Here is a 72,089-nt window from a genome sequence, read left to right on the forward strand (position 1 = left end):
TAGAGCCAAAATAAGTCATTTGATGTTTCTATATTCTATTTAGTAAAGCACAAACAAGTGTGAAGAAGTATCTAACACTGTTATAATCAGGGCTACGCCAGTAAGTCCACCATTGCTTCCACAAGCAAGACTTGAATTGTCTAAAAAATGATTAAGAATACTGTTGATACAATAAGTAAGATTGACAAATGAGTGTTAACACACTTAACCATTTTCACTATACATGCCAAGAAGAATTTCATTATGTGTCAAGAAAACCACAGTTGCTACTAAGCACAAATTATTACAGTAGGTGCCAAGCAAAGCAGGAATTCAACAGGTGTCAAGTGACACAGTAATCCTATACGAGCCGAGCAATGCAAAAAACTAACAGGTCCCGAGTAATGCAAAAACTACAGTAGATGCCGAGTGTCAGTATTACTTCATGTGTCGAGCAATGCAGGATCAACATAAAAGTTTGTGCAATTGCAAGCCAATATGTAAAATGGTTATGCGTGACTCATTGACAGGATAAAAGGATAAGATCAAATCCTCACAATCACCTATGCGATCCTCATGCAACCAATCAGAAAATTGGAGATTGCATGCAGCCAATGGGTGAATTTCAAGGGTTTGAGCGAGAACATTTTAATCAAGGATGCATGATGAACCACTACTCTTTATAAGGGAGTCTCGACGCCATTGAATGGAATAGTAAGAAGTGTGAAAAGAAGGAGGAAAAGTAGAGCATGTTATTGCAGAACATTGGTGTCAAAGATTAAGAGGAAAGGACAACATTTACACATCTAGTTGATCAGAATAGAACAAGGAACACAATTAGCAGATCAGATCTAGTAGAGATTAGAGATAGAAGAGCAGATCAAGAGCCTAAGATCAGCATTAGAGATTGCATTATTATTCTAATACTCTCTCACAATTGTATTAGGAATTTGGACATCCTATTGAGTTAGGTAGGTTTAACGACCTTATGTAAATCCTTTAATAAGGTGGCATTCTAAGTTGAATGTTCTTAAGTCCTCTAACAAGGAACACTCTTAACAGGGTGTAGAAATCCTTTAACAGGGTCACATTTAACAGTGTGTTGTAGCCTTTGACAGGGAAAACCATTAGAAGTGGTTGAAATCAATTGTTGCAGTAATTTTGTGGTTATCATCCCCACCCTAGTTTTACCTTCTTATTCCTGGAGGGTTTCTGGGTTACCAAAATCTCAAGTGTTATGTGGTAATGCATGTTTGTTTCTCATGATTGTTTAATGTTTACATGCATGCATGTTAATTTGAGTTATATGTTATTAAGGGTATAAAACTGGTTAAAAGACCAGTGCTTCTGATTCATCCCCCCCCTCCCTTAGAAGCATTCTTCCCATTAAGACATTCCAAAAATTGGTATCAGAGCCAAGTTCTCTCAACAAGAAGCGTAACAACTTGGAGGAAAAGATCTGAAGATGGAAGTTTTCAAACTTGGAAAGATCATTGAGAACCAGGTGATAGATGTGCATCTTGCTCTACACAAGGTAGAGGAAGCTAGAAAGGAAGTAAGAAAATCCTTAAAAAGAAGGAAGGAAATAGCTATAGTCGAAAATGATATTCACTACAAGGAGATTGACACCACACAAGTATTTGCCAAAAGAGATTCCAAATAATTTGATGCAGCAATAGCAGAACTGATGGAGAAAAATAGAGTTCAAACAAAAGAGATAAGAACTCTTAAGATGGAGCATGAATCACAGGCCATGATGCTATGTGAAATCACTGAACAAAAGAAAAGAGCTATTGAGGATAGAATCATGATGGAAGATGACAAAAGAAATCTTGTAAACAGACTTGAAGAAAAATTTACTGAATTAACAAGGATCTCAAACATGCAAATGGATACACTTGCCCAAATGATGAACCTTCATCATGAACTCAATATGAAAGATATTGAGATCTCTACTTTAAAGATGCAGAATGAACAACTACAAAATGAATTGAACAGAGAAAAAGAAACAGTAGAGAATCTCAACAAGTCAAGTGAAGCTATCAAGTACTTTGAATAGTTGTTGAAATCCCCAAGGTCAACCCATGATACATCAGGACTTGGATACTCCAGCACTAGAGTTGGGGAATCATCGAAGAGTGCTGAGCAAAGAAGTGACAAAGGTAAGGATTCTAAACCCAATTGTCATTACTATAATAAAAAGGGACATACTGCTAATGTTTGAAGGAGTAGAAGGATCAATAAGCCAAACACACCCAAAAGCAAGGGTTACTATCACAAGTGCAACATGCAAGGACATATGACACAAGACTATAGGTCTAAAGTCACAAGGACACAAAGATTTGATGGACATTGCCACAATTGCAAGAAGTATGGACATAGAGCCTTTGAGTGTAGATCAAAGCCTATGTGGACACCAAATCAACATGTAAGAAGTGACAACTATGTACATCATTACAATTGGGATTACAATACAAGAGAGTATGGACATATACCCCATAACTTCATAAGAACACACTTCAAGGGGAGCTATAAAAGATGGTTGAACCAAACTACTTGCTTTAGCTGCTTGAAAACTGGACATGTCAATAGGAATTGTCCAACAAAAGCCAAGGCACCCAAAACTAAAGTAAATAAGAGCAAAGAAAAGGTTGATGTGGAACACATCAGAATAGACATGAAGAAGACATGGCAGAAAAAGGATGGATCAAGTACATCCAATGGAAGGGTCACTTCACCCACGAGTTCAAGTGATAATTTTTCATCCAACTAATCACAAGATGAGCCTATGGGGCTGATACATATAAGGAAGTATCATACATCATCCCTAAACCATGATGAAGCATTGCAAAGTATAAATGTGCATGAGACAAGATGCTAAGACAAAACTTGAATGATGATGCCGAGCTATCTTTGGATGCCGAGTGAAATTGCTTTGGATGCTGAGTCAAGAAGTTTAGTGGAAGCTGAGTAAAACTATAATGGTGGCCGAGTTAGTAAAGTTAGTAGATGCCGAGTGAAAATAGCTACCGAGTGGATGTCGAGTTGAAAATCTTTGGAAGCCAAGTGACAAGTGAAGGTACAAAAATGCATTTAATGCAAGGTTTTTGAGCCGCTTAAAAGTAAAAATTGATTCATTTTTGAGCCTTTTCAAATGAAGAGCAATTACTAGGAGCACGACTGAGCAATTTTTGAGTATTCAACAAATGATTTGCAACAATTCAACATCTACCCAAGTGATTTAAGCATTTAACAGGGTATTTCCATCAGGTATCAAGTTGTACAATTTGTGAAGTTTTCTTTAAACATCAAACCCTAGTTTGGTAAATAATGGTGTCTAGTTCAAAGATGACCCAAAGGAAGGAAAGCCATGAAATTCAACTTGTTAGCAACGAGGTTAAGCAACTTGAATTCAGGCCAATCCCAGAAGTTGCATATAAAAATGATTTCGCTGGTGCCCTATTTGCCATCCCTGAAAAAGTTGTTATGGTTTAGGATGTGTGAAAGTGTTACAACTGCAAAATAGGAGCCAGAGGAGACTTGGAAATATTTAATGCCTTCGACAAACTCTGTGATAATGGTATATTGAAAGATGAGTTTTCTATCATAGAGAAGAATGGTTTAACCAAAGCCCTATTTTTTCCAATCGTATTCAAAATTAAGTGGATACTCATAATACTTAGCAAAATTCATGATGGATCATTCTGGTTAGAGCAAGGACCAATTAAAATAACCAAGAAAATGGTTCATAGGGTTACAGGATTTCCAACCCTAGATCAACCCAAGACATTGAGAAGTGACAAAAAGGAAACAATTGAGAAAAAAACAAGAGCAAAGTGGAACAATAGAGGCATGACCATAGACACCATAACTGATCCCCTTCTAGACTTTGTTGTAAGGATCATATCACATAAGTTTTATCAATCTAGCAGGTTGAATAGTGTACCTTGCATAGCAGTGGATGTGGCATATAAGCTTGTAAAGAATGACCAAACCTATGACCTTGCAGAGCTCATGTTGTAGCAGATTAATGAAAATCTTGGAGCTATTAGAAAGTTCAAGGGAGGACAATGTAAATTTTTGTTAGTGCTAGTTTGTATATTCTTCTATGTGATGAAGGAATTCCCTTCATTTGGCAAAGTCAACAGGAGTCAAAACAAAACAATTGTTGATCAAATAAATGATTTTATTGCACAAATGGGATATAGCTTTGATGATCAAATGTCTATCTATTTTGATGATTTCAAGAATGCAATGAAGAAAAGAATAAGGATACCAGTTTCACTGGTGGAAAAGCATGTAAATCATATATGCTTTCTTGTTGATATTGACTATACTTATATCCAAGTAGTCCTTCCAAGAGCAAGATGGCTTAGACCATTGGGATATGAGCTTGATGTTGATCAAGCTTCTACAACCATCACAACATTATTTGTAGAGGAAATGGAAAAATATACCAAGGCATTTGGAATGTATGACACTATCAAATCGAGAGTTGTTACAGAACTCAAGACAACCACAACAATGAAGAAGAAGGAAAAGCTAGTGAAGAAGATAGAAGAAATTTGGTGTTGAAGAAACAAGTGCATCAGGAGAAGCAGAGGAGATTAGTGAAGAGGAGCCAGGACAAGGGCCACTTGAATTGTCACAAGGCCAAGGTGAAGATAAAGATGAGAGTGCCAAGGAAGGAATCAAGAAAGCACCCATCAAAGGCAAAGCTATCAAAAGGAAGGCAACGACACCTCTTGCTTCTCAGCCTACATCAAAGAAAGTTGCTATGCCAACACCTAAGAAGCCAACAACTAGAGCTACAACAAGTGTCTCCACACAAAAAGACAAAGAGGAAGCTACAAAGAAGAAGGAAACAATCAAGAAGGCATAGGGAGAGCCAAGGAAAAGGAAAAGATATGTGGCTCAACTTGATACTGATGAAGAAGATCAGATTGAAAAGGTAAGTCATCCTCCTAAGTCTTCAGTTGATATATTATGTGAAAAAATTAGGAATGGAGACTTAAGTAATATGAAAAAGATTGATTTCAATAAGTTTAGGAAAGAGGAATAAAATAGCATAGAAGAATTAGTCTATGCATTAATGGCACAGTTCAAGTATACACCTCTTGAACTTGATGGGAAATTATCAAAGGAATTGTCTAAAATTGTAGAGGACAGATGGAATTTCTGTCTAATGATGGAAAAGGAGATGAGGGAATCAACCCTAGCAAGTATACTACTCGATTTGACAAGGGAACATATAACTAAAGCAGTCAAAAGGCATAACACTAGGCTTACACCTAAGTATAGGGCATTCTCCATTCTCCAAAACAAAATTGAAGAAGTTGTACAGAAAACCACAAGATCGTGGAAGAATTTATATAAGAAAATTGAAGATGTCCTTGAAGAGGAATACAAAGAAGAAGCTTCTGCTAAACCAAAGGAAAGAAGGAAGAGGAGAGAAGAGAAGACAAAAGTAGAGAAAAAGGTTGAAGAGGAGGAAAGAAAAGGTACTGATGAGCAACAAAGTGTGCAAGACACACAACTACCACCTCCTAGTCCTCCTCACTCTACTATCACCCCTATAGAAATCATAAAGATTAAGGATGTTGTTGACACCTCAAGTCAAAACATCAATCCACTAACTACAGAGGATCTCACTAAGATCCTTGACCAAATGACTCTTCAAGCACAGTTGTGTACAAGTCCCATATTGGTCAGTGTAGATGAACTTCAAAAGGTAGTAGATAAACTCAAAGAAGGCAAGGTGTCACCACAAGAACCACCTCAGACCACTCAAACTATTGGATTCCCATTTCTACTACCTCCATCACTACCAAGAATAGCCATGCAAGCTCATCAAGAGCCGAGCGCAACAACAGGGGAAGTCACAGGTACACTAGTACAGACAACAAGTACACCCCCAGCAGCAGTGACACAAGAAGAAGATAAGGAAGAAACATAGGATAAGGAGGAGTCTGCAATACAAACTTTGGTTGAATTACTAAGAATAGGAACTCCTACCAAATCTGTTCAGTGGCCAAGTATTGACAAGTTAACCTTACAAGTCAGTACACCAAGCTTAAGTTCTACTAGGGTAGTCAGGACCATTGATTATGGTATTCCTAAGCTTGATGAATAAATTAAAATACCCTATTATGATTCAAGAACTCTAACTGGACAAAAGAAGAAGGCAACAGGCAATGAGGAAAGACTTCAAATACAAGCAGGCAATGAATGAGATCAAAGATATATTCATGGATGTCTTCACCCTACAACCTCTAGATTCAACTAGACCAATCCTTGAGCAATTATCTAATATAGTTGACCAAGTGAATAATGAAGACCATGATACAAATGTAAAACTCATGGAATGGTCAAAGAAGAAGCTTCTAGGCAAAGTCAACCAAAAGATAGCCAATAACATTATTTTGGGATAGGTTGATCTGGCCAAGAAATTGGATAAGGTAAAGATTGTACTAGGGAACATCTTTTCCCTTTATAGCAAATTGTGGGATTTTTCTAGGTTCACACAAGAAATAAATCCAAAAATTTTGAACCTTGAGAGCAACCTTAAGCTCTCCAGTATGCAACTACCCTCAAATCCTACACAGAATGAGAAGCATTTTTCTCAAACACTTCACATTCAGAGGGAATTAGCTACATTATCAGCAGAAGAGGCTACTCTTAAAGAAAAGCTTATGCAAATGCAAGCCTCTATCACTCCTCACTTGGAAGTATTATACAAGGAGCAAATGTATGCAGAAACAGTCTTGAAGAAGGATCCAAATATTTCTACGCATGAAGGACTTGTTGATCTAGCAGTAGAGCTTGCAATCCAACACAAATCATTGGATATTGCATTGAATAACTGGGATGCAGCTCTCAAAATTCTCCTTGAGGTAAATAAAATTTTTTTGGCCAAGCATGGCATTCCCATTTAGGACCCTTTGACATTAGTGTCAAAAAGGGGGAGATAAATAATGAGGAAGATAATATTCTAAAGGGGAGATATATTAAAGGAGGAGAAATGCATATAGCAAGAAAGATAAGGAGATAATAGGAGATAACAGATAAGGAGATAATAGGAGATAACAAATAAGGACATAACAGGAGATAACAGGATAAAAAGGCAAGAACAGGTCAAAAACAGAGAACATCAGGCACAATGGCACAAGATATCAAACTTTATGACATGATAAGGCATAATCAACTCAGGGGGAGTCATAAGGTATATTGTTGATTACAATATTTTTTTGAAATTTTGTAAGTAAAGAATGTACATATAATGGTTGGATCATGAATAATTAGTTAAGTGTTTTTGACACTCATGTCAAAGGGGGAGATTGTTGATCAAATAAGTAAGATTGACAAATGAGTGTCAACATACTTAACCATTTTCACTATACATGCTGAGTAAAATTTCTTTATGTGCTGAGAAAACTATAGTTGTTGCCGAGCACAACTTATTATAGTAGGTGCCGAGCAAAGTAGGAATTCAACAAGTGCCGAGTGACACAGTAATCCTATACGAGCCAAGCAATGCAAGAAACTAACAGGTGCCAAGTAACATAGAAACTACAGTAGATGCAGAGCAATCCAAAATAGATGGTTCCGAGCATCAGTATTACTTCATGTGCTGAGCAATGCAGGATCAACATAAAAGTTTGTGCAGTCACAAGCCAAGATGTAAAATGGTTATGCATGACTCATTGACAAGATAAAAGGATAAGATCAAATCCTCACAATCACCTGTGCGATCCTCATGCAACCAATAAAAAAATTGGAGATTGCATGCAGCCAATGGGTGAATTTCAAGGGTTTGAGCTTGAACATGTTAATCAAGGATGCATGACAGACCACTACTCTTTATAAGGGAGTCTTGATGCCATTAAACACAGTATTGAGAAGTGCAAAAAGAAGGAAAAGTAGAGCCTATTATTGCAGAACATTGGTGTCAAAGATTAAGAGGAAAGGACAACATTTACACATCTAGTTGATTAGAACAGAACAAGGAACAAAATCAGTAGATCAAATCTAGCAGAGATCAAAGATAGAAGAGCATATCAAGAGCCTAAGATCAACATTAGAGATTGCATTAGTTTAGGTGTATTATTCTAATACTCTTTCACAATTGTATTAGGAATTTGGAAATCCTATTGAGTTAGGTAGGTTTAACAGCCTTATGTAAATCCTTTAATAGGGTGGCATTCTAAGTTGAATGTTCTTAAGTCCTCTAACAAGGAACACTCCTAACAGGGTGTAGAAATCCTTTAACAGGGTCACATTTAATAGTGTGTTGTAGCCTTTAACAGGGTAGGCCTTTAACAGGGCAAACCATCAGAAGTAGTTGAAATCAATTGCTGTAGTAATTTAGTGGGTATCATCCCCACCCTAGTTTTACCTTCTTATTCCTGGAGGGTTTCTGGGTTACCAAAATCTCAAGTGTTATGTGGTGATGCATGTTTGTTTCTCATGATTGTTTAATGTTTATATGCATGCATGTTAATTTGAGTTATATGTTATTAAGGGTATAAAAGTGGTTAAAAGACCAATACTTCTGATTCACACACCCCCCCCCCCCCCCCCGCCCCACTTAGAAGCATTCTTCCCATAAAGACATTCCAACAAATACTGGGTTGGAAAGTGAAGTTCTTTTGCTTGTGGAGGGGGAGTATTAAGCTCTTTCACTAGTGCTTTATTCCTCCTGTATATGGAAAAAATGATTCGATGTCAAAAATTTGATGTACTTTTATGTTTTCTTTTATGTATTTAAATGTAGCTTGGTTTGGTTTTTTAACTGCATAATGGTCTTCAAGCTAAACTTTAACAAACTTACTTATAGAGGGATGAGTTTCTATAGATCTCTACAAAGTTTATTCCCAAATGAACTTCAGCAGAAGCAAAGCTAGCCTCTAGCATCCAAGTAGCAGGGTTATATTTATCTTTGATCTGTATCACTCTTGGAATGGCCTGCAGTTCACAATTGTGCAAGTTTAACAAAAAGACTGCCTTTCCTATTGTAAATTTATAACACCTTACCTAAAAATTCTTAGCTCGAAGTATTTGACAACCTTGTGAGAATGGATTGTTTAGATTGCCTGAAAATTGATCAGCATAACAATAAATTGAGTATTGCTATGAGCCTAAGGTACTAGGAACTTCTTTTTGTAGTTCTATTATTTGGAGTTCACCATGACTATCAGCCACTACCTCTGCTAGTGCATTAAAGTTAAATGTTGTATTAATTTATCACTTTCAACTCTTTTCTTTTGTATATAAATTCTAATGACAACCTTGTCAGTTATACAAAACTCAAAATTTTTAATCGTACTAGTTTTTCCTTATTTAACTTATGTGTGTCACTACAATCTTCTTACTAAAAAATTATAAATTTTCATCATTTTTTGTAGTGTGGAGCAAGATATTTTGTTGGAAATGGATAGAAATATACATCATCCAATACCAACAAAGAGTGGTTTTAGGAGGTTTACAACAATGTTATCCCAAAATGACATAGAAGATGATGATATGTATATATATATATATATATATATATATATATATATATATATATATATATATATATATATATATATATATATATATATATATATATATATATATATATATATATATATATATATATATATATATATATATATATATATATATTCTATTAATGAAGAGTTCATTGGTTTTGTCCCAAGTTCTCAAAAAATGAATGGAACATTCAGCTCTAATATTTCTTAAAATATAGAGAGCGAAATGAGGAAAAAATACCATGTACTCCATTTGAACAGTAATCAAAAGTTGAAAAAAAAACATCTATGGCTTCTTCTGCACAGAAAGGAATGACGCGATGGACCATTTCGGACACCATAGTCCTGATGGAATAAAAGCTCAATGAGAAAGACACACTTTCAAATGGTGGGCCAATGAAGAAGGCTACAACATCTACTAAAAGTGGAAAATTGTGGAGGAATATTATTCTCATCATGGAGTCTTTCTGACAACAAATCAATGTTGAGACCACTGGGAGCATGTTTTACCAGACTACAAGAAAGTAAGAGATTATGATTTGCATATTCCCTCTGGCCATGATAGTTGTTGGACTATGACAACCAAAGAAAGAGCAAAAAAAAGACTTCCATCAAACTTCCCAAAGGAGCTGATGGATGCAATAGAGACAAATTTTGGGACTGATACAGTTATTGATCCTAGAAATATTACTATTGACACTTCTTACTACACTAATACATCCACTAAAAAAAACATTATTCCAAATGAAAATTCTCCAATGGATGAATTTGATACAATGAATGGAGCATGTCAAGGGTCAATGCATACTGACAATGAAAGTGAAAAGGGATACACGGGGGAAAAATTAAAGGCAACTCTGAAAACAACTGGCATGAAAGATACAATTCTTGAAAACAATAAACTAGTTGTTTCTACATTATAGCTTGCTGAAGATGGCCGCATGAAATGTCATGAAAAAGACTACGCTTTGATGGAGAGGTCTCATGAAAAAGACTATGGTCTGATGGAAAGGTAGTTGAGTAAGTAAGAAAAAATGATGAAAAATTGATCATATTGGAAGAACAAAAACTCAATGTGCAGATGAACCTAGTTGCTACCCTTAGTTCTATAGGCCAAGCAATGGTTAAGATATCTGAATCAATTTCAAATGAAAAATGATTCAGCTTAATTTTAGTACTTATATAGGTTAGAGTTTTATATGACATTCAAGTAATATTTTGTTTGACATTTGAAATCATCGCACTTGCTTTTCTTGTGCACTACTTTTATGGAACACATATACTTGATTTTCATTTAAATATAAAGTTCAGAATTTTATATTATATTACATGGTTCTTGTGTGGAATGCAATCTGTTGGTAGCTCTTCTACATTGGGATCTTTGGTGTTATCTTTTTGAAAGCTTCTCTATTGAGTGGTTTGCTTATATTGGTTTTATACTTGTAAATGAAATTCTGGGATGGTTCATATATGGGGAGAAGTTTAATTTTGTAGATGATATTGTGGGAGTGTTCATATATGGGGATAAGTTTAATGCTAAGAAAATAAAGTAGTTTTCTTTTTAATTGCAAAGGTATTTGGTTTGATCCACTGAAGTAAAATATGAAAGTTTTATTATTAGTTAAATTCTTTATTGAATAGAGTTGGGAATTGTCATATCTCTAAAAACATTAAAACTAAAACCAACACCATCATAGCTCTAAAAGATTTAAATCTGAAACCAATACAGTCATAACTCTAAAAGCATTTTTTTTTGAAACCAGTGCAACCATAGCTCTAAAAGGATAAAATCTGAAATTAGCAATCATGGGTCTAAAACATTAAATCTTATTTGCAAATAGGAAATGTAGTGATAAATCGTAAGTTTCTTCCTAGGTACATAGAGCCCAATTACTTATTATTATTGTGGAGCCAATCGCCATGTGCATTTTTATTAAGCATCTTAGGAAGTAGAATTATATGCCTTATTTATTTAGCTATCTATAGTGGTTATCAGACTTAGATCAAACTTGTTCCCGCATATATATTTGATAAAGTATTAGTAGCATGGAAAATCTGGCAAGAAGGCATAACCTTAAATGGCACAGAAAATGAAAATACTTGCTTTTGTTTCTGATCTTTTTTTTTTTCTATTATGTGTTCATACTAAAATTATATTTCTTACCATTGTTAATGTAATTTTTGAAGTGTTAATAATTTTTCTGTATTTTATTTTTGGCAGGGTGGACTTAACAACTGCATAATGAATTCCAATTCAACCAAAAAAATGAAATTTCTTCTTGTTGTTGCATCAAATGTTATCTAGTTGGCATTACAAATGTGGAATGAAACTCAAAGCTCAAAAATTATACAAAACAATTGTAAGATTTACGTAGAGTAGATTTCTCTAAAATGATACAATTGACAAAAATGGACTCAAACGACATGGAAATCCTTCATGCAATCAATTTTGAGCTAGGATGTGAGATTATTGGAAATGATTTATCTATTTCTCAGTGGGAATTAAGAATTCAGGGTAAGTGGTATGTCAAGTCTCACTCTTTACATTGGTGGAACACTATATTTTCCAAGTTAGATGTGATGATGAACATTTTCGCAACATTTTAAGGTTGCCTTATGCATTATTTAAAAAAATTTCTGAAAATTTGAATGATGAGTTGAAGCAAGCTGTAATACCATATTCATTTACTACTAGCATAAAAGGTAGGGTACTGTTAGTCAAGAAACAGGTTGTTGTTGCAGTTTTATGATTGTCATCCAGAATGACAATGATTAACATTAGTGAACTGTTTGGCTGTGGTAAGTCCACTGTGGTAAGAATTGTAAATAAGTTCATTAATGTCTTTTATTCTCGATATCAAAATCATATCGAATGGCCTAGTAACCAGATGTCACTTGAGCATGTAAAAGAAGGTTTTCATTAGAAATGAGGATTTCCAAATTGTTGTGGAGTGATAGATGTAACTCATATTCAATTTCATCTTCCGCCTAATGAGTGCTCTTCTGATTGGTTTGATGGTGACCATAATTATAGCATGTCATTACAAGAAATTATTGACAACAATATGTATTTCATGGATATTTTTACAGGATGGCCTGGCTCTATAAATGATTCTAGACTTCTATGAAACTCAAGTTTCTATAGAATGTGTGAAGGTGGGGAGAGATTAAATGGGCATTCAGTGTCAATCAGATCAATTAATATGAGGGAGTACATTATTGGTGATGGAGGATATCCATTATTTCCATGGTTAATTACACCTTTCAGTGGAGGTCTAACAATTAGTCAAAGAGAATACAATTTTAAGTTGTCATCAACACGTATTGTGGTAGAACATGCATTTGGGAGGCTAAAAAAATGTGGTAGATTTTGAAATAAAAAATGTGGCATCAATTATATTTTTTTGTTGTGTATTGAATAACATGACATTAAATTATGTTGTGATATTGCTATCAAGATTTAACTGTGTGATTTTTGAGTCAAACTCATTGACCCATGTTTCATGAGTAGTGATTCAACATGAATCCATCTCTCATGAGAATAAATGGAACACTTAGCACTCATTGGATCTAGGTGATGCTCACAGGGGTGAAGCAACATGGGTCAATGAGTTTGACTCAAAAATCACACAGTTAAATCCTGATAGCAATATCACAATTTGACTTGCTGTAGAAATTATCTCCTACTTATCAATTAAATTATGTGGAAGATGAAGATGACACATATGATGATGTTTTTAATGGAAGTGGAACAAATATGCCAACTAATGAGTGGGCAGATCCAGGTGCAACAATTGCTCGAGAAGCATTAATGGCTTTTATAAATGGTGATATGAACAATGTAAGCAGGTAGAGTTGTTAAGAAACCAAAGGTTAATGAGAATTTGACTTTGTTTTGAAACAATTTATATAATTTGTTTTAGTTTTAGTTATTATATGAATACTAGAACTTTGATGTATACAATTCAAATCAATTTACATATACCTTTCATGAGCACCTATTATTGTAGATTTATGATAATATGTTAATGAGCTTCGCACCCATAAATCAACAAAACTAGTTGAAAGTGTGGCAATATTATTTTTTCATATTGTTTAATATAATAAAAATGTATGAAGATAAATGCACAAAATTGATAAATGTGAAATATCATATAATTTTCAAACAATACAAACAATTTTTTTATTTTTTTCAGTTTTATTATATTTAAATAAATTATAATAGACATTGTACAATTTCTTTTAGTAAGTATCATGATTCTAAAAAATTCATATATGTGCAAAGTACACTATTTGTAAAATAAAATTTTTTAATTATGATTATTATAAAACATTATTATCAAAAATTTACAAGTTTAAGTTGATTTCATTTTCAAATTCATGGGACCACTCACTTCCTTCAATTTAGGAGCTAATAGTTTAAAGCAGATTTATATGTAATGCCCATGGGACCGCTCCCATTTAAATGTTCCCAAAAAAGTTCAATGGCACCCGCTCTATTTTTTAAGCAAGCGGGTGCCCATGGGAACCTAGCCCAAGTTCTTCCTTGAGGTTGTTATGAACACTGCTTCCGCCATTAACTCCAGTGCTAGATTTAATCCTGTTGCCAACAATGAAGCTAGACAAATAAGTAAGAACCCTAGGAATGCCTCCTTCTCTGTCTCTCCTAACCCTGAAATTCTAGTGGAAATTATGAAGGAAAAAGATAGATTAAGAAACTCTGTTATTTTCATTTTTGCAGCTGAAATTGAAAAATGTTCACCTAGGAAGTTCTTGGATGACTGGTTCCATAATTATTGGAATCTTAAACTTGGCTTTCATATTTATTTTTGTTGTCAAGTTCAGAAGGGCTTATTTATTATTTGTTTTAACAACCATGAATCCCAGGCTGCTATCCTTAAAAAGTAGTACTGGACTATCAAGAATACATCTTTTCATGCCCTTGCATGGACCCCTAAGGCCATTCATGATGAGGTCTTAGCTCTTTCAGCCCCTAGGTAGATTTTGGTTAAGCAAATCCCACCTTTCCTTTGACATTGTTTACCATAGCTACTAGAACCTATTAGTAAGTTTATAAGAATGAAGGATTATGTGCATCTTGTCCCACACATGGATGTTAAGGTTTTAATCTCTCTAAATCCTAGTAAACAAATACCTAACGACATGAACATTAACATAACTAGTGATGTTTTCTCATGCCCTATCGAGGTTCTTGGTGGGCTAAATGCTTGTTTTCTCTTTAGGAAAGAGGGACACCTTAGGAAAGATTGTTGTATTATCAAACACAATTTGGCCCCAACTAAACCTGCGCAACCTAAAACTTCTCCTAATATAAACAACCTGGAACCCATTGCGAATAATATACCCCCTATGTATAAAGATGTTCTCTCAAAGGATAACTCAACCCATCTGAGCTTGGTATCTCAGAATCCTGACATTGTGATGGATTCCACCTTGCCTAATTATGATGATTCTACTGATGGGTTCCAAATTGTCTCAAAAAAGAGAAAGAAACATAATAATAAGCATGCTAACTTCCCTCAGTCTACTTCCTTGATACCTGCTCCCACTATTAGCAACTCACTACCGCTTGTTAGTCTCTCATGCTCACCCCCCATGTGTAACACATTGAGAATCCCTCTTTGGCTTCCTCTAGCCATCTCAAACCTCCCACAAAAGTTTTCAAAGAAATTATTGATGACTTTATTTTAGAAATTATTCCTATAGACTACCCCTTGTTCGAATACCATCCCAACTATGGATCTTGACCTTGTATCTTTGTCCCTCTTGGATAATTAGAATTGTGAACTTAAAGATGATCTCCTCACTTCTAAAAGAAGAGGGAGGCCTCTGGGCTCCAAGAATTAAAACATTGTGACTAAGAAATAGGGTAATTTAGCCTCAATGGAAGTTAGCCCCTTTGAAGAGCTTTCTGGTGTTAATGTGTCTATTTACAATGGTGTTTCCTCATGAATTGCATATATATTGTAACATTAGGGGCCTTGAATGCCTCAAAAAAATATTTGTGATTAAGTATTTTCTTAATAATAATAATTCTACTAATATTATGATGTTGCAAGAAATTAGAACTATTGGATTCACTCTCAAATCCAACCTTAATTTTCTGTGGATGAATTCTACTAAATATTTTACTAATCACCTGCATGGTAGAGTGGGTGTTTCTATCCTAATAAACCCTAAATGGGATCCCTATATCACTGGCAGTGGTATCTCCCCTTGTAACAGAGCTATCTAGATTATGCTAAATTGCAATAATTTGACTTTTGGCATATGTTCCTTATATGCCTCTAATGATTACAAGGAAAGATTTGTCTTGTGGACTTGGTTGGCCTCCCTCCCTAATATTTGTTGGCTTTTGGGAGGCAATTTCAATATGGTCGAGTCTCAGGTGGATAAATTAGGTGGCCTCCCCTTCTCCTGGAAGAATTCTAAAAAATTCTAGTGGAGTAAGTTGAAGTAGGGTAAACTCCTCTTCGACCTGTTGACTAGCAACAAATATTTTAAACTAGACAATTGGCACACTTAATGCAAGTTTCAACAAGGTCCCTCAAGGATCTACTCTATACTAGATCAATTTTATCTCAATAAGAACTTCTTCTCGATTGCTCTAGATGATCAAGGTAACTTGGTCCTAGTCATCCCCACTGCCCTTTCTGACCACCACCCTATCTCTATCTCTGTCAGATTTAGAGGTACCCCTATCCTTAGTAGGATAATAAACCCTAAATTCATCTTTAACACCAGGCTTTTGGATGATGAAGATATCCTTGTGGCCATTAGCATTATCAAATTTATTAACAGAAGCCATTATCCCTCCATCTCTCATGCTAAAAGGTGGAATATGAATATTCTTGCCTAGCAGAATCTTTTAAGGATTGTTGGTCAAAAGAAAGCCAAGGATTTTAGATTCACTAATAAGAAGGTTATCTCTAACCTTAATGAAGTTAAGACTTGTATTCAAGCCAACCCGAAGGATCCACTGCTTGTCCCTCAAGTTGTTAACACTAAGGAAGCCCTTAGACAACATCAAAGATGAAAAATTAAAGGTGCTCAGATTCGGTCACATGCTCACTAGCTCCAATATGGTGATAGGAGCACTAAGTTCTTCTTCAACCCCATCAAGAAAAATCATACCAATGAAACCATAGATAAAATTGTTATTGATAATCAAGAAATTACCGACCTAAAGAGTATAAAAAAGGCTTTTGCTGATTTTTATAAAAAAATTGTGTATGTCAGATGATACCTTGGAGGCTAGCTCCTTTAGGGACCAATGTAGAGCCCTTATTCCTAGGAGAATATCTGGCATGGATGCCTCCCTACTTAATAAAAATATCTCCCTAGGTGGAAGAAATTGAAATAGCTATAAACTATCTTAAGAATGACAAGACCTCTGACCCTGACAGTTTGCCTGTAGAATTTTACAAAGCTAACATCAAATGGGTTTGCAATGATCTTCTTGAAATCTATACTGAAGCTCTTAGCTCTAGATCCTTGGGTAGCTCCATTAATGGAGGTATCATCAAATTAATTCCTAAGGATGGGGATAAGATGTTACTTAAGAACTAGAGACCTATCACTCTCTTAAATGTTTCCTACAAAATTTTTGCTAAAATTTTGGCCCTCAGACTTGAAACCATTCTTCCCAAATTTGTGTGCTCTACTCAAATAGGCTTCATTAAACGAAGATACATTCTTGAGAAGTTGATTACCAGTTGTGAAGTTGTGAACTGGGCTAAGCACACTCTTAGTAGAACTCGACAATGTTTTTATTGGATTTTGAAAAGGCTTATGACAAGGTTGAATGGAACTTCATCTCTATGATGTTGGAAACCTTTGGTTTTCCTCCTATTTTTTGTAGCTATGTTAATATGTTACTCAAGGATGCCCATGCCAAAGTTGATATCAATGGATCCCACTCTGAGCCTTTTCCTTTGGGTCATTCTATCAAACAAGGATATCCTTTGGCCCCTGCCCTCTTTGTCATGGTAACTGATGCTCTTTTTTACATCCTTAGAGAAAACTCCCTCTCCCTAGTTGTTAAAGGTATTACTCTTCCTAATGAGACTGAGCTTATCAATTTTTAATTTTTTGATGACACTGCCATCTTCCATGAATCTACGAAAGAAAACTTTGCTGCTCTGATTAAGAAACTCGATATTTTTTGTAATATCTCAGGGGCTTGTCTTTCTTAGTCCAAATCCATTTATCTTGGATGGAAAGATCAACCACCTGACTGGTTTAATAATTATAGTTTTTAGTGGGGAGGTCCTAACAAGATTGTTAGGTATATTGGCATTCCCTTCTCTATGGAGCCTTCTCTTAAAGATATGTGGCTTTGGGTTAAGGAAAGAATCGTCAAGAAGTTAAATAAATGGCACAACAGATCTTTATCTCTAGCTATAGACACCTAAATATGATTACACCATTAGGTAATCTTATTTAGTCATCTTCTAAGACATTACTGATTAAATATTTATTATTTAATTAATTAATCATCATTCCCTATTTTATTTATTTATTTATTTATCTATGGTCCAATTGATAAGATTGAATGATAAACCAAGTTCAATTTATCAATTAAAACCCTATTACTCTATTAAATTAAATAAATCATCAAATCTATTTAATTTAATCTCACATCCCTCATTTATTAAATAAATCATTTAATAAATCATCCCAAACCCCCTAAAAGCATCCCTAAACCCTATCTCTACCCCTAATCCAACCCATTCACCCATACTAACTTCACTTAGCCTCCTAACTAACCCATCCCATCAAATCTAAGCCACTTGCCCCCTAAACCCCTTCCTAAGCTAAGCCTAATCCCTCTCCTAAACATGTGTGCAACTTTAAGCATGGGTCAAGATTTGCTAACCCAAACCCAAGTCAACAAGTCTCCCTTTCCTCTTCCATCCCTATCCAAGAGCATTAATGGCTCTTAGATGCCATTAATTCCTCTTACATCCCTCTTACACACTTTTCCTCCCTCATTACTCCCCTTGACCCTCCATTTTCACCACCCAATCCCCTTGTGACACTTGTCACAATGCTAGAGCCCTGAACAAGCACTATCCATGTGTTCCCCTTCCAAAGCATCCTAGCCCTCCCTCACCATTCTTCCATCCTTGCATCTTGACCCTCCATGTCCCTACCCCTTGGCCTATAAATTAAGCCCTTCTCTCTCACAATCCATATCAACTTTCATTCAAACTTATAATGCCCTACTAACCACTACAACATACCCATTTACACCCTTACCATGCTAAAATCCATCTTCACCTCTATTGTTGAATCCTCCATCCACCCCCATTCTTGATAAAACACCCATCTATTGGAAGCTTGAGCACACTGTGAGCATACATCCCCTATCCAAACAGGGACATATCTACATCATCATAGGTTACACCCAAGGAGCTTACCATTCTTGGTTTGCCTTCCTTCTTGGTGATAACCTCGTCCTATCATAAGTGTTTTCTCTTTTTAGTGTTGTGAATGCTTTGTTAATGTTAGTATTCAATTTGCACTACTAAATTAGATAATACATTTTGGCACGCCTGATGGGACCCACATTTAGGTCACTATAATCACATTTTTGCTTGTTTATGTTAGACTAACCAAACTAATGTTTTGTGTTCGTTTGTGTACACAGGTGGTCTTCTAACATTTTTGCAGGCACTAAGGTCTCTTATCAAGAAGCGCACTCCTAACTATACAAACAAATTTCAACTCAAGCAACATTTCAATAACCTTTGTTCATGATCCTGCAGGCACAAAATCATGAACCTACAACCGTGAAATTGCGATCCTAAACTGGCGAGAACACGAACTCGCGAGGGCAGGATCACACTCTATCTTAAACCCCACCACCACGTGCCACCAAAAACACCCCTAGCATTCTCGCTAACATTATTCCCATAGAAACTCCAATTTTTACTAGTGGGATTGCTATAAAAGACTTGTGGGAATGCTCAACCAAACCAATCAACTTTAAACCCCACTTTTTCTCTCCTCCATCGAACCCGCAGACACATATGTCAGTGGGAACACTTCCCCATAAACTCGTAGGATTGTGCTTTCATGCGATTGCACTTTCATGGGATTGCTTTGTTACGTTTTTCCTACGGCCTATTTTTCTATGTTTTTTACCAATCTCCTATACCTTGATCCCGTGACTTTTGAACTATGTTCCCGCACTGCGGGATCGTGGATTAAAACTTGTAGGTTCGCTGGTTCAACCAACTAGTGACAAACTTTTGATTTTTTTTCTATTGCAAGTATCTATTGGAGCATAATGCTAACATGTGTTTGTAGGTTTTCTTACAATGCTTACTAGAAAATCCATCTTTAAGTGCTTAAAATGAAGAATTTTCATTTTTTTAATGAAATGCATGTTTAAATCTTATAACAATTTTTTTTCTAAATTATTTACTATGGCTATAAACCACAAGTAAAATCCTAGTCAATTGAAAGATTGAATTTTATATTATTTGAATGCCTTCTGATTTTATGGATATTAAATACAATTCCATATTTTCTTTCAGTCATGAAACAATGATTTTTTTTTGGCAATACTATAATGAAGAAATCAAGTGTTAGTATGTAATATTTAAGCTTTAGAAAACATATATTTAACTAAACGTTCCTAAAATAACCTCACAAACGACCTTTTGATTGTCTAATCCTATATCCAAAACCTATATTGGAAACAAGTGGCTATGGTGAAATTGTTACAGATTTGATGGTGTTAGTGTAGTTTTTTATTTTTCCTATTTTTCTAGGTTTTTCCTACACTTTTAATAATCTCGCTTAGGTTAATAAAGCATGTCTTATTAGGTGAATGGTTGTGAGGTGTCACCTTCCTACATGTGAGCATCCATTAGCTATCTTGGGAAGATACTTTGCTATCTTTAGTCCGATAGATGGTTGCTCCTCATTGGTTGGTGTTGCCACCTCCTCCCTCTTCCTAGCCTATATAAGCATGCTACCTGGCTTGTATTTGTATCTCTTTTTTTTGCATCCTCTTAATGCTATTTTGCTTCAAGCATTTGCATTACTCTCTTGTAGACTAACTCTATGATGTTATTTTGATTTTGTATCATTTGCATTCATAGTTTAGATATTTACTCTTTGCACTAGTTTTTTGGGTTATTAATCTTTTCAGATTCTAACATGGTATCAGAGCTTTTCTATGTGCAAGAGTAGATTTTAGTTTCCTTATTTGAGAGATTCGGGGGGGGCAAATAAACTTTATTGTAATTTTTTGCAAAACGAAGTATGCTCTTCTCTTGCATCTTTGGATGATCCTGAGAATTAGAAATTTTTTGACAAAAACGGTTTTTCTCTGGGGTTTCAATCTCAAATCTGACAACCAACTTGCATATTTGGAGTTTTTAATCAGTTTTGCAGGTTCCAGCATGCCATTGATGGACTTAGGAAGCTGATCCAGCATTTGCATGTCATATTTTGGTTGCTGGGGTCATTTTTTGATTTTTGGAGCCATTTTTTACTATTAAAGGAATCTGATTTACACTACAGCAAAATCTTTTGAACATCAGCAAGAAAAATGCTTTCTGGGTTTTGTTCGCAGCCCTGCAAAACCATTTGGGTATCTTTTAAATTTTGCATGCAAGTTTTACATTTTGCAGAATCGAGCATGCAAAGCTACAACCATACCCCTCTCCATTGGCAGTCACAAATTTGAATGCAGTTTTCAAATGTCTCGTTCTTGCTCATAGGGACTCCGATTTTGATGATTCTTGTTATGAACTTGGCTATTTTTTTGTGATCTATCCACTAGTGGAGTTGTTTTTTGATTTTCATGCATGAATTCTTCAGAAATTGCAAATTCTTAGCCGTGACTATGCACAGTTCTCGTTTTGGAAACTTCAGAGGATCATAACTTTCTCATACGACCTCGTATCAAGGCGATTCTTTTTTTGAAAGTGCATGATTTTTTGAGTAGATCGCAATGGTGCTATTTTTTTTTGATTAATGTGCCCAAGTTTCACTTCTAGCATATGCTCTTCATGAGGGTTTGTAATGCATTGAAATCAAGACCACTAAGTATTTCTTTCTAGTAGTAGTTGTAAACGCATTAAAATAAAGTGCCAAATCATATTTATTTAGGGGGGGCGAGGGGGGGGGGGGTTCTTTGATTGAGTAAAAAAAAAAAAAGGGCATTGTCATGGCTGGGTTCTCTTCTTTCTAGCATTTCTTCTCTGCATTTCTTCATCATGGATCAAACAAATATGCCCATCCTAACTCCATACAATTACTTTAAGTGGAAATCACGCATGACAATTCACTTAAGGAAAGCTGGATTAAATAGGATAACTATGAGACTTGAAACTGAACCTGCTAAAGATGAAGATAAGCCTAAGTGGTTTAACAAATGTGATGAGGCATGTGGAACATTGTGTTTTTCTATTTCTCCTAACTTGCTATTTCACATTGAGTCTTTGGATACACCAAATTAAGTATGGACAAAGCTAGAAACACTATTTGGCACACAAGATTCAATGAGGGGTCATATGTTGGAAAATGAATTAATTAGTTTGAGTCCAATCAATTTCAACACAATCCAAGATTTCTTCACCAAATTGAAATCACTAAGGCTGCAGTTAAAACAATGTGGAATTGAAAAGAAAGATGAACAACTGATTTTTAGTATTCTCTCTAAGCTAAGTTCGGAATATTCTGTGTCTGTCTCTACCTTCTATGCTACTAAGGGTGCACTTGGTACTCAATTCACCATGCCATCTTTAGATGATTTTGCTGTCAATCTCACTCGAGAATAGGATAAGCTAATCCAGATGGGAATTCTTAAGTCCTCTATGTCACATGCCTTGGTTGCCAACCAAGGCACAAAAGAACAACAAGGAAAAAGTAGTAACAACAATAGTAAGGACAAGAAACAAAAGAATAGCGAGGAGAAGAAGGATCAGATGCTGGTTTCTTCAAAAGCAACTATTGATACACCATCTTCCAAGGGTGATAAGCTTAAGAAAGAAAAGGTCAAATGTGCTTATTGTAAAAGACTTGGTCATGATGAACATAAATGTTTGCAGAAACAACTTGATCACTTAACATACATTCTTGAGAAGAATAATATCAGTGTTCCTGAGTCTATCAAACAAAGTTCTAATGAAGGGTCTAACAAGGAAAAAGAAAACAGCAAGGGGAAAGGAAAGGGCAAGGCCCTTTTTGTAGTTGCTTCCTCACCATCCACTTGGGTTCTTGATTCGGGTGCTTCACACCACATGGCTTCATCTAAGGAAGAACTTGCATCCTTGGAGCCATGTACTGTGCCTTCTATTTTGATGGGTGATAACACTCTTGTTGATGTGGGAGATGGTACATTCCATGATGTTCCTTGTGTACCCTCATTGTCAACTAATCTCCTATTGGTACACCAAATCACTCACACAGGTTTAGGCAAGCAGGTTGAGTTCACTCCTAATTTAGTGGAGATACGTGAGTTGCACAATGATTCTACAGTTGCAGTTGGGAGAGTAGATCATCAGTCACGACTCTATATGTTTTCTCACTTTATTCCTGATCCTCCTTTGATTGTTTCACTCACTCACTCTAATGATGTGAGCAGATTATGATATGAGCATTTTGGCCATCTTAACTTCCATACTTGCATCAGCTTAACCAGCAGAGCATGGTCACAGGGTTGCCTTCTACTTTGACATTGGAGTCACTTGGAATACATGATAGATCTTCTAATGGGTCAGATTCACTTGAGCAGTCTTCTACCTCCACTTCTGATGCAGAGAGTGATTCAAAGGACTCACCTCCTTCCTCTCCTAGTCATCATTTACAGGTTGATGATTCTCCTCTAGATTCTCCATCTTCTGGTCCACTTTGGGCTAGACAGACCTTGCAGTTTGCAGGTGATTGGGTTGGGGATCCATCAGACACCAAGCAGGCTCGTTCACAATTCTAGGATGCTTTACATATCTTCATTGCTACTGTCTCAAATCCACAGTCCTTCCATGAGGCTTCTAGTATTTCTGAGTGGGATACATCTATGCAGGAAGAGTATAGTTCCTTGATGAGGAACCACACTTGGGATCTTGTCCTTTTTCTTAAGGGAAGAAAACTTGTTTGATGTAAGTGGATCTACCGGAAAAAATTTGCAAGCTTTGCTGGAGGTGCGGGATGCTTCATCTTTTGGGGAGGCCTCTTCCTCTCACTTGGAGTCCTAATTTTCTTTGGGGAGTCTCTTTTCTCTCTCTTTTGGGAGAATTTTATGTACATGGGTACCTCATCAGGCTTGACTTGCCGGGACCCATTTCTACATCCACCTAAGCTTCGCTTATGGGGGGGGTGTTAGTGTAGTTTTTTATTTTTCCTATTTTGCTAAGTTTTTCCTACACTTTTAATAATCTCGCTTAGGTTAATAAAGCATGTCTTATTAGGTGAATGGTTGTGAGGTGTCACCTTCCTACATGTGAGCATCCATTAGCTATCTTGGGAAGATACTTTGCTATCTTTAGTCCGATAGATGGTTGCTCCTCATTGATTGGTGTTGCCACCTCCTCCCTCTTCCTAACCTATATAAGCATGCTACCTGACTTGTATTTGTATCTCTTGTTTTTGCATCCTCTTAATGCTATTTTGCTTCAAGCATTTGCATTACTCTCTTGGAGACCAACTCTATGATGCTATTTTGATTTTGTATCATTTGCATTCATAGTTTAGATATTTACTCTTTGCACTAGTTTTCTGGGTTATTAATCTTTTCAAATTCTAACAGATGGATCGAAGCTTCCAGAGAGTGCAACCAAAAAGAAAACCAGTGAAGCTTCTAGAAGAGTCCAGGAATTGTTATAATTTATTATTAATGCCGATAGTTATTCTACAATGGCAGAATGGGGGAGTGAGATGGTGTGAGCATGTTAATGTTAACTTTTATTCTTCTAGATTAAATTTGACAACCATCTACATGTCAAAAGAAAAAAATATTATTATAAATAGAATATGCTTTTACAAATAATTTAATAAATAGAACATAAAATATCCGTTTAAATTATAATATTTGTAGATATAAATCATCCATTTTTAAAGAAATTAAAATAAAAGGTTTAAATTAGTTAAAAAACTAAATAAATAGAGATAAAGGAAATATAAATAATTTTAGATGTGGTAAATTAAATTATAATTACTGTTGATAGGCATTCTACAATGGCAGAATGGGGGAGTGGGGTGGTGTGAGCATGTTAATGTTAACTTTTATTCTTCCTGGCTAAATTTGACAACCATCTACATGTCAAAGTTTAAATCTTATTATAAATAAAATATACTTTTAAAAACAATTTAATAATTACCAAATAAAATATCCGTTTAAATTATAATATTTCGAAATATAAATCATCTATTTTTTAAGAAATTAAAATAAATAGATTAAATTACTAAAAAATTAAATAAAAAGAGATAAAAGAAATATAAATAATTTTAGATGTAGTAAATTAAATTATAATTATTTTATAGTAGATATCTATCGACTTTTTTTTAGATATATTTATTTAAGATATCTATACTAGTTATTTTTTAACCGAAAACAAAATAAAACCCAGAAATAATGATTATAAGTTTAAAAATAAATACAGTTCTAAGCTTTAAACCAATACTCAACATCCAGTCGAATAATGATTAAAACATTACGTATCAAGATTCCATTTACATTTACATTGAAGAAACTATCAACTGAGGAGCTTTATAGTCCTTGTGGATAAGCATACTGACTATTTTTAGAAAGAATCAGTAACGTAATACACGCTGCCATTATTATTGTTGTAAGGAAGCCAATTCGCAGACGCTTGATTTTACTTATAACTTGTCTTTCATCTTGAAAACTTGTGCATCAGAAAGATGGCTTCTCTATCGATTTCTTTGATGGGTATTATCAAAATTCCATGTGGGCCGCCAGGGGAAAAAAGATCTGAGGCTGAATTCTCATTGAGGCAAAGTGGGAAGAAATCGGTGGAGAGAAGGGGAGGATTGAAAGCGATCAAGAGGAGCGATGGAAGGAGTGAAATGTTATCAGAGATTATAGTGGAGAAAGTGAGGGAGGCTGAGCAGATTTGTGAAGGAAGCGAGACATCAGAAGAGTGTGCAGTGGCGTGGGATGAAGTGGAGGAGGTGAGTGAGGCCAAAGCTCATTTCGTCTCCAACAGATGCTCAAATATTGATCCTCTCCAAGCTTTTTGCCTTCAACATCCAGATGCGCCTGAACGTCTCATTTATGAAGACTAATAAGTTTACCCTAGATTGCTTCTCTTCTTTAATTCTTTATATCTCTTTCATCAGAAACGGCTTAAACATCACACACTAAACTTATTGTCCTCTCATTATCTGCGAGCTATATGTTTAGTTTATATCTCTCTCATCATCATCTGTAAGTTGCGTATTTAAGTTTTAGGTTTTATAGCAATCTATATATCTCTCATCATCTGTGAGTTGCGTATTTAAGTTTTAGATTTTATAGCAATCTATATATCTCTCAACATCTGTGAGCTATATATGTTTAGTTTTTATGGCAATCAGTATATTTGAGGGGACTCTCTAAATATCATATATTAAGACTTCATTTCTATATTAAATGTACTAAATAGTTAAAGTTGACTTACTTTTTTTCTTAAAGATCACACATTCATGTTGAAAATATGAAGTAAACTTATTAAAATGTAGTGTGCTTTAATATTTTGATATGTTCAAGGAAACAAAGTATTTTTTAGTGGATTGAGTAAAGGCTAGTTTAAAGTTTTATGTTCTTTCTTGGTGGCATTTTCAACCTTTTTTTTTTAAAGATCACAATAGAAAAAATTAGTAAGGTATAATTCAAAGGTTTTAATCAAGTATGACTTTTAGACTAAAAGTGTTAAATTCTAAGTTGACTAATATTCTCCAAACTTAAATATATTGCTTAGTGTATGTGATTTAATGGGCATTGTCCTAAACAACTTAATATGATGATTGTATTAGTTAAACTTATAATAAGTAACAAATGATTCATTTAGAAGTATTAGAAGTATTATGTGTATTAGAAGTACTATATGTAAAAAGATTCTAGTGTCATTTTATGACATTTAAAGGTTGATGATTATCATATGTTTTATATAGATTAGCATGTGAGTCATTGATTGGAAAGAAAGTTTACTTTCTAGCTCTTTTTTTCCTTTTCCTTTTTTTTCCTTTTTGTAGAATTTGAGTGATTAACTATTAGGTCATTATTATTCCTTTGAATCTCAAAAATTTCAATGATACAAAGAGTGATCTAAAATATACATACAAAAAACTTGTTCACAATTTAATCTACAAACAACTTTCTCCATACATTATGAATTGTAGAAATATCTTAAGTATTATTGATTTATTCATTATTATTTAATCAAGATTATTGATCTTTATATTCCAAAAGAATCTCACTTTCAAATTATTCTTAAAGAACTTGAAATGTGCATGATTTCTATATCTAATAATTGATTAAGTCCCACTTGTTATACCTTAATTAACAAGGTTTTTAAAAACATCAACCTTTTATACTAGTTGATATCAAAAAGTAACTTTAAGCTAATAATAAGCTTATCTATACACTTTTGTATTATTTAAAACGACTTGCTAGCTAAGAATATAGAAAAGAGATAAATTGATAATAACAATCATAAAGGAGATATATTTTTAGAATTAATAATATATTGTTTGATGTTTATCTATCTTCTTTTTTTTCATTTATTTTTCTAATTTTTCTTATTTAATGTTCCTATTAATTTAATTTTATATATTACTTTATGTGGTAGTTGGATGTTAATCTCCCTTACTATATTTGTGTTATTGGGCTAACAATTATTTGTTAATTTTTTTAACTTTAAATTATAAGGTGCATTAACATAATCAAATTCATTCCTCTTTTTTATAATATATCTTGTGGAAACATTTTTAAAATATATTAAAGGAGAAGGAAATAGGAGTTCTACAAGCATAACAAAAAATATTTTCTCAATAGTTGGAGACTCCCATCATAGACTCTTAAATATGCGCCTTGGTAATTGTGTTCAGTCTTGCCTATTATCAGGTCTATTTTGAGTTTCTTGTATCTATATGCTTTTATTTGCATTAGTTTTGAATTATATGAATTTAAAATGCACCTTTACGGTTAGATTGATTGCTCACAAAAATGATTTGATCATTTGTGGAAGTACATTTGGACAATGCCTAGAAGATTGACATGGGAGAGGATGCAAATTGTGGGATTTTTGAACATTTTGGAAATAATGGAAAACACAAATAAATCAAAGAATTTCAACAAGAAGAAGAACTAGAAAAACTACTATAAGAAGTTGTCTTTAATGTACAAATCAAAGGAAATAGTCTACGAGCCTTCAGAGTTGAAGGAGGTATCTGGAGTGTCCAAACTAAAGGAAGTAAGGAATATTTCTTGTTAAGGGTTTTAATAATTTCTCCAAATGAGGTAAAAATGGACTTTAAAATACTATAGACTTCAAAATACTACCATATTTTTGGTATATTTTAACTATTATAATTTTCCAACATGATTTCTTGATGAATGGATGAACAATGTATGCATAAGAAAATGGGCATATTTGTCTCATTTTTCAAGATGATCTAGAAATGAATTTTGGCACTTTCTTTTTATATTGAAGATCACTTACAAATATTGTCCTCATTTGAGAAACAACATGAGACTTGCAATCTTATTTGAGCTCCTTATGAGCGTTCACACTAGAAACAACAATTGCAAGACCAATCTACCACAAATTAGAATCTATGTTCTATAGTGAGACAAATACAACCAACAAAAGATCAAGAGTCAAAACTTAGAATTCCACAAAGATGTCCCTCTTGGGATTTTAACTATGGTCTCTACAAAGAGGCTATTTACATTCCTAATATATTAGAATTTTCAGTTAAGTTTTTTTGTTTAGATGTGATCAAATTGAGTCATTATATAGCTTTAACTCTTATTTCTTGCAAAAATTATATGGACATACTAAAAAAAAATCTCTTTGATTAGAATTAATAGAAGAATGAATAGTTCTAAATCCTCATTTCCTATATGTCTATCCCATGAGGAGGAAAATGAAGATAATATAATTGATAACAATTTGAATATGGACTCTTTGAAAATAGTTTAAAATGATGATGTAGATCCTCATAAGAGGTTATGGGAATAAATAAAAATACTATCCAAGATGTTGAATGTGATTCTAAATCCCTTGTGGGAATTATAGTAGGCAGGGTTAAATAAAATATATTTAATAATTAAACAACCATAATCATAAGATTTATAAAGCTTTTGCTTTATTCCTTTAGATTTGCCTCTCTTGTCATTTGTTTCTCTTCTTTCTTCTTCATTGCATGAAGATCCTCTAGGGAAATGCTTGTTTTTCCCTTTGTTTATGTTGTATTTTCTTATTTTACTAATCTCTGGGGTCTTAATCACTTTCTGTTGATTAATTAGAATTCCTTGTACTCTAGTGCTTAGGTTTTTTTTATTGGCTTCCATTGATGAGGGTATTGATTCTCCATTATATTTTGTGTTTCTTTGAGATCTCATTCCCTATAGCCATATCCAAGACATTTTGATTTACTTGTGTATAGTGTTTATCCATATATTCTGGCATCCATGGTTGAGTACAACTATTAGATAAGTTTACAAGTTTATCTTACTCTGTATTGCTATTTTGAATTTGGGTTGAGTTCATTATATTTTCATATTCCTTGCTAGCATTACTGCTCATGCTTTCTTCCCATAGTTGTACTTCTAGTTTGATTGCTTTCTCTTTTATACTTGTTGTGATGGCTTTTTCATGAGAGGTATTTCTCTCCCTATTCATATCCAAAATTTGTTGCTCTATTTTATCAGGTGTACTCTTATTGTCCTTCTCTTTGTGAGCTTCTTCCCAAAGAACGAGTTGATCTCCTATATAATTTTGTAATAGAATGATTTCATTGAATAACTACTTATACTTCCTTAGATTTTCTTATATGTCTTCTAGAAAGAGGTTTTGCTTTAGACAAAGCTCACACTCCTTCAATATTCTTACTTCTTCCTCATGTTTGTTACTGATTAGTCTCAAGTTTAATTCTATAGATATGATTCCATGGGCCTATTCTTTGTCTCAGTTCCATGTTATCCTCTTCTCTTCTATTTCTAAGTGCTTGCTCTAGGATAATATCTATCTATGAATTTTACTCTTCCTCTGATATCTCTCCCTCCTCTTTATCATCTAGTTCATAATTTATGATACTTTCAATATGTCAAGGTGGTTAATCTTTTGAGGTTATGATGCACATGCTTTGGTTTGAATAGGTTATGTTAACATTTCTTTACCTTTCTTTAAATTAGGTAGCATTTTATTAAGATTTGAATATCTATGTGATAGTTTATAATTATTATATTTTTCTAGTATTGGGATATTATTAAGACAACCTTCAAATATAGTATAATGTAAAATTCATAATGTGATTCATTTGTAATAATATTGAGCTCATCTTCAGTCAAGGTTCCTAGATTTAATTTTATTAATAACATAATTTCCCTCTTATCTTTTTTGTCTATATCCAAACCTAGAAATATTCCTAAGGAGGATCCTATCCTTTCCAATATTTGGGTATGAATAATTTCTAATGGAATTTTTTTTAAATGTGTATGGAAGCCAGACATTTATTGATGCAGCAAGGATCCAAGGGTAACCCTATTGGAGGTAAACTGGATCCCTACAAATAACGACACAATGGAAACACAACAACAAAGAAACAATAATACAAAATCTCATACCAAATCACAACTCTTTATTCATTGATAACTGATTACATGTAATATGCTCGACTGTAAGGCCTTCCAAGTTAGGGCCAAATACAACAACAATTATAATAACAGTTCTACAAGATCTCACAAGATCGAACTCGCACCCAACTAGTCTAGATCTACACTTTGGTAGAAACCTCCAAGGATATCTTACTTGTGCTCACAAGTCTACCAATAAATCTCCTAGTTTTCAAGCCGCAGCTACTAGCCCATCAAATTTTGCATCCTCTTCTCCAAGACAAATCCCAATAATCCTAAAGACTCCATAAGACCCCCTACTTATACTTGGAACTAAGCCACAAGTCAACCTAGTTTATTACAAATTAAATTGAAACCCTTGCATTAAATATATGTTGAGCCACGAGTCAACTTCAACACAAATTAAATACCCAAAGTCAGCTCACAAACAACTCAACACCTACAAGAACTAAGACTAGACTGAGCTTAGGAAGACCAAGCTGAGCATCAGCCAAAACACCAGCATTGTTGAGCTCCCAGTGCATGTCAAGCCCCAACACATGCCGAGCACACAAAGAGTTTCGAGCAACCAAAACATGTCAAGTACATAGAGAGCGTTGAGCAACCAACACATGCCAAGCACTACAGTGAATGGTGAGCAATTTGTATCTACCAAGCTCCTTCAATGACTGAACCCCTTGGTGAAAACTAGACCCTTCAGTAACCAAGCACCACTATTTGGTGAACGAGTAGACAACACTTAGTGAAAATACCTCCAATCATGCAGGATTGCAAGAAAGCCTAGGATGCTCCAGCATCACTTATGTGCCTCAGCTCCCATACCCTACAACCTTTTTCTCTTCTTCTTTTTCTCATCGTGCCCTTTGTTTAGCTAGGTTTTGAAGATTTTCCTCCTTTTTTTGTGGCTTGTGTGTTTTATTGCTAATATTTCTTGTGATTTCATGTGTGTGTCAATTAGGATTCTTTGTTGTGTGTAGAAAAAACTTACCCCACCATTATTTCCTCACCTTAGATCACTCATGAGAGAATGGAGAGATACAATCATGAATGATAGTGGAGGAGATGTATCTGAAGAAATGATAAAAAAAGATGAGGGTAATACTCATGTCCAAGGTATTTCACAAAATAAAGAAAAGGGTTTACATGAGAAACCATCTTACAAGGCATTTGTTGAGGAACTTACAACATCCTACCCATCGTCAACAAAAACAACTAAAACAAAAATATAGATGTAGTATGGCACTTTATCTTAGTGTGTTTGCAAGAAAGCATACAAATGATGTCTAAATAGACCATAAGAGACATAAGACTAATACAATAGATAGTTTGAGTCATGAAAAATCATCTGAAGCAAAGAAATCGATCCCTAGACCTAAAATAGCCATGATATCTATTAGAATGCAAAAAAGAAAAAGGTTGAATAGAATTTTCTTGGACAAAAATCTGAAAAAACATTTAGCATCACTGAAAAGAGGTCAAAAAGACCTTTCCAATGATATAAAGAATTCCCAAATCGAATATTGGATGTTCAAGATATGTCTCTAGGAGTGCAAAAAGAAACTCATAACTTTAACAGAAGAAAAGCCATTAAAAAAACATCAAAACTAGAAATCACCTATACCACTATGATAGGCTTAGAACCAACTTTTCAGAGATATCTTGTTTTTGGAAAAAAAAATTAAAAAAAAAAGTTTGTATGCCCAAGATATGAGCAAAAAACATGAAGGTAGGTCAAAAAAAGAGTTTGAGGAGGTGACAGGAACATTGATGCAATGTTGACATGGCACTGATGTTAGCAAGTGATGAGCACAAATTTGACAGTCAAATAGTGATCGAGGCAAAAAAATGACCCATATTGAAAAAAATATTCATCCATCGAAAACATGTCGAAAAACTAAGGACCGATGCTGGATTAAAAATCGGTGGCCAAAAAACATGAAATCATGGCATGAAATATATCTTAAACACCATCAAAGGAGTCATCGATCAAAACCAAAAATAACAAACCATCGATTAGTGTGCATGGAAAGCTAATGCAGAGGCCTAAAGAACATGCACAATTTAATGCACTGAAAATGGGAGCTTAAAAAAGAAGCTACCGATTACAAAGAAATTCCATGAAAGGGGTCCATGCACTGACAGTGTAGAGAAGGGACCACAGTGGCCATAAAATGCGGTAGGCCAAGTGGGTGAGATCTCCAAAGGCGCCAAAAAATCCAATGAACTAAAGTGTGCCACCCAAATCTAAGGCATGAAAAATAGGAATCAAGAAAGGTTGTACTTTTAATAATGAGCCTAACACTCCCCCAAATCACCCACCAATCAAGTTGTAGGTGAAAAAACTATGTTGAAACAAGAGCGATTGGGAGGAGTAAATCGCCCCTTAAAAATTACATGGCACAGGAGATTGTTGATAGACATGGTGGCCCATTAAAATCCTTTCCTCCAAGAACAAAGGTCCAAAAATGCATCATGTTTCATCCTCCGACCTTGAGAGCAAGCAAAGATCAACAAAATGCATCACCGAAAAATATGCTCATTTCATAAATCGTGCTCAAAGAAGACGTCCTCTAGCATTGATTGTGCATGATAGAGGAGGCACTTGGAGAGGTGGGCCCATGAACCAAGGACGAGACTCCAAAAGCTTTAATCCACCAAAACATGTCTCGAAAAGTCTCAAAAAATGCTAAAATTGGAGGAATACAGGAGGAGCCCTAGGCATGGTAGAGAGCACGTTGACATGGGTACGAACTCACCAGAACAAAATCATAGAAGGAGGGCTCAAGATTAAAAGCGCATGTTCCTTAAAAAAAGAAAGAGTTGAGAGATGCACGTGGAAACACATACACCACTCAAATAGGTATGCTACATGGAAAAAATCATGGCTCCCAAAGAAAACATGTGTTGGAATCAAAGACCACAGACCACTCAAGTACAGAGGTCACATACCCCAAACAAGCATGCCTCCTCTTAATTTCTTTGAGAAAAAAATCTAAAAACTTCTGCCTTGCTTTGCATGGCCAGGTTAAAATGGCTTGAGTGCAAAAAAATTTGCCTCAGATTTCAATAGCGTTCAAATTGGATGTATTTTATATAAAAATGGAAGTTTTCGAGTGCTCTGAACTCAATAGTGATGTCCATTTTTTCTCAAAGTCTCTCAAAAATTAGTGACCTCCCAGATCTAATAAAAAATCCTCTGAAAGCTTAGATACGAAAACTTATTAAACCACAACTCCCAAGAATCACCTGCATGTAAACACCTGTCATACAAAGAGAGAGGCAAAAACCTATGGAGGCAAGAATTGCCAGATCCATAGATGAGACATTCTTGATGAGCAAAAAAGTAGATTGCTATAATGAACAATGAATGAATCTCAATTCTCAATGAATGTTTGCAATGAGAGATCGTCCTTATAAAGGAGATCAAAACCCTAAAAAGGTCTAACCTAGGTTGCATAATAATAATTAATAAAAAGAATTAATTATTATATGCATAAAGTTTAGCTTAAGCAACTAGAGTTAATTAGGAAATATCTAATTACTCTAACAACATTCTGTAGAATGATTCAAAAAGGGCTTTTTGCTCTATTTTTTAAGACCCACAATATGCAAGAAATAATCCTTAATAAGGAATTTTTGAATGTGGGTAAATCTCTTTTTCAAGCCTTCCCATGGTCTCTGACTGGGAATGTAGAAGAAGTCTCTGCTAGGGCTTCACTTAATTGGGTGGAAATTAAGAAATTTGAATTTTCAATTTTGGTCATTCATTCAATAGCTATTGAAGCCTATTGGCTCAGTTTTGTAGATTGAATAGTCTAAGACTACTCTTCCACATTTAAATGCTAGGGTTTTGGTTGCACTTGAACCTGGAATTGTATTCCCCGATAATATTTCTCTTACTGTTGACTGTGAAGTTTCTTCATGGAAAGTATCCTAACTTGGTAATTTAGGTACTTATTTTCATTGTAAAAGGAATGGACATGCAAGAAAATATTCTCTGGATCTATCTAGAGCACAAACAACTAACTTTGATATTTCTAAAGATATTGCTAATAAAGCATCTAGTTTTGAAAGAGGAAAATCTTTACAACCATCTTCCAATAACTCTAAAATTAATCCTGGGTCAAGCAAGCGTAAGGAGACTGCTAAAAAAATAAGGTTTCTCAATCTTTTATAAAAGAATTTTTTGATACAATTGCCAACCCCCTATTTGATTCCAAGGTAAATCCTACCAATGATGCCATCCCAAGATCTAAGGTCATCCCAACTATTCCAAATCGAATAAAATTCATTATTAGTCAAAAAGAAAATGTAAACCTCCACCAAACTTAATGTCCAACAACTTGCTCTTAATTCTCTAGCTAAGAGGGCAAAATTTATTAAGATTCCCAATATGTCTATGACTGGTAAGAATATGGAGTTGAATGGATCGAAGCCTTCAAGGATGGAAATATCTCAAGAAAAAAAAATTGAGCCCCCTTTTGTTGAAGTCATCAATAAAAGGAGTAAGAAAAGAAAACGAAATGATAATTAGAGTTTAACCAATTCTAATGGTTATAAAATTAAACTAGGGGATATCTCCGATTACATTAACATACTTTATAATAATGAAAAAAAAACACCTCAAAAAACCATGAACCTGATCAACATTCATAGTTGGAATGTTAAAGGCTTGGAAATGAATGATAAAAAATACATTGTAAGAAGATGGTGTACTAAGATTATGGAAAAGGATTTCATATGTTTACAAGAGATTAAAGTAGTTGGATTTCAAGTCCACACTATCCTAAAAATGCTTTAGGATCAAGCCACTACATTTTACTCCAACCATGAAGGAGGGAGAGGGGGAGTTGCTATCCTTGTGGGAACTAATAGGGCTGATCATATTGTAAACATAGGGGTCTCTCCTTGTCATAGGGCACTGTGGATTGTATTTAGTAAAGATGGCCAGAATTTTGGGATTTGTAACTTTTATGCACCTAATGATTATAAAGATAGAGCTATACTATGGGATTGGGCCAAATCTAATTTTCCCAATACCTGTTGGATCTTTATTGGAGATTTTAATATGGTTGAATATAGGGAGGATAAAATAGGAGGCAACTCCTTCACCTGGAAAGGTAATGAATTATTCTTCTAGTACAAACTTAAGAGGAAGTTTAATGTCCTAGATCCTTTAGAAAGAAGAAAATCTGAATTTCAAGACATTTGGTACACTTGGTGTAATAATTAGAAAGGCTCTCAAAGAGTTTATTATAGACTCAATAGGATTTATGCGGATTTTTATTTTTTTTTGTCATTCTAAACATGGACACTCACCTATATTTTAGTTAATCATGCTTCTCTTTTAGATCATTCCCCCATTTTTGAAAGGATTGGTTTGCAAGATGAGATATTAGCTTCTAGCGTGCTCACTAACAAATCCTTTAAACTAAATCTTTCTCTCCTCAAAGACCCAGATACAATTGGTGCACTTCAGTAGGTCACTTCTCTGTATAAGCTGATTAGTGGTAATATTCAACCAAGAGAAATATGGGAAGGACTAGTTGAATCTTGGCATAAACTCTTTCAGATCATTGGCAAGAAAAGAAGTATGGATGTGAATTTGGAAGAAACTAGGGCACAAGCTAACCTTAATATGCTAGAGAAGAAACTTTAGGTCATAATCCAAGATTTGGAGCTAGAAATTGCTTTGATTAAAACTAACAACTCCCTAGGGAAGATTCAAATCTATAAGATCCATGGTCAGAGAGCTAGGTCCAAACTGAATTGGAGTCTTGAAGGAGATAGGATGTCGAAATATTTCTTTAATATTATCAAGGCAAAAAATAAAAGGGAATTCATTAAGCATATTCTCATCAATGGTGAAAATTATTCAGACTAAGATATAATGAAATCATCTTTCTTTGAATATTATTCTCATCTTTTTTCTTCTGAGATGTCTAATGTTAACTATGAGGCCCTTGACAAGTGTCTTCAACTAATTCCTAAGAAAGCTCCAAATGAAGATAGTGTCAAGCTAAGTAATCCTATTACTCTAGAGGAAATTAAATGGGCTATTAACTCTATAGCCAATAATAAATCTCCAAGAATTGATGTTCTTCTTGCTGAGTTTTACAAAGTCAATATAGGTTCCAATTTCCAGAAATATGTTGGCACTCTATGAAGACTTGTTCATTAGAGGATCCTTAGGTAGGAACATTGATAAAGGCATGATCAAAGTTGATCCCAAAGAATTGTGACAAATTTGAAATCAAGAACTAGAGGCCAATATCATTGTTGAATATCTCATATAAGATCATTGCAAAGTTGTTAGCTAAAAGAATTGAGGATTTTCTTAATAGGTTTGTCTCAATCACACATACAAGTTTCATTAAGGGAAGATACATATTGGAGAATCTAATAACAAGTTGGGAAGTAATGCATTGGGCTAAGAAGAACAACCTAAATGTGGCTATGATCCTACTTGATTTTGAAAAAGCCTATGATAGAATTGAGTGGCCTTTTGTTACTAGAATACTGAAAGCTTTTGGATTTCCTAAATATTTTTGCAAGTGGATAAAGGTGTTGTTTAAAGACTCTTCCACAGTCATAGAGATAAATGGAAATCTTACCAGACATATTCCTCTTGGGAAATCAATTAGACAAGGTTGTCCCATTGCCCCTTCCCTCTTTGTGATTATAATTGATGCTTTTTATTATTTTCTTAGAGCTCCTTCCCTTGGTCTTCCTATTTAAGGTCTCCTCCTCCCTAATGAAGATACTTTACTAACTTCCTAGTTTGTTGATGACACTGCATTATTCTTGGAACTTGAGGAGGTGAATTTCTCTAACACCTTGGATAGACTTTATTTATTTATTTTTATCCTCAGGTTCCAAAGTTGCTCCACATAAATCCCCAGGTATAGGTTGGTCTAACTCTCCTCCTAATTGGTTGCAATCAATGTGTTGGCAATGGAAAGACCCTAATGAGATTGCTAGATACCTTGGTATCCCTTTTATTGTCAATCCTTCAATTAAAGTTATGTGGGAGTGAGTTTTTGATAAAATACAAAAGAAGCATACTAAATGGAAAGCCCACTATCTCTCCTTAGCAAGGAGGGTTCAAGCTGTGCAGAACGTTCTATCATCTCATCACCTCTACTTTGCTTCTACTTGGTTGATAAAAAATCACCAAATGGATAAGATTAAAAAGATATTGAGAGATTTTTTGTGGTCTGATGGGATGGATAACAAAAAAAGACATTGTGTGAATTAAAAATGTTGTAAACCTAAACAATATGGTGGATTGGGATTGAAGGATCTTTTAAAAATGTTATTTCTCTTACTTCTAAGTGGATTCTAAAGGCCATATCTATGGCAATGAGGCTTGGAAAGTTCAAATTGGACATAACATTCAATGCTGTACCATTTTCAAAGGTAAAAGTTGGAGAAATATTCCATTCTATGACATGCTATTAGGTGATTTTAAAAGCAGGGTTAATGGATCTAATGTATTTGCTACCCTATAGAAGGCTTGGACCCATTTAGGATATTCCTACTAGTTAGAATAGTTGTTGGCTCTTCTCCATCTTATGTTGTTTCAGATAGATCAGCTTGGTGGGGACTATACCTAAATGGAAAACCTTTGGCACTTACACAAAGTTTCTTAGCAAAACATTGGAATGTTATGGGTGTGTCTTTGATTACTAATCTAATGATTGAAACTGGATGGGCACATAGGATGAGATTAGAACTAGATATGGCATCACATAGACTCAAAAAAAAACTTATGCACTAATTTTCAAGGCAATTGGCATATGTAATTTCTCAAAAGTTATTGATTCTAACGATTTTCTCAAATAATTGATGTGGTGTGATGGAATAGTGATTAATGAAGTAACTTCAAAGAAGATATATTATATGCTTGTCTCTAATCCAAAAATCTCTCAAAGAGTGATCCAAGGGTGGGGATTGTGTTCCCCATTTTCTAGGTGCTTTCTAGTACTTTTGACAGTCAAAAGTGGAACCCAAAAAACTATGTTTTAGATGATTTCTATTACTTTAAAAACTTGCTTTAGGATCTAATATGGTGTCCTTAGGTCTTATTCCTAGACATTGCAAGGTTTTTATTCAATTAAATCTTTTGAACATATTTTTTTTTCAATGTGATTTTGCTATCATGTATAACGCCCCGCTCGGGAACCCAAGAGAAATAAACCTAACATGTTACAATGTTTACTGAACTTCTTTTTTAAAAAAAGTTTTAACAACATCAAGATAACATTAATGCGGAAGCAATAAGAACATACACATTTGCAATTACAAATATAGTTTCAATTCCTCAAGGGTTCCTTTACGTAGAGTCACATTTAATAATTTAAAATTAATTAGTTTAAGTTCCAAGAACAATATCTCAAGATCATAAAGAAATAACAGATACATAATCCCATAAGCATAGACAGTGCATAGAAAACATAATAGTCTAATGGTTCGGGTTGATTTTAAAGACAAAAAGTTTTAGTTTTTAGCAAGGTCTCAGTCTATTCCACAAATCAACTCTTTTATTAATTTGGATAAATATAAAATTACCCCACCCTAAGGATAATTTATTAAAATAATAATGATTGTTTTTCCATAAGAATTCTAATTTTATTAATAATAAAATAAAATAATCTTACTCTTTTATTAAATATTTATTAAAATAATAAATATTCGTAAATATATTAAATAATGAAATTAATATTAAAGTTCATTCACAAAAATTGTTAAATAATTAATCACTATCAATTTCTAATTAATATCTAATATATGATAATTACTCTTAGATAAATCCCTTTATATTTATATTAATCACATTAACTAAACTTCACTACTTTTAAATAAATCAAATAAATAAAACAAAAAAACCAATTTATTAAAAATGATTATTATTAAATAAATCCACTTATTAAAAATGATACTTAGTAAATAAATCAATTTATTAAAAATTATACTTATTTAATAATTCAATTTATTAAAGTGATACTTATTAAATATCAAATTTAAAAAAAGAATAAAACAATGTAACTTTACTTTTTCTTAAACTTACCTCCTTTATTTGGACCAGTAATCTAATAATAATGGGAAGGGGGGTTACGTGGTCCCCTCCCCATACTATTTAATATGGTTGGGTGGACTTTTCTTTAAAAAGAAGGCTGCCTTTTTTTTTTTTTTCCAAAATAACGATTTATGATATCAGGTACGCACGATTTAAGATACGTTTTTTTTTTTCTTTTTTTTTAATTTATGATTATTGTATGACTTTTCTTCTTTTCTATTCATGAATATTTTTTTTAATATATATTTTTTATTTTATTTCTTATTCTTGTTAAATAGATAATATATATATAATTTATTTTTAGTTCTTTCTACAGGTACAAGTCTGATAATTTTCCAACAAGCGTAGATTTTGTTATTATTATTTTCTTACATAGAGTTGTACAATAAATATGTACATAAATGTATAGATACATATATAAATAATGCATCTAAGTTGTAAATTAAATCTATGTAAATTTTACAATCAAACCTCAAACGATCTATACTATGCGAACTTAAATCTTTTTCATAATTTAATATCTTTTCACTTCTTAATTTATTTTTGAACATTTAATTTGATAAATATTTATTAACTTAAATAACAATAATATTTAGCATTTATTTAAAAATGAACTCTAAACATATTATTATTAAATTAAATAAATATTATCACGTTCTAAATTTAATCTTATAACTTTTGTCTTCGAATTTCATTCTTTTTATTTAATTAAATTCTCAATTAATTAAATATAATTAAATATTAAAATTTCATAATAATTTTTCATTAAATTAAATCATTAATTTAATCCTTTGATTAGACTTAATTAACAGAAAATTCATCAAAGACTCACAAAACAACATACGCACAAAATACTCACGGGTTTAAAAAGGGTAGATAGTCTGTTACGAGTCCTCCTTGCAAGACAAGTATTTTAGGCTATTGGCTAGGATTGGACTTGATCATTATCTTCCCATTCTCACCATTTGAGTATTTGTAATAGGGCACGCTCATCCTGGCAATTCAGGGAAGTCGATGCCCGGTACCTACATCCTGCATAAAAGACAAGCATGTACATGTATATAATTATATCTAAACTAAACAGGCAATGGCAAGGAGTGGTTCATCGTGTAAATCCCGACTAGCAGGTGACTACTACTTCCTCCCTTAACCACATCAAACACGTCAAACAAAAAGATAAAACAATCACGTGCACCATACACATGCAAGTATGGGGTAAGTATCATAAAAATCACAAGTCTAATATCCAATGCGTACATGTAATAATGCATCTCTATCAATACAACATAATCATCATTAAAGACATCTCGTTAACATTGTTACGAAAGAAACCACATTTACTACTTAGGAATCATCAAGACATCATTATCAACACGTGAAATGAAATCAACTAAGCAATTATAGCAGATATATCACTAATCCAAGTCATGAAATAATATCATAATATAGTAAATCTAGTATCTCTAAAACTAATCAATGCATAAAATCAGCTTAAATAATTTGACAATGATAACAGAAATGCGATCTAGGGGTAGGCACTACATCATGATCTAGTCTTTATTTAAGGTAATCCTATTGTATGGAATTCAAAACTAGGTCTCTCCTGAAGTGAGATTTTAGCTAGATATGTTGAATCTTTTGACTATAAACTTAACTCTTTTTAGTTTGTTCTTACTTATGAGATCTTATGGTTCCTTTGGAAAGTAAGAAATGAAGAGGTCTTTTAGTAGAAAAATAGAGGGCTTACTGGGTTTTCTTGTAAACTCACACATTTCTTCATTATGTCTCAGGTGTCACTTTCTCTAGAAATCTCTATGGTTCAATTTATGATGCTGGTTCGAGTTGGTATATTGCTTATCCATAAAGATGAGGTCAAGTCCTTCTAGTATCTTGATCAGTTCAAAGATATGATGGACTTGAATGATATTAGGCAAATTGAAAGAATGATGGAGGATTTGCACATTTCCACAAGTACTCAGTAATCTACTCTGGTTATCAATGCTAGTAATGAGAATAAGTTGAATAATGATTATGTTTTAGCAGGATGGAGTGATGTACTGTTTGATTTAGCTTTCCTACAAGCACTAGATTCTAATGATGGATGGGGCCTGACCACAAATGAATAACATGTTTTCAAACTGATAATCTGCCATACATTTTTTTGATAGCATTATAAATTTTATATCTCTTTAGCTACATTCCCAAGTTGATTAAATGGGTTTACTATTTGTAAGTAATGTCTAGTGGTGATCCTAGACTTTAAAGTATTTTTCTCTGAAAGTTACTATATACTGAACAATTTCAGCTAAGCTTATTGTAATCAGTTTTTATTCTAATAATAATGGAATATTTTTTATTACCATCCAAGTTTGAAAATATTGACAGTGAACTATTTGTTCATTAATGTTTGGTCTCCATGGAAAACAATTTATAGTGTAGCCCTTGAAAAAGCATAAATGAGCCAATATAATTTCATCCCTAATTTGTACACTTTTAAAGTATAAATATACTAAGCATGGAGATATCGAAAGAATACTTACTTGTTCCCAGCTAAAAGTTTCAAGTCATTCCCCTAGGGTTTTCAAATATTTGGGCCCATTCCAGAAAACATAGATGCCAAAAGTTTCCCATTTGTGCCATCGATCCTTACTAATTTTTTTTATATTAATGATGGTGTTCCTGTAGTTATTTTGTTGTCAATCTTGAGAATAGGACTTTACTCTATTATATGTATTATCAACTTCTTTGTAGTCAGAATTTACCCTATTTTTAGGCCTGTCTTCAACAGACATACATAAATTTGCTATATCCTCTTTGTCTTCTTTTTGTAATTTAGCTCTCCTGTAGTAAGTTTTTTTTTGTGATCCCCGATCTCCTTTTGCAATCCCCTTGGGGCTACATTAAAAATCTTGGGGCTCTTAACAGATTTTGGAGATAATCTATGGGGAGGAATGTAAGCTTTTCTACAACCATGATCTCTATGAGATAGGAGAGAAAGGTTTAAATTTGGCTGGCAATTAAAAGGCTCCTTGCTAGAATTTGAACTAAAACCTCCTAATAGAATGTTATTGAGCTCATAGATGAATTTAGGTTGCAATTTACTAGGATAAGGGTTTCTAAGAGTTTCTACATTATTAAAAACCTTAGAATTTTCCTAGAGGTTTGCTGGTGAGGTGGAGGGCTTACCAAATACTTTAGCAAGATTCTGAGGTTAAGACAACTAGCTTTGATCAAGGTTCATCCTATCTCTCAAGGCGTACTTTGTTTTTGTGAAATGGGATTCCTGCTTCTTTTTGCAATTTTTGGCTAGATCTTCTAATGTACTAAGGGATTTAGTTTATGCTTTCCTACCGTGATTTGAGGTCCTATTTGTGAGATTTGGTAAAGTCTCTACTTTTTTGGTTTTTTCATTGCGAACGATGTGCTAGCCTTCTCCCGACCCACTATATTATTATAAAGAAAAGTGTTTGTGTTCTCTAATAGATTCACCCAAAGAATAGAAATACTTAAATCTTACTCAAACATCTTGTTCAAGTTATCTAATTTTGTTTTCAAATGTAAAGGGGTCTCCCAAGGATCATAAATTTATGAATTAGATGAAACTTCTTCTCAATTGCATTAAAAGACATTTTTTGGTCTACCCAACTACATAGTATTCAAATTTAGAATAAGCAACTTTTGTATCATATAATTATCTTATTAAATGTCTCTTTCCAATAGTTAGTTAGCCTTCTTATAAATTGTACTTACATACATATATTGTAATGGCCACAACTATTCTCCACCAAAAGTCAAAAAAATAAAATATTCAAATATTCAAAAATATACTTTTTTTCAATTTTTTTGCTATTTTCTCCCTCAAATTGTAATCTTAGTATATTATTTATTAAAAAAAAAGATCCACTCATCAAAAAAAAAATTGCTATTTTCAATTACAAAACATACAAATCATGAATAACAAATGGTGAAAATTTGGAAAATATCTTTTTCATTTTTAAATTTTAATTAAAGATACATTTTGTCTAGAGAATAGCCACTGCCTCCTAAAGATAGCTCTAATTTTTTTTGGATTGTTTATGTGACAACTGTTTGAATTATGATAGGATCCTACTTTATTGCATTGTAATATTCATATATAATCTTTACACTATTTTATAAAGAAAAAATACTTTTGTTAAAGCTGTACGAACACTAACATATTGGCAACAATAAAATCGAATGTTTTGCCTTATATTTACCTCAAAATATAGGGAGATAGTTTTCCTCGACAGATCTAATGAAACCCTAAACAAAACAGAGATTTAGAACAATGGGGCGACAGAAATTGTAAAGGAAAAGCAGTTGTGAAGGTCCTGAAAACTTGGTAAGAGATAAGTTGACCTGGATAAGCTATCCAATCCTCTAATTCAGGCACCATCAATGCTGACTCTCCGGTCTTATCTTCTCCCTATTTCTGTGGATTTAATAAATAAACCCTGGCCCATAACCTCCTCAACCACGCTCCTCACCGATGTATTATGAATTGGAAAAATATTATATTCTTCTGTCAATCAACATTAGCTTTGTCATACACGCACAGAATCCTCCAAATGTTTTATATTCGAACCTGTTGAATTTCCCTTCGGCAGATCCGTTAAAGCATACTAAGAACTGGAGTGCAGCAGATCCATTTGGATACGAAGAAAACTGGAGCGTGGCGGATCCGTTGTAGCGTTCATGTGTAGAAAGAGGACTCAAGATTCTGCCATTTTCTACGTTTTTTTCAAGTTTCGATTCTTCGGGTGATTTATTTCCGGTAAATTTATGGCACGGCCGTGCACCTTCGAGGCTTGCAAGAATATAATCCAGCGCAGCGCTCATGAGTAGGAGGACTCACGATTCAGCTATTTTCTACGTTTTCTTCAAGTTTCGATTGCTCTCGGGATTTATTTTCCCCTTTTCCTGTAAATTCATGGCACGGCTGTGCATCTCCAAGGCTTGCAAGGGCATAAACCGGCAAATCGTTCATGTGTAGAAAGAGGACTCAGGATTCAGCCATTTTCTACTTTTTTTTCAAGTTTCGATTGCTCTCGTGATTTATTTTCCCCTTTTCCTGTAAATTCATGGCACGGCTGTGCATCTCCAAGGCTTGCAAGGGCATAAACCGGCGCATCGTTCATAAGTAGAAAGATTGACTCGGGATTCAGCCATTTTCTACTTTTTTTTCAAGTTTCGATTTTTCTCGCGATTTATTTTCCCCTTTACTACAAATTCATGGCACGCCTGTGCATCTCCGAGGCTTGCGAGAGCGTATTCCAGAGAAGAAAATTCTTGGAGAGTAATATGACATCGCACAAGCAAGGGTTTCTTTTCTTTAGATCGAGCAATTCTGGGAACAATATTTTAATCGTGCTCTTTGCTTTGCTGTGCGCTCTCTTGTTCGCCTTCTTCTTTAATTCTGTTGTCCGATGTCTCCTGCACTGGGCGCGGTGTCGCAGGGTCGAATCCCCGCAGGAATCGACCGCAGCGATGAATGGTGCAGAAATGAGAAGAAAATTTGTGGTAGATATTCCCAGTTTGGTCTTTGGCCCCGCGGGTTCGAATCCCCTGGGGTTGGGAACCGATTGTCCCATTTGCTTGGGAGGATTTACAGCAGGAGACAGAGTGAGGCTGCTGCCAAAATGTAACCACGGATTTCATGTTCTGTGCATTGACACGTGGCTGCTTACGCGGCCTTCTTGTCCTACGTGTCGGTCGTCATTGTTGGAATACGCTGTCTAATGAATCGCCTGCGTGCCACCTCGTCTGCTTATAACTCATGTTTAATAGCAATGGATCATAGCGTGTGGGATCTATTGAGTGGCATAGATTCAAATCTTCTTCGGAAAGTCAGATTATGAGAAATGGTAGAAATGTATTCTCGTCATCCTTCTTTTTAACGTTTGTATAGATGACATTTACTTTTCTATATTTTGAAAAAAAAAAAATTGATGTATGAATATAATTGTTCATAATATTTTGTATATTTGTTCTTATTATATCTATTATTGTTTAAATTCCGTATTCTATTTTTGTATGTATTTTTTCAAGTGTAAGATCAATCTTTTAGTCACAAAAGTTATGCTCAAATTTATAAAAGCAAATATTAAAATTGGTTTATTTTTTCTCATACACTAGTCATTATGAGGTAAAGTAATACATGTTCAAGTCAATTGATAGAGTATTCAAAGAATATTTTGTATAATAACATTTTAAATTAGTTCAAAAAGTTATCCTTGTAAATTATTAGGTGTATAGTAGGCTCTTGCCTAATCTATATTTTAAATATTGAAGATGTGGAGTAGTATATTTTAAGAAAAACGCTTTGATGTATGGATATAATTGTTCATAATTGCATATATTTTCATATAGTTGTTCATTTTGTATATTTGTTCTTACAAATCATATGTTTATTATAATCAATCATATATATTTATTTAAATTTAGTATTCTATTCTCTTGCATCATTTTTTCATGTGCAAGGTCAATCTTTAAATTGCAAAAGTCATGCTCAAATTTATAACAACAAAAATCAAAGTTGGCTTACTCTTGCTCATTCGCTAATCATTATGAGGTAATGAAACACATGTTTGGGTCAATTATCAACACATTTATTATAGAGTATTCAAGGAAATTTGTGTATAATAATATTTTTAACTAGTTTAGAAAAAAGAATAAAGATATGCATAGTGAGAAATGTCTAAACAACAAACTAAAAAGCATGGGTTACTAAGGGTACACACATTTTTTTACCATTTTCTAGAACAAGGAAACATCAAATAAATCAACATGAGAGTAGTGGGATTAGATTTGTTAAACAAAGAAAAGGTCCACTAATATGGAAGTAATGTAGATAAGCACAAACTTGATCTAAACAAAGTACAAATCTTGCATGAATCCTAACATGAAACATTGACTTGGATTTCCTATTTCAAATCCTGATATAATCTACCATTCTAGAAACATGGTAGAGTTTTTCATATTTTATCTTGGAGCTAACTCTCATTAAAATATGGATCCATGTTCCTAGTGGTCAACTCTTGGATGAGAATTCCTATGAAGTTCTAGGTGTGTGTCTCAAAATATCTATGAGACAACTTATTGCAACTTGATAGAGCGATATAGAACCAAGATAACATTGTATTTTTATTTAGTTTTTCATTATGTATATGGAACATAGCCTTCAGAAAGTTTATAATTGTTATCTATATTACTACATATTTTAATTACATGAATTCTGATTCAATTATAATATGTGGTAACATTATAGATAACATAATAAAGTTCCCACATAATGCCTATCAGCTTAATTATATCTATTATAATTAAACATCTATTATTATTTAAAGTTAGTATTCTATTCTCTTGCATGATTTTTTCATGTGTAAGGTCAATCTTTTAATTGCAAAAGTTATGCTCAAATTTATAAAAATAAAAATAAAAATTGGCTTTCTCTTGCTCATTCACCAGTCATTATGAGGTAATGAAACACATGCTTGGGTTAATTATCGCCACATTCATCATAGAGTACTTAAGGAATAATTTGTATAATAATATTTTAAATTAGTTCAAAAAAATAATTAGACATGAATAGTCATAAATGTCTAAACAACAAACTAAAAAACATGGGTTACTAAGGGTACACACAATTTCTTTATAAAATAAATTTCCTTGTATATTATGAGGTTTAGTTGGTTGGATAGTAATAGGTTTCATAATCATCCAAGGAGCATTTATACAACTGAATCTTGTCGTCTTTGATCATTGATGCAATCATAAAGTCACTTTCTTGGAAGTTGATGTGGCGAACTAACCCTTACCAATATGGAAATCCTCCCAAGTATTTATAAATACTACCATTGTCTAGATCAGGGAAACTATCAAATTGATCAACAAATCTAAGAGAAAAGACATCAGAGTAGTAGGATTAAATTTATTAAACAAGGAATAAATCTAATGATACATATGAAAATGATCTAGAGAAGTAAAAACTCAATTTAAACAAAGTCCAAATCTTGCATCAATCCTTTAACATGAAATGTAGACTTGGATTTCCTATTTCGATTCCTAACATAGCCTAGCATTCTTGAAACATGGTAGAGTTATTCATATGTTAGCCTAGAGCTAACTCTCATTAAAATATGGGTCTATGTTTGTGTTAGCCTCAATTGATAATGCTATTAATGTTTGTGAAAGAGTCATATCAGTTGTTATGTTGTCATTGATGTCAAGCCTTAGTTGGTTAGACATTATGCTAATTCAATAGAGTGTCAAGTCATTTGATTGATGAAGAGAACTTTAAGAAAGTATAATGATGATGTAAGTGTTGATAAGTGTATGGTATTCAATGGGCACTTAAATGAGTTAGACTCTAACAGTATAATATTAGTTTGATCTTTTTACATGATTTGATTAAGTTTTGAGATCATGTATAAACAAGACAATTTGGTCAGTGAATGAAGAATTATAGTATTAGTTGAGCTATTACAATTTCCACTTAACACCTGATGAAGAAATGAAGAAAGTTTAGTGTTAATCAAGCAATTTTAATGTTAACTGAGCCTAGTGTTAACCATGCAAGATGTAATGTTAACCAAACATGAAAAGGAAGAAAATATTTAATCTAAGGCTGACATTTGATGAAAATAAAGTTTACTTGAGAAGTTTTGAAGATAAGGAGATAGTTTTTTATGAGATCAATGAATGGAGAAATTCAAAGAAGATCTGATGAAGGAGATTTAATAATTGGAAATGGAGCATAAAGCTTAAGGCGGAGGTATATTTCCCAAGTGGATTGATTCAATGAACATGAACTTGATGAAGATCTAATGATTGTGACTAAGGGGAAAAACCTAGAAGATTCTAGAGGAATGACAAAAAAAATCTATTTAAAGGATGAACACAATGTTTATTATTTTTGGTTGTATTGTTTCTGATTGTACTAAGATTATTGATGATGTTGATGTTGAAGAAGTTGAAGAAGTGATAAACAAGAGGAGAAACAAGCAAATGTGCATTGTGAAGATCAAGCAAGGGATGGGCTAAGATGATGTGGGAAGTGTGTGAATCAACCAAAAAGGGATCAAAAGTGGAAAGAAGAAAGAGATTGAGAAATATAGAGATTTGAGGAAGCAAGGTAGTGTTAAAACCTAATAGATCATTTCACTGTACTCTCTAACTATTATAGTAGAAAAATCTCTTGACCGAGTGGACCTAACAATCTTTTGAGATCCTATATGGTGTCATTCTATTGAATGTGTTGTGAATCCTTTAGTGCAACCCACTCTTTATAAATTTTCAAGGAGTGAACAAGGTCTAGATGATCTTTGGTGAAAGTCACATTAACAATGTGTGTGTAACCTTTAACAAGGTTGGCTCCTAACAAAGCTCACTTTAGAAGAGTGAAATTTTTGGGTTGTCAATTCCCAGGTGGTTTTTCCCTTTATAGGGTTTCCATGTTATTTACTTGTGTCAATTTGTGTCAATTTTTATTATGTTGCAAATTGATTTCATGTTTATTTTTTTACTGTTGCAACTCGGTCTAAGCTGGAAGATAACTCTAATACTCGATATATAAAGTTGATGGTGTATTGCAAAGTTTATATCAATTTGTAATATGATGTTACTTCTAGTAACTGAGCTAATGATCTAAAATATTAAAGTGTTTGAGTTGGTTAAAAGTGTTTTTAAGGCCTGTAGGATAAATGGTTATAATTGATTCACCCCCCCTCTTAATTATCTAATAGTTTGATACTAGTGGTCAACTCTTATATGAGAATTTATATGAAGTTTTAGGTGTGTAACTAGTAAGATCTAGGTGACAACTTATTGCAACATTATAGAGAAATATAGAACAAAAATAATGTTGTATTTATATTTAGTTATTCATTACATATATTTAACACACCCTTGAGAAAGCTTATTATTGTTATCTACCTTACTGCATATTTTGATTACATGAATTTTGATTCAATTACTAATTGGCCCATGTTATAGATGTATGTATGCATAAATTACATAGATTCATGTCATGAACACCAACTATTGGGAGGTTGTTGAACCATCTTCAATATAAGTGTAACTATTTCATTGTTTAGCTCATCAACTTTGAAACTTGTGGACCTACACCAACTATTATCATGTTCCCAATGATATGGTATTGATGGGGAGGATCTATACAATGTCCTAGCTCACCTACTAGAACTCACCTAGGCTTCTTTGCTAGCCTTTTAGGGTCCTTTACTCCACCCTATCCCAAGGGAAACTCCTTACTATCTCCCTTCACCTCTGATCCTACTTTGAAACTCACGTGTGCTCTCATTGCTCCAAATCTCCCATCCAACCACCTAGAGCACACTCCTTAATAGGATGGCTTCCTAATCTTATTTTGGTCCCATTTAATAGTTCTTGGGGTCACCAAGTAGATTGGGCTCCTGTGTTTCCACTCATTTTGTTTGTTACCTAATTGGAAGGGCTACTAGGACTAGTGTCCAATTAGGTCTTGAAAATTGGTTTTAGGCTTATAAGTTCACAAAATCCTTAATGGTGTTCCAAATAAACTTAGGATATGAGTACCCTTTTGGATTACCTCAAAGATTTTGTTGGTTTTTAACCCATAGACCATCTATACAACTATTTCCCAAATTTGAGGTTGACTACAGTAAGGAGGGTTTGCTTTTTCACCCCACTAATGAATTCAATACAACTACTCCTTTGGCTCAAATAACCTTCACTCAATGATCCTATCTTCCATGAACTTAGATTGCATCAAACAATCCATCCAAGGCTCTTCCCAAGCACTGATCTGTTGATCATAAGGCCTAGCCAAATATACAAACTCAACTAGGGCTCCTAGGAAAAATAGAAAACTTGTTCGAATCACCACAAAAATGCATATATACATAGTTTACAGAGTCCATTACTTGATTCCAAATTTCCATCAAGGTTCCACCATTGGAACTCAAGTTATGGTTGCATCTTTGTTGACTACCTTGTTCAGGCCAGCAACCTAGCAATTCCAAAACAATTTACAAAATAGTAATAAAACTTGTCACACAATCTCCTACTCACTATGAAAGAAACTATATTCAAATATCTACAAAACCATGTGAAAATAGAAACTCTCTCAATCCATTAATGGTGTGGATGATGGGCTGAAACTAAAAATTGTCACAATTTGCTCTTAATTGCTATTCACTTCAAAACAACAACCTCTACAATGAATTTTCCAACCCTTGGCACTGGCTTAAATTTGACTTTTGTAGACTCCTTCCACATGTGTTTGTTGGAAATGTAGATGGAGTAACTAAGAGGGGGGGTGAATCAGTTAGCACAAAAACATTTCTCATAGATCCTTTAGATGTCTAATAAAACTAATTACTACTATAACTCGGTAACCATACTAAAAAATGTTGTAACTCGATAAGTGTAGAGTATGTTTAGCTTTAGCAGATCTAACATCAATAGTTATGCATTGCAAACATGAGAGAAAAGAAATGAACACATGAGACACCAGATTTAACGTGGAAACCCAATATGGGAAAAACCACCAATGTAACTAGTTACTGATTTTCACTCTTCTAAAGTGAGCCCTATTAGGAGCCAACTTGGTTAAAGGTTACAAAACACACTATTAGGTCTGACCTTGTTAGAGGATTTAATCACCCTATTAGGAGTGGCCTTGCAAGAGGTCTTAAAAAAATTCAATGGAACTCTCTCCTTGTTAGAGGATTTTCAACTAGTTGTTAAACCAACTCTGTTAAGAGATTTTGGAATCACTGCTACAATGATAAGAAAGAAACAATGAAATGACATGAATGAGATGCAACTGAATTGCTGATTACAGATCTCTACTCTGCTTCACACTAGATCCTTCCTAATCGAATATAACTTTGCTGCTCCTCAAGGATATCTGACCATCCTTCAAGTTCGCTCACACTTTCCTTCTCAAATAATTAATACAATTGCATACTCACTCATACATTTTAGAATCTCAACTTGACCTTATATTTATATCATTTAGATTATAAAGTCGGCTCAATTACAACTTACAATGACCAATAATCATTACCACAGTCAGTTGGAATCAATACTTGAAATAATTAAACTTCATATCCCAAATCAACAAAATCCTTCATTGGTCGACCCTGCTCTGTAAACGCTGATCCTGACATGATTTCCTATGTTGACCAACAGACGCTTGGTTAACACTGCGAGCTTGCAAAAATCCTTTGGCAACCAAGTGAACACTGACTCTGACCAACTTTCCTTCATTAACCATGAGAGCTCGGTTAACACTGCTTTCTGCTATAATCTCCTTCGACACCTAAGTGAGCTCAATAGAAACGAGAAACTATCTTGCTAACCAAGTGAGCTTAGTAAGTACAGACTAACAAATTATATGGCATTTGTGTAACATCAAAGACAACACACAATTACATAATTGTATCCAACAATCTCCCTCTTTGGCATTGATGGCAACACAACATGTCATAGCACAATGAAATTTGAAAACAAGATTCTGATAGAAAGTTTTCTCCCTCTTAGATTTTATACCACAAACTTCTCTTATGCAGTAATCTCCCTCTATGAAGGAATTACATAGCCTCTTCCTCAAATTTTTTTATAGAAAGATATGACAATAAACTCTCCCTCATTGACAACACATGCCAATGACAACACATACCAAATGAGTATCTATGTACCTTGAGTACTAATTCATATGCAATGTTCTCTTGACTATGCTACATCAACTGATAGATCTTCAACTTGGTTCCTATTGCTGCATCACTAAAAATTTATTTTAGTGAGCTTCAGATAGGGGAATGACCCCTAAGTTACCTCTTAAATACAAGAATGCATCTTTAGGTAATGGTTTGGTGAATATGTCTTCAATCTATTCTTTTGTATGGACATATTCCAATCTGATTTATTTATCCTGCACAAATTCTCTAACAAAGTGGTATTTTATAGCAATGTGCTTGGTTTTGGAATGCATCACTAGATTCTTAGATATGTTAATTGCACTTGTATTATCACAAAATATGACAACTAGTTCTTTGATATCAACCTTAATGCCTTCCAACAATTGTTTAAACCAAACAATATTAGAATAATTCATTGCTGCTGAAACATATTTTTCTTCTGTTGTGAATTGGGATGTGCAATTTTGCTTTTTTCTTATCCAAGATACCAACTTTTTTCCAAGAAAGAATGCTCCACCACTTGTACTCTTTCTGTCATCAATATTTCCTGCCCAATCAGCATCAGTAAATACTTTTAAGTCCAAATTTCCTCCAAGTTTATACCATAAGCCATAATCTTTAGTACCTTTCAAGTATCTCAAGATTCTTTTGATTGCCATCATATAATTTTCTCTGGGTTTTGCTGAGAATCTTGCTTATACCAACTGCAAGAGCAATGTCAGGTCTTGTATGAACCACATACTATAATTTTCCATTCATTGATCTATATAAGGTCTAATCTACCTCTTTTGATTCATCATCTTTGGTAAGCTTTAGTCCAGTACACATGGGGGTTCCAACTAGTTTAGTGTTGGAATGTCTTAATGGGAAGAGTGCTTCTGAGAGGGGGGGGTGAATCAGAAGTACTAGCTTTTTGCTTGTTTTAAATCCTTAATAACATATAACTGAAATTAACATGCATGCATAAAAACATTAAACAATCATGAGAAGCAAACATGCATCACCATATAACACTTGAGATTTTGATGACCCAGAAACTCTCCAAGAATAAGAAGGTAAAATTGGGGTGGGGATGATACCCACAAAATTACTGCAACAATTGATTTCAACCACTTCTGATGGTTTGCCCTGTTAAAGGCTACAACACACTATTAAATGTGACCCTGTTAAAAGATTTCTACACCCTGTTAGGAGTGTGCCTTGTTAGAGGACTTAAGAACATTCAACTTAGAATGCCACCCTGTTAAAGGATTTACATAAGGCTGTTAAACCCACCTAACTCAATAGGATTTCCAAATTCCTAATACAATTGTGAGAGAGTATTAGAGTAATACACCTGATCTAATGCAATCTCTGATGCTGATCTCAGGCTCTTGATCTACTCTTTTATCATTGATCTCTGCTAGATCTAATTTGTTGATTGTGTTCCTTGTTCTGTTCTGATCAACTAGATGTGTAAATGTCATCCTTTCCACTAAATATTTGACACCAATGTTCTACAACGACCTTAATAATAGGCTTTGCTTTTCCTTCTTCTTTCAACTCCATTCCTCTGCTCTGTTCAATGGCGTGAAGACTCCCTTATAAATATTAGTGGTTCATTATGCATCCTTGATTCAAGTGTTCCTGCTCAAATCCTCAAATTCACCCATTGGCTGCATGCAATCTCCAATTTTTTGATTGGCTGCATGTAGAATGCATGGACAAAAAGAAAGGATTTGATCTTATCTCCTTATCCTGCTATGATTCATGCATAACCATTTTACATCTTTGTTTATGATTGCACAAACTTTCATGTTGATCCTACATTGCTCGGCATATGAAGTAATACTGATGCTCGGCACCATCTATTCTAGATTTCTTGGCATCCACTGTGTTTCCTGCTTTACTCGGCTCCTATAGAATTACTGTGTCACTCAACACCTATTAGTTTTTTGCATTGCTCACTTTCTACCGATTCTTGAATCACTTAGCTCCTATTAACTTCGCAATGCTCAGCTCCTGTTGGATCCTGAGTTACTCGGCACATATTGGTCTCATCTGCTCGGCACCTTCAGTGACTTGCTTGGCACATACTGTCTTCTTGTCTACTTAGCACTATCTATAACTTAGCATGTGTTAGAGTTCTAGCTCGGCTTCCATTGTATACTCAGCATGTATAGTGAAAATGGTTAAGTGTGTTGACACTCATTTGTCAATCTTACTTATTTGATCAACAATCTCCCCCTTTGACATGAGTGTCAAAAACACTTAACTAATCATTCATGATCTAAACCTTATGTGTCCATTCTTCACTTACAAAATTTCAAAAAAAGATATTGTGAAGAACAATATACCTTATGACTCCCCCTGAGTTGATTATGCCTTATCATGTCACGAATTTGTGCCATTGCGCCTGATGTTCTCTATTTTTGTTCTGTTCTTGCCTTCTGATCCTGTTATCTCCTTATTTTACTATATGCATTTCTCCTCCTTTAATATATCTCCTACATTATCTCCCCCTTTGAATATTTTCTCCCCCTTTTTGACACTTATGTCAAAGGATTCTAAATGGTAATGCCATGCTTGGCCAGAAATGTCTTATTAACCTCAAGGAGTATTTGGAGAGCTACATCCCAGTTATTCAATGCAATATCCAATGACTTGTGTTGGATTGCAAGCTCTGCTGCTAGATCAGCAAGTCCTTCATGTGTAGAAATATTTGGATCCTACTTGAGGACTGTTTCAACATACATTTGCTCCTTGTGTAAGACTTCCAAATGAGGAGTAATTGAGGCTTGAATTTGCATCAGCTTTTCTTTAATAGTGGCCTCTTTTGTTGACAATGCAGCTAATTCCCTCTAAGTGTGATGTGTTTAAGCAAAATGCTTCTCACTTTGTGCAGGATTTGAGGGTAGTTGCATGCTGGAGAGATTTAGTTTTCTCTCAAGTTTCAAAATTTTTGGATTTATTTCTTGTGTGAACCTGGAAAAATCACACAATTTTCTATAAAGGGAAAAGATGTTCCCTAACACAATCTTTACATTATCCAATTTATTAGCTAGGTCAACCTGTCCCAAAATAATGTTACTAGCTATCTTTTGGTTGACCTTGCCTAGAAACTTCTTTTCTGACCATTCCATTAGTTTTACATGTGTATCATGGTCTTCATTATTCACTTGGTCAACTATATCAGATAGTTGCTCAAGGATTGGCCTACTTGAATCTGGAGGTTGTAGGCTGAAGGCATCCATGAATATATCTTTGATCTCATTCATTTCCTGCTTGTATTTTAAGTCTTTCCTCATTTCCTCTTGTCTCCTTCTTTTATCCAATGCACTCTGTATTTCATTCATCTTTTCCTCAATTAGAGTGCTTGAATCATAATAGGGTATTTGGATTTCTTCATCAAGCTCAGGAATACCATAATGAATGGTCCTGGCTACCCTAGTAGAACTTGAGCTTGGTGTACTAACTTGTAAGGTCAACTTGTTAGTACTCGGTTGCTAAACAGGTTTAGCAAGAGTTCCCATTTTTGGCAATTCAACCAAAGTTTGTATTGCAGACTCCTCCTTATCCTGTGTTTCTTCTTTATCCTCTTCTTGTGCCATTTCTACTAAGGGTGTACTTGTTATCTATACTAATTTACCTGTGACTTCCCTTGCTATTGCACTTGGCTCCTGATGAGATTGCATGGCTATTCTTAGTGGTGATGGAGGTGGTAGAAAGGGAAGTCCAGTAGTTTGAGTGATTTGAGGTGGTTCTTGTGGTGACACCTTGGCTTCATTGAGTTTATCTACTAACTTTTGGAGCTCATCTACACTGACCAATATGGGACTTGTACACAACTGTGCTTGAAGAGTTGTTTGGTCAAGGATCTTAGTGAGATCATCTGTAGTTAATGGATTGATGTTTTGACTTGAGCTGTCAGGAACATCCTTAATCTTTATGATCTCTGTAGGTGTGGTGGTAGAGTGAGGAGGACTAGGAGGTGGAAGTTGTGTGTCTTGCACACTTTGCTACTCATCAGTACCCCTGTCTTCATCTTTTCCTTCCTCCTCTTCAACCTTTTTCTCTACTTTTGTCTTCTCTTCTCTCCTCTTTCTTCTCTCTTCTGGTTTAGCTATGGCTTCTTCTTTGTATTCCTCTTCAAGGACATCTTCATTTTTCTTATACAAATTCTTCCATGATCTTGTTGTCCTTTGTACAACTTCTTCAATTTTATTTTGCAAAATGGAGAATGCCCTATACTTTGGTGTAAACCTTTTATTATGCCTTTTTACTACTTTAATTTATTTGTTCCTTTGTCAAATCAGGTAGTATACATGCTAGGGTTGATTCCCTCATTTCTTTGTCCATTTTCAAACAGAAATGCCATCTGTCTTCTACAATTTTAGACAATTCCTTTGGCAATTGTCCATCTAGTTCAAGAGGTGTATACTTGAACTGTGTCATCATTACATAGACTAATTCTTCTATTCTATTTTATTCCTCTTTAGTGAACTTATTGAAATCAATCTTTTTCATTTCACTTAAGTCTCCATTCCTAATCTTTTCACATAGTGTATCAATTGAATACTTAAGAGGATGACTTACCTTTTCAGACTGATCTTCTTCATCAGTATCAGGTTGAGCCACATATCTTTTCCTTTTCCTTGGCTCTTCCTATGCATTCTTGGTTGTTTGCTTCTTCCTTTTAGCTTCCTCTTTGGCTTTTTGTGTGGTGGACTTTGTTGTAGCTCTGGTTGTTGGCTTCTTTGGTGTAGGCTGAGAAGCAAGAGGTGTCATTGCCTTCCTCTTGATGGCCTTGCCTTTGATGGGTGCTTCCTTGGCTCCTTTTTCCTCAGCACTCTCATCTTTGTCTTCACCTTGGCCTTGTGACAATTCAAGTGGCCCTTGTTCTAGCTCATCCTCATCTTTCTCATCATCACCTTCTTCTTCATTTTCACTATTTTCTTTTGCTTCTCCTGTTGCACTTGTTTCTTCAACACCAAATTTCTTCTTTATTTTCTTTACTAGTTTGTCCTTCTTCTTCACTGTTGTGGCAGTCTTGAGTTTTGTAAGAACTCTTGATTTGATAGTGTCATAAGTTCCAAATGCCTTGGCAGATTTGTCCATTTCCTCTGCAAGTAATGTTGTAATAGCTACAGAAGCTTGATCAACATCAAACTCATATCCCAATGGTCTGAGCCATCTTACTCTTGGGATGACTGCTTGGATGTAAGTATAATCAATATCAACAAGAAAGCATATGCCATTCTCATGTTGATTCACCAATGAGGCTGGTATCCTCATTATTTTCTTCATTGCATTCTTGAAATCATCAAAATAGATAGTCATTTGATCATCAAAGCTATCTCCCATTTGTGCAATAAAATCATTAATTTGATCAACAATTGTTTTATTCTAACTCCAGTTGACTTTTCCAAATGAAAGGAATTCCTTCATCACATAGAAGAACATACAAACTAACACTGACCCAAATTTGCATTGTGCTCCCTTGGACTTTCTAATTGCTCCAAGATTTTCATTAATCTGTTGCAACATGAGCTTTGTAAGGTCGTATGTATGATCCTTCTTTATCAGTTTGTATGCAACATCAACAGCTATATAAGGCATGCTATTCAATCTATTGGACTGATAAAATTTGTGTGATATGATCCTCACAGCAAAATCTAATAGGGGGTCTTTTACTGTGTCAATTGTCATTCCCCTGTTATTCCATTTTGCATCTGTGTTCTTCTCTATTGTTTCCTTCTTTTCACTTCTCAGTGTCTTGGGCTGATCCAGGGTTGGAAATCCTGTAACCCTACGAACCATCTTCTTGGTAATTTTAACTAGTCATTTCTCTAACCAGAATGATCCATCATGAATTCTGCTAAGTATTATGCATATCCACTCAGTTTTGAATACGATTGGAAAAACTAGGGCTTTGGTTAAACCCTTCTTCTCTATAATTGAAAATTCATCCTTCAATATACCATTATCATAGAGTTTATCATAGGTGTTGAAGATTTCTAGGTCTCCTATGGCTCCTATTTTGCAGTTATAACATTTATGCACATCTTGGACCATAACAACTTTTTCGAGGATCATAGACAATGCACTTGCGGGATCGTTTTTGTATGCTACTTCTAGGATTGGCCTGAATTCACATTGCTTAACCTTATTGTTGACAAGCTAAATCTCATGGCTTTCCTTCCTTTGGGTCAACTTTGAACCAAACGCCATTTTTTAATCGAACTAGGGTTTTTTGTTTAAAGCAAACTTTACAAATTGTACAACTCGGCACCTAAAGGAAATACCTGGTTAAATGCTTAAATCACTTGGGTAGATGCTGAATCATTGCAAATCGTTGGTTGAATGCTTGAAAATTGCTCAATTGTGCTCCTGGTAATTGCTCTTCGTTTGAATGGTTCAAAATGAATCAATTTTCACCTTTAAGTGACTCAAAAACCTTGCATTTAATGCATTCTTGTACCTTCACCTGTCACTCGGCGTCTGTTCTATTTCACTCGGCAGCTATTCTCACTCGGCATCTTCTAATTTTGTTAGTAACTTAGCAACCACTACAATTTTTACTCGGCTTCCGCTTGACTTCTTGACTCAGTTTTCGAAGCAATTTTACTTGGCAACCAAAGACAGCTCGGCATCATCATTCAAATTTTGTCTTGGCATCTTAACTCATATAGATTTATACTTTGCAGTGCTTCTTCTCTGTTTAGGGCTAATGTATTATACTTCCTTATATGTATCAGCCCCATAGGCTCATTTTTTGTGATTAGTTGGATGAGATATGATCACTTGAACTCTTGGCTGAATTGACCCTTCCATTAGATGCATTTGGTACATCCTTTTTTTGCCATGTCTTCTTTATGTCTGTTCTAATGTGTGCCTCCTCAACTTTTTCTTTGCCTTTGTTTGCTTGTGTCTTGGGTGCTTTGGCCTTTGTTGGACAATTCCTGCTGGCATGTTCAGTTTTCAAGCAACTGAAGCAAGTAGTTTGGTTCAACCATCTTTTATAGTTCCCCTTGAAGTGTGTTCTTATGCAATTCTAGGGTATATGACCATACTCCTGACAATAATGACAACTTTTTCTTGTATTGTAGTCCCAATTGTAATGATGTACATAGTTTTCCCTCCTTACATGCTGATTTGGTGTCCACATAGGCTTTGATCTGCATTCAAAGGCCCTATGTCCATACTTCTTGCAATTATGGTAGTGTCCATCAAATCTTTGTGTCCTTGTGACTTTAGACCTACAGTCTTGTGTCATATGACCTTGCATGTTGCACTTGTGACAATAACCCTTGCTTTTGGGTGTGTTTGGCTGATTGATTCTTCTACTCCTGCAAACATTAATAGTATGCCCCTTTTTATTATAGTAATGACAAGTGGGTTTAGAATCCTTACTTTTTTCACTTCTTTTCTCAGCACTCTTCGATGATTCACCAACTTTAGTGCTGGTGTATCCAAGTCTTGATGTATCATGGGCTGATCTTGGGGATTTCAGCAACTATTCAAAGTACTTGATAGCTTCACCTGACTTGTTGAGATTCTCTGTTGTTTCTTTTTCTATATTCAATTCATTCTACAGTTGTTCATTCTGCATCCTCAAAGTAGAGATCTCAATATCTTTCATATTGAGTTCATGATGAAGATTCATTAGTTGGGCAAGTGTATCCATCTGCATGTTTGAGATCCTTGTTAATTTAGTACATTTTTCTTCAAGTCTGTTTGTAAGATTTCTTTTGTCATCTTCCATCATGACTCTATCCTCAACTACTCTTTTCTTTTGCTTAGTGATTTCACATAGCATCATGGCCTGTGATTCATGCTCCATCTTAAGAGTTCTTATCTCTTCTACTTGAGCTCTATTTTTCTCCATCAGTTCTGCTATTGCTGCATCAAATTCTTTGGAATCTCCTTTGGAAAATACTTGTGTGGTGTCAATCTCCTTGTAGTGAATATCATTTTTGGCTATAGCTATTTCCTTCCTTCTTTTTAAGGATTTTCTTAGTTCCTCTCTAGCTTCCTCTACCTTGTGTAGAGCGAGATGCACATCTATCACCTAGTTCTCAATGATCTTCCCAAGTTTGAAGACTTCCATCTTCAGATCTTTTCCACCAAGCTGTTAGGCTTCTTGTTGAGAGAACTTGGCTCTGATACCAATTGTTGGAATGTCTTGATGGGAAGAGTGCTTCTGAGAGGGGGGGTGAATCAGAAGTACTAGCCTTTTGCTTTTTTAAAATCCTTAATAACATATAACTGAAATTAACATGCATGCATAAAAACATTAAACAATCATGAGAAGAAAACATGCATCACCACATACCACTTGAGATTTTGATGACCCAGAAACCCACCAAGAATAAGAAGGTAAAATTGGGGTGGGGATGATACCCACGAAATTACTGCAGCAATTGATTTCAATCACTTCTGATGGTTTTCCTTGTTAAAGGCTACAACACACTATTAAATGTGACCCTATTAAAGGATTTCTACACCTTGTTAGGAGTGTGCCTTGTTAGAGGACTTAAGAACATTCAACTTAGAATGCCACCCTATTAAAGCATTTACATAAGGCTTGTTAAACCCACCTAACTCAATAGGATTTCCAAATTCCTAATACAATTGTGAGAGAGTATTAGAATAATACACCTGATCTAATGCAATCTCTGATGCTGATCTTAGGCTCTTGATCTGCTCTTTTATCATTGATCTCTGCTAGATCTAATTTGTTGATTGTGTTCCTTATTCTATTATGATCAACTAGATGTGTAAATGTCATCCTTTCCACTAAATCTTTGACACCAATGTTCTGCAATGACCTTAATAATAGGCTCTGCTTTTCCTTCTTCTTTTGACTCCATTCCTCTTCTCTATTCAATGGCGTGAAGACTCCCTTATAAAGATTAGTGGTTCATTATGCATCCTTGATTCAAGTGTTCCCCCTCAAATCCTCAAATTCACCCATTGGCTGCATGCAATCTCCAATTTTTTGATTGGCTGCATGTAGAATGCATGGACAAAAAGAAAGGATTCAATCTTATCTCCTTATCCTTCTATGAGTCATGCATAACCGTTTTACATCTTTGTTTGCAATTGCACAAACTTTCATGTTGATCCTGCATTGCTCAGCACATAAAGTAATACTGATGCTCTGCACCATCTATTCTGGATTTCTCGGCATCCATTGTGTTTCCTGCTTTACTCGGCTCCTATAGAATTACTGTGTCACTTGGCACCTATTAGTTTTCTACATTTCTTAGCTTCTACTAATTCCTGAATCACTCAGCTCCTATTAACTTCGCAATGCTTGACTCTTGTTGGATCCTAAGTTACTCGACACATATTGGTCTCATCTGCTCGGCACCTTCCGTGACTTGCTCGACACATATTATCTTCTGGTCTACTCGGCACTATTTGTAACTCGGCATGTGTTAGAGTTCTAGCTCAACTTCTATTGTATACTCGGCATGTATAGTGAAAATGGTTAAGTGTGTTGACACTCATTTGTCAATCTTAATTATTTGATCAACATTTAGAATCTTCCATACCAAACTTCTTGAGTATCTCCTTGATACACTTAGACCAAGTGATGTAGATACCATTCTTGCTCTATTATATCTGTAATCCAACAAAGAACTTAATCTCACCAAACATAGACATTTCAAACTCTTTGTTCATTTTCTCTAAAAATTCTTTGCATAGATCATCATTCCCTGTAAATAAAGTATCATCCACAAATATTTCTGCCAATACAATCTTGTTACCTGGTCCTTCCTTGATATACAAACTATTGTTGTCATTAGTTCTCTGGAAACCAATTTGTATAAGGTAGTTGTGCAACCTCTCATACCATGCTCTAGGAGCTTGTTTTAGACCATACAATGCTTTGTGTAATTTGCAAACCATGTCCCTTCTATCTGGATCAACAAAACCTTCTGGTTGTTCAACATAGACTTCTTCATCAAGAATACCATTGAGAAATGTATATTTAACATCCATCTAATACACCTCAAATCCTTTATGTGCTACATATGCAAGTAAGGTCCTGACACCTTCCAATCTTGCAACAAGAGCAAAAGTCTCACCATAATCAATGCCTTCTTCTTGAAAGTAGCCTTTACATACCAATCTAGCTTTGTTTCTTGATAGCCTACCATCTTCATTCAACTTATTCCTGAATACCCATTTTGTTCCAATCACATTTTTATCTTTAGGCCTAGGTACAAGAGTCTAGGTTTTGTTCTTCTCTATTTTCTCTATTTCTTCATTCATTGCCTCAATCCAACTTTCATTTTTTGATGCATCTTTAACATTTCTAGGTTCAAAATCAACAAGTAAACATGTACCTTTTAGCTTACTTCTTGTCATAGTACCTTTTGATTTATCTCCAATAATCTAGTCTGGTGCATGATGCCTCCTGACATGGCCAATACAGGTTCTTTTCCTTTTGACTGAATTCCATTGTCTTCATTTTGAATTTCAACTTCTGGCTCTGGTTACTCTATTTGTGGCTCAGGTCCTTCAGACTTGGTAGGCATTGGCTTGATAGCTTCAGACTTTGACTCGATTTGAACTTCTTGTGACTCGGTGACTATGGAAAACTTGGGAGTTGAAGTCTCCTTATTGACAAATGTATCTGGAAATGTATCAGGTTTGATGTAAACAAATATCCTATAGTCTTCTTATTCCTTTTTACTTTCTTCTTCAATTCTTTCTGCACACTCCTCAATTCTCACATGTGCACTTTCTATGATTTTATGAGTAGACAAATTCAAACATCTATATACCTTAGTTATGTAAGAATATCCTAAGAATATACCTTCATCATCTTTCACATCAAATTTTCCTTTTCTAGATTCTTTCAAGATATAGCATTTACTTCCAAACACTTTCAGGTAACTTGCATTGGGTTTGTAGCCATACCATAATTCCTAAGGAGTTTTATATGAGTCTTTCTTCAACTATACTCGGTTTAAGGTATGAACTATAGTGTTGATAGCTTCCTTCTAGTATTTGAGAGCAATGTTCTTTTCAATCATTAGAGTCCTTACACAATCCATGATAGATCTATTTCTCCTTTTAGCTATTCCATTCTGCTTGGGAGTTCCAGGAGCTGATACCTGTCTTTTGATTTCTCTTTCAATGCAAAAGTTATTGAATTCATTGGAGATGAATTCACCACCTCTATCTGATCTTAAACATTTTAGTCTTTTCCTTGTTTCTTTCTCTACTCTTGCCAAATACCATTTGAATTTATCAAATGCTTCTAACTTTTCTCTAAGATACATAACAGTCATCATTCTTGAATAGTCATCAACAAAAAGAATAAATATTTTTTCTCTAGTATAGCTTTCTATTCCAATAGATCCAAATAAATCAGTATGCACAATTTCAAAGATATCTTTAGACTAATAGTTTTTGCTTTTAAAACTACTCTTTCCCATTTTGCCAATTTGACAATTCTCACATAAACCAACATCCGATTTCTTCAAACTAGGAATGCCTCTTACTTTCCTGAATTTGCTTATTTTCACCATGTCATCAAAATTTACATGACATTACCTTCTGTTCCATAACCACCTTTCTTCAACATGAGCAATCACCAAGATCAAGATAAAAATATTACCTTTTGTTTGTTTGCCTGAACCAATCAGTTTTTCTTTATCATCTAGTAGTCTTGCCTTGCCATGCAGGAATTCCACCTTGAATCCAATGTTGATTAACTGTGCCACACTCAATAGATTATGTTTTAGTCCTACAACCCAATAGGCATTATCACATACAAGTTCTTTTGTTAATGAGATTTGGCCTCTCCCTTTTATGCAACAAGGTTCATTGTTTCCAAACCTTACACTGCCACCATCATAGTCTTCAAAGTGTTCAAACTTTGTTTTGTCACCAGTCATATGATGTGAACATCCACTATCTATGATCCATGTATCATTTTTGCTCACATGAGAGATAAGTGCCATCTTATCTTCTTCATCATCATCAGATTCATCTTTCACAACAATGTAAACTATTTCATCTTCACTATTATCAGAATCCTTAGCCATAAAACAAGTCTTCTTACCTTTGTCCATGAATGATTTGTGATTTTTGAAATCCTTCTTGCCATTGTACTTGTGACTCTTCTTTTTATCCTTATCTTTGTTAGGGCACCTAGCAGCAATATGACCAACTTCTTCACATGAAAAATAGGTTAAGGGAACTTTACCTTTGTATTTTCCTTTGCCTCTAGAATATTTCCTTGCAAGTAGAGCTTCAACAACTTCAAAGTCACTATCAGAACTTTCCTTTGATTCTTCTTAACTTTCTAACTAAATTTCCTTTATTTTCTTTCCTTTCTCCTTAAGTGAAATCTTGGCCTCAAATGCAGAATAAATATTCTTGGAAGCTGGAACATAATTGTCATAATTGTCTAGCTCAAAGGCTGTCAATCTTCCCACTAAGGTATCTAAAGTTATTTTATGATTTTTCTCACACCTCCTTTCTTGAATAGCAGATACTCTAATTGCATAGATAGGAAGCAATGTTTTGAGAACTTTACTTACAACAATTTCTTCCTTGATTTCTCCTCGAGATTCTTTGATTGCACTAACATTGGCTTTGATTCTTTCCACATATTTGGCAGCATTTTCATCTTCTCTCATTCTCATCTAATCAAACTATCCTCTAAGGCTTTCAACTTTGGCTCTCCTCACATTGTCATCACCACCATAGATGTCCTTTAGCTTGTTCCACATTTCAAAAGTAGTTTTTTAGTCATTGATATCATCAAATTCCTCATAGCTAAGAGCAGATGCAATATCTATCATCATGGTGTTATGGTTCTTTTTCTTAGCAATATCACCAAGAGATAATGTATTAGTAAGAGTTGTGTATTCTTCATCAATGTATTTGCATCCTGAATCACCAATGGAAGCTAGATGAAGTCTCATTAGTCCCTATCATGCTGAAAAGTTATCTCTGTTAAGCTTTGGAATTTCTCTCTTGTAAGACATCTTGATCTTTAGCTTAGGTCCTTGAAACCTTTCCTGCAAGCACCAAAAGCTTTGATACCAATTGTTGGAAATGTAGATGGAGTAATTGAGGGGGGGGGGGGTGGGGTGAATCAATTAGCACAAAAATATTTCTCACAGATCCTTTAGATGTTTGATAAAACTAATTACTATTGTAACTTGGTAACCATACTAAAAAATGTTGTAACTCGTAAGTGCAGAGTATGTTCAGCTTTAGTAGATCTAACATCAATAGTTATGCATTACAAACATGAGAGAAAATAAATGAACACAAGAGACACTAGATTTAATGTGGAAACCCAATATGGGAAAAACCACCAATTTAACTAGTTACTGATTTTCACTCTTCTGAAGTGAGCCTTGTTAGGAGCCAACCTAGTTAAAGGTTACAAAACACACTGTTAGGTGTGAGCTTGTTAGAGGATTTAATCACCCTATTAGGAGTGGCCTTGCAAGAGGTCTTAAAACAATTCAATGTAACTATCTCCTTGTTAGAGGATTTTCAATTGGCTGTTAAACCAACTCTATTAAGAGATTTTGGAATCACTACTACAATGGTAAGAAAGTAACAATGAAATGACCTGAATGAGATGCAACTGAATTGTTGATTATAGATCTCTGCTCTGCTTCACACTAGATCCTTCCTAATCGAATATAACTTTGCTACTCCTCAAGGATATTTGACCATCCTTCAAGTTCGCTCACACTTTCCTTCTCAAATAATCAATACAATTGCATACTCGCTCATACATTTTAGAATCTCAACTTGACCTTATATTTATATCGTTTAGATTATCAAGTCAGCTCAATTACAACTTACAATGACCAATAATTATTGCCACAATTAGTTGGAACAATACTTGAAATAATTAAACTTCATATCCCAAATCAACAAAATCCTTCATTAGCTGACCGTGCTTACTAAACACTAATCTTGACATGATTTCCTGTGTTGACCAACAAATGCTTGGTTAACATTGCGAGCTTGCCAAAATCCTTTGGCAACTGAGTGAACTCGGTGAACACTAACTCTGACCAAATTTCCTTCGTTAACCATGAGAGCTCGACTAACAATGTTGTCTACTATAATCTCCTTCAACACCCGAGTGAGCTCGGTAGACACGAGAAACTATCTTGCTAACCAAGTGAGCTCAGTAAGCACATACTGACAACTGATATGACATTTATGTAACATCAAAGACAAAACACAATTAGATAATTGTATCCAACATTGTTAACATTTGGTACACCTCTAACTAACTTTGGAGGAGTTTTTTTTGTTTGTGACAAAGTTGTCATGACAACTTGTGCAATATTTGGCATCTGCTGATTCCATGGCTTCAAACTTGACTTTATGGACTTATTTTGATCCAAATACAACACCTAACATGTTTGGCCATTACAAGAAACTTAATGCATTCTTGAAATCATTGTGTCAACTTGAAGACTCAAACAACACACACCCCTATCAACCTAATTTAACTTGACTCACACACACACACGTCGTACTTTATTTTAGTCCTTATTCACTGGTGGTTGGCTAGAACCACCTACAAGACAAAATTGCCTTTGGATCCTAGTTAAGATCCTAGGTGCTCCTGTACCTTTCTCCCCCTATAACAAGACATTAAGTTAAGTTAGGAGGTAACATGTTTGAACTGATGCCAAACTTCTTGAAGTTGACTTATTCTATCCAAGTAGCCTCTAATTTAGACTAAGATCTCCATTTGATCTGGTGCTCATTATAGGTTTTGTACCTTGTTTTCTTCTTAACCCTTGAATTTCGTATCTTCTCAGCTTTTGGCTTGGGTTGGGTTGGTAATTTAATGTCTTTGACCTCTACATCAACCTTTTTTCCTTTCTTTTCATCATTCATATTAGGTCCTTTGTATTGGATCAAATCTTTCACATTGAAGATGAGTGAAATGGCTAACTCCTTTGGAAAATACCTTGTAGGCATTTGCTCCATACTTAGCTAAGATCTTGCATGGTGCAATCCTTCTCATTTGGATTTTTTTGGGCTTTCTTTTTTTTATTCTTGCCTTGTTCAAATGTACAAGTACCCAATCACCAACTTAAAATTATAACTCTTTCCTCCTTTCATCCACCTTACTCTTAAACTTCTAATTTTCTTACATCAAAGTCCTTTGGACCTGCTCATGCACTTCCTTCATGGATTGTGAAAAGTCTCCTGCATCTCCACTCACTTCTTTATGGTTCTTAAGGTCTCCGAGTTCATAAATACCCCTTGGATGAATGCCATTCACAATCTGAAATGGACTCTTGGCAATAGTCATATTTGTGCTATCATTATATGAAAATTCAGCATGTGGAATCACTTGGTCACATGCTTGTCCATACTCCTTTGTAGAACACCATAGAAGGTTCCCAAGTATCCTATTAATCACCTTTGTGTGACCATCAATTTGGGGAAGATAGGTTGAAATATGAGCTAAGTTTGTACATATTCTTCTTCATAAAGTTTTCTTAAAGTGCCCCATAACATCTCTATCTAAAAATATACTAATTGGTAAGCCATGAATCCTTACCACTTCTTTGAAAAAAAGTTATCAATATAGCTAGCATCATGAGTAGTCTTACAAGGAATAAAATGACACATTTTCTAGCTCTAAATCTATCCACAACTACAAACACACTATCGAAACCTGATTTTGTCCTTGGTATGCCCACTATGAAGTCCATGCTAAAGCATTCCCATGGCCTATTTGGATTGGGTAAGGGCTTCAATACAATCCCACATTAGAAGAAGTGTCTTTAGCCTTTTGACATATCACATGTTGCTCAGCATACTTCCTAACATCTCTTTGCATTCTAGGCCAATAATAGAACCTTTCAACTAAATCTAATGTTTATTCAACCCAAAATGTCCACTAAGGCTCTCATTATGCTTCTCATGGATCAAATTTTCTCTCATTGACTCTCTAGGCACACGCAACTGATTTCCTCTAAATAACAGTCTATTTTACAAAGTATAATCAACAAAATTTCTATGAAAATTATTGTTAAACTCTAAGAATACCTTGTAGGCCTCAAAGAAGTCTTCATCATCAACATATAGGTCTTTAAAACTTTCAACTCCAATTTTATCTCTTGGATAGTAAGAAACCTTCTAATTAGTACATTGGCTACCTTATTGATCTACCCTTTCTTGTGTTTGATGGTGAATGTGTAAGATTGAAGAAATTCCATCCATTTGATGTGTCTAAGGCTTAACTTCTCTTGAGTGTTGATGTAACTCAACACTTGATTATCAGTGTATACAAAAAACTATTTAGGAAAAAGATAGTGCCTCCACTTATTGAGTTCTTGTACTAATTAGCCTTCCATCTTGTTTTAGTACTTCCCCAACAACAATATTGCTTGCGTCACATTCTACAATGAATAACTTGTCAAAATTAGGCAAAACTAGGATGGTTTTTGTAGCTACCTCTTTCTTCAGCTTTTCAAATCCTTCATTTTCTTCTTTGGTCCACAACAACTTAGTTTTCAATCATCCTTTGATGGTGTCCAGTATTGGTGCACATTTTCCACTAAAACCTCTCACAAATTTCCTTTAAAATTGTGCCAAACTATGGAAAATTCTTACTATAGTCCATGTTTTAGGTGTAGACCAACTTAAGATGGATTTTACTTTACTTGGATCCATCTTCAAGTTACCTTGGGAAACTAAAAAGCCAAGATAAACCAACTCTTGCTTCAAAAACTCACTCTTTTCAAGATTAATAGTCAAATTTTCCTCTTGCAACCTCCTCAAAACTATTTCCAAATGCTTCATGTGTTCTTCCTTAGTCTTGATGAAGATGAAAATGTCATCAATATAAACCAATACAAAGGTGCCTATGTAATCCTTCAACACTTCATTCATTATCCTAATGAATGTACTAGGTGCATTGGTGAGGCCAAATGGAATTACTAACTACTCATAAAGTCCTTCTATAGTCTTGAAGGTTTTCTTCCATTCATCACCCTCCTTCATTCTGATTTGATGGTACCCACTCTTGTGATCAATCTTGGATAAATACTTAGCACCCTCAAAACAATCCATTACATCTTCTATTGTAGGGATAAGAAACCTATATCTGATTGTTATCCTATTTATGGCTCTAGAATCAATGCACATTCTCCACTTACCTCCCTTTTTAGGTGCCAAAACAATTAGGATAACACATGGACTAATACTCTTTCTAATTAGGCCTTGGTCAAGTAGTTATTGTACTTTTCTTGTAATCTCTTTGTTATGATCTAGAGTCATCTTATAGGCAACCTTGTTAGGCAATGAAGCTCATAGAACAAATTCACTTTGTTGACTAACAAATCTTTGTGGAGGGAGTGTGGTTGGTGCTCCATCACTAATAATTTCCTTAAACCGATCCAATAATTCTTGTACCTCCTTTGACAATGGTTTTTTTTTTGTCAACTTCCTCCTCTTTTGGTTTCACAACTATGGAAAATCCAACTTCATTTTCCTCCTTGAAACCATGCAAGAACTCTTTCCCACTCATGAGTAGTATGCTTGGATCTACTACTACATCTATTTCTTCTTCAACAAGTGGTTAAATTTTATATTTCACCCCATTCTTATTGAATGTGTACAAGTTATTTTTTCCATGATAGATGGCATCTCTATCATATTGCCATGACCTACCCAAGACTAGATGGAAAGCATCCATAGGAAATGAATCACAAAGAATATTATCTTGATATCCTCCAATTGAAAATTCCACCCAAACTTTTTCAATTACCAACACATTCTTCCCTTTGTTTATCCATGTGACTCTATCAAGATGATCATGAGGAATCTTTTCCAACTTGAGTCTTTGAACAACCTTTTCTAAGATGATACTATTAGTTGATCTTGAGTCCATAATAACCTTACAAACCTTGCCAAGTATATTAAACTTCATTCTAAAATGTTCCCTTATTTTTTTAGGCTCTTACTTACTAGGTTCTTTAATCAAGACTCTCCTAAACATCATATTTTCTCCCTTCTTAGAATCAAGATTCACTTCTAAATTTGTATTGTTGTTGCACTCGTCTTGAACATATGTTATCTTCTTCTCACCATGAGAAGATGATGCCTTCTAAGGGAATCTATAGGTTGGGTGACCAAGTTGTTCACAATGGTAACATTTCATAATTTTAAATAGTGAACCCCTTCTAAAGTTGTTTGATCCACCTCTACCTCCACCATTTAATCATTTCCCTCTAGTGAAGTTACCTCTTCCACTTGATTCTCCACTTGGTTCAATAATTTTGGAGTCTCATGTAGTCTTGGTTTCATTACTTCTACCTCCATAATCACCCCTATATCCTCTAGAGTCTCTTCCTCTTCCTCCACCTCTAGGCTTAGAGTCTTGCTTCTTTCTATTCCTCTCTTTCCACCTTGAGTGCCAACTAAAAGTACTTATGAACAGTATTAGGAGTCTAAAGATTGATCTCCTCTTGAATTATCCATCTCAATCCACCTAGATATATTTCCACCTTGATTCTTTCCTCTTCTTGTACCTTGGATCTCAAGAAAATATTCCAAAATTCTTGAGTATAGGAGGCTAGATCCATATATTTTTGCTTCAAGCTTTGTCTCTTCTTGTGCAACTGGATTTCATAGTCTTCAAGTAGGTAGTTGTCTTTGATTTTGGCCACCATAGCCTTCTAATTAGCTATAGGCTATGGGATTCTTGCCTTCTCTTTCCCTCTCTTCTTGAAGGAATTTCCACCAAGTTAGAGGTGGTCCCCTTAACCTTCACTTGTTGTGCCTCTTTGATGCCTTCACATTCAAAATGATTCTCCATCCCTCAATCCATTCCAAGACTAATTTTGAATCCATCTTACCAGTAAACAAGGGTATCCCCTCTAGATATTTTTTTCCCAATGCTTTAAGAGCTTTAAGGAAGGGTTCCTCTTGAAATGGAGGATCGTGTTCAAGCACATATTCCTCTTCATCTACCTTCTTACCCCTATCTTCACCAATTTCCAACTTCTCTTTCATTTTGTTAGTTTCCTCTGTAACTTCGTCAACCTTATCCTTCATAGCCTCTAAAGCTTCTTCAAGGAGTTTATTATTCTCCTTTTTTTATTTCACTTTCTTTTCCAAGTCATAATTTTTCACCATGGTAATTTCTCACATTGATATACCTTCGAAGGAAGATGTACACAATGCCTTGTCCCAAACCTTTTAACTGGGCTCTAATATCAATTTGATACGGATGATCTCTATGATATCTTAGCTCACCTATTGGAACTCACCTAGCCTTCTTTGCTAGCCTCTTAGGGTCCTTTACTCCACCTATCCCAAGGAAAACTCCTTACTATCTCCCTTCATCTCTAATTCTCACTAATCAATTCAAACCTCTACTCCAACTTTGAAACTCACCTATGCTCTCATTGCTTCAAATCTCCCATCTGACTACCCAGAGCACATTCCTTACTATGATGACTTCCTAATCTAAGTTTGGTCCCATTAAATAGTTTCTAAGGTCACCAAGTAGATTGGGCTCATGGATTTCCGCTCATTTTGCTTGTTATCTAGTTAGAAGTACTACTAGGACTAGTGTCCAGTTAGGCCTTGAAAATTGGTTTTAGGCTTATAAATTTGAAAACCCTTTAATGTAATTCAAAATAATCTTAGGATATGATTACCCTTTTAGATTCTATCAAATATTTTGTTTGTCTTGAACCCAAAAACCATCCATGCAGTTGTTTCCCAAATTTAAGGCTATTTATGAGGGTTTCAAGAATGTTAAGACTACAATTAGGAGGGTTTGGTTTTTCACCCCACTAATAGATTTAGTACAAATCCTCCTTTAGATAAAGTAACCTTTAATATATCCTCCTATCTTCCATGAACTTGGATTGCATCAAACAATCCATCCAAGGCTCTTCTCAAGCATTGATTTGTTG

At 34.5% G+C, this 72,089-nt stretch overlaps 1 protein-coding gene and 1 pseudogene across 1 annotated transcript; both read left to right on the forward strand.

The window, feature by feature from the left end:
• Positions 1–25,416: 25,416 nt before the first annotated feature.
• On the forward strand, positions 25,417–25,867 carry LOC149531033 (calvin cycle protein CP12-3, chloroplastic pseudogene; annotated as a pseudogene).
• Positions 25,868–43,690: 17,823 nt separating this feature from the next.
• LOC149531034 (RING-H2 finger protein ATL78-like) lies at positions 43,691–45,435 on the forward strand. Its single transcript, XM_089810486.1, has one exon. The coding sequence runs from the start codon at positions 44,687–44,689 to the stop codon at positions 45,191–45,193; it is 507 nt and encodes a 168-aa protein (XP_089666612.1). The 5' UTR covers positions 43,691–44,686; the 3' UTR covers positions 45,194–45,435.
• The last annotated feature ends 26,654 nt before the right edge of the window (positions 45,436–72,089 follow it).

Source organism: Cupressus sempervirens, chromosome 11 (genome assembly GCF_028749045.1).
Source record: "Cupressus sempervirens isolate cs-2001-9-10 chromosome 11, ASM2874904v1, whole genome shotgun sequence".
NCBI lineage: Eukaryota > Viridiplantae > Streptophyta > Pinopsida > Cupressales > Cupressaceae > Cupressus > Cupressus sempervirens.

Coding starts and splice junctions, on each gene's coding strand:
- LOC149531034 (XM_089810486.1), top strand. CDS start 44,687: ATGGCACGCCTGTGCATCTCCGAGGCTTGCGAGAGCGTATTCCAGAGA.